General features: G+C 41.3%; 1 protein-coding gene and 1 pseudogene across 1 annotated transcript; both read left to right on the top strand.

Moving 5' to 3' along the window:
• The first annotated feature begins 16,280 nt into the window (after positions 1-16,280).
• LOC147446829 (uncharacterized) lies at positions 16,281-16,781 on the top strand. Its single transcript, XM_086524560.1, has one exon. It carries the CDS (start codon positions 16,281-16,283, stop codon positions 16,779-16,781), a length of 501 nt encoding a protein of 166 aa, XP_086380686.1.
• A 16,234-nt stretch (positions 16,782-33,015) lies between these two features.
• Positions 33,016-36,618, top strand: LOC147446828 (uncharacterized; annotated as a pseudogene).
• The last annotated feature ends 35,471 nt before the right edge of the window (positions 36,619-72,089 follow it).

Below are 72,089 nucleotides of genomic sequence, written 5' to 3'. Positions count from 1 at the left end.
AATTTCTATGAGTACTTTGAGAAACATTTTATAAGTTTGCAAAAGCATTTCTTGAGATGTGTTCTAGATTTCATGTATCATTTTATTTAAACTCACAAAAAAAGGACACTAAAGTGTCCTTTTTGGTACCAAACTAGTGTTAATAATACACTAGCTACTACAGTGTAAGTGACATGTGTTGATGGTCGGATTTACTCTCTTCTGTGGGAAGGTTGAGTTCCAAGATGAAGTGGAAGCAAAAAGCCATTGGGAGTTATTATGACACGTTTGGTTTGAAGAAGTCAAGTGCCATCGATAATCAGTTCTGGATAATTTACAACAATCAACACTTTCTTATTTGACAAGGTTGGCTGCAAGGCAGCAGAAATTGAAACACAAGGAAGAGGAGCAGTGTGCAGCAGTCCAGCAAGGTCGAGAAGACAAAGGTGTTTAGGTTGAAAAGTTGGAAGAATAATAAAAGGCAAGTATGGAGGATTTAGAGGATATTGAGGAGTATAGTAATATCTTTCATGAGGCTAAGGAGAATAGGCTAGTAGCCACAAGAAGAAGGTTAGAGTATGATCCTTCGGGCATTGGTGGAAATATCCCACAGCAAATAGTAGTACTGGGATCATCATCATCCTCAGCAGGGCAATTATCTCCCAATATGCAAAGGAATATGGCGGAAGCAGCTAGAGTGGATTTACGTGTCAAGTTTTGGACCTTTCTTAGCGAAATCCAAACAGGACCCTGATTGGCACATAGTTCAATTTGAGACAAGGGCCAAAGAATTTGACGGAGTATATGATGCAGCAGTCAAGATGCGACAATTCCAAGAGACATTGCAGGGGAAGGCCATGCAGTGGTATCCACAAGGTAACCTTGGTAGTTACAATGTATGGAAATAATGATTGAAATCTTACACAAACATGGCCGAACATTACCCTTCTTTGTTTTAAGGGATGGTATTAGCTGGTATAAGGAGATCATGGATTTGGGACTTCTCAAGGTAAGTATATAACAGCTATCTTGGGCTTTGACATGGTAACCAAGTCATGGTTCTTTAAATGTTGCACCTCATTAAGTCGATGGATTTTTACTCCTAAAGCTAGAAGTCTAGCATACCACCCTTTTTCTTTGGCAAGCAACCTTAATGTATTGAAGTACTCACTGGGGAATGGGAAAGTTCTTTTATTGCTGGTCTTAATGAAAGAGGATCTTTTTCCTACAATCATTGTACCTAAATAATTCTGATAGTGAGTTAGCTTTGTACATATCTGTTCATTATTCCTTGGCCAGCTGTCTTTTGAATGTAAAAATTCAATTATGTCTTATCAGTTAAGATTTAAACAACTACACACACACACACAGATGACACACCCCTCATTAAAAGTCCTAGGGTCCCATTGCATTCTCATCTCCACCTAGCCATCCTTCTTTTATATGCCCTTCCCACCATAACTAGTGAAGGGCCTAGGGTCCTATTCCATGCTCATCTCTACACAACATACCTCCGAAGAGGCCCTTTTCCCTCCTTTAGGGGACCCCTTGATATGCATCAGTATTTTAGTGCCTTTCCTTGTATGGTCCTACCATAGGCCTGACACTCACTTCCCATGTTAGTTAAAGGTGTGACATAATACCTGCAAATCTACATTATGTTTCACCAATTTGGTTGTGCATATGTACCCTCGGGATTTAGCAAAGGAAATTCTATCTCAGGTGGATGATTACACATGAAAGACGGCCTATTGGAACTTGGGCTATGATCACTCATCATGATTTGATTTGGCAGAGATGTACTTTGTTGCTAAAGGCTTTGAGGCACTATGTTACGGCTGCACCACGGCGGATTAGTATTTTTGGGTTTTAACTTATGTAATGGATCTTAATAGGATAGTGTGTCTTTTCGAATCTTAGTGAAGGGATGTGATGTTTTTTGTGAAAGGGTGTTCAGGCATAGCGAGAGTAGATATATGCTGATGCAACCAATGTAATGGCGGATTCTATCTGTGTCAAGGAAGTGAATACAGTTTTGTCATACACTATTGTCTTTTTTCATTTTTGTATTCTTGTCAACCTGGTGCTCTGAATACATAGATGAAGTAGTGATTGCCTGCAAAGTATGTCTATGAGAGTTAATTGAAGCTTGTAATGATGGCATATTTTTGTAACTGCATCTGAGAAGTTGTTTGGAATTTTTTCATGAGTGCATGGTGTTGGAAGTGTGGATGTTTAAGGTTAATAATACACTAGCGATTACAGTGTTAGTGACATGTGCTCATGGTCGGATTTACTCTCTTCTGTGGGAAGGTTGAGTGCCAAGATGAAGTGGAAGCAAAAACGCATTGGGGGTTATTACGACAGGTTTGGTTTGAAGGAGTGAATTTCCATCGGGTAATCAGTTGTGGATAATTTACAACGATCAACACTTTCTTAGTTGACATGGTTGGCTGCAAGGTAGCACGAATTGCAGCACCAGGAGAGGAACAATGTGCAGCAGTCTAGGAAGGTCAAGAAGACAAAGGTTTTTAGGTTGAAAATTTGGAAGAATAATTACAGCCAAGTATGGAGGATTTAGAGGATATTGAGGAGTATCTTTCATGAGGCTAAGGAGAATAGGCTAGTAGGCCCAAGATATGTTGGCGGTGTTGTGTTGTAGCAATTGTTTCCGACAAGAAGAAGGTTAGAGTATGATCCTTTGGGCATTGGTAGAAATATCCCACAGCAAACAGTAGTACCGAGATCATCATCATCATCCTCAGCAAGGCAATTATCTCCCAATATGCAAAGGAATATGGCGGAAGCGGCTAGAGTGGATTTACGCGTCAAGTTCTGGACCTTTTTTAGGGAAATCCAAACAAGACCCTGATTGGAACATAGCTCAATTTGAGACAAGATGGTAGGCCAAAGAATTTGACGGAGTATATGATATAGCAGACAAGATACAACAATTCCAAGAGACATTGGAGAGGAAGGCCATGTAGTGGTTAAGTAATTTTAATGTGAGACATTTTGTAGATTATGATGCATTGAGAAATGAATTTTTGAACAGATTGCGTAAGGAGAAGACACCAAATGATGTGCATAAGAAGGTCAAGGGTATTAAGCAGTAAAAAATGTTTGTTGAAGATTATACTCAGAAGCTTAATCAATATTTGAATTGGATTACTTATGCAGAGAGGCCTACATATGAAATGTTAGCCGGATATTATATGAATGGTTTGCAAAAAGAGCCATGGAATGCCATTGTAGGTGTTGATGTTCGAGCAGGTTTGGATAATTTGGTAGAAACTACCACAAGGGTAGAGAAGAGGTTTGGAGTTATAAACTCGAGTTTCTCTAAAAATAAATCCAAGAAGAAGAGAAAAAAGGGGAGAAAGAAGAAGAGATCAGCAGATGATAGTAGTGAGGATGAGTCAAATTCTGATTCAGATCTTGATACAGATTCAGATTCAGATTCTAGCAGTGATTTTGATTCCAAAGGAAGTTCAGATTCTGATTCTGAGTCAGAGAAGGAGGATAAGAAGAGGAAACATACAAACAAGGGTAAGACGAAGGCCAAAGGAAAGTCTAAAGGCATTACAGTGGAAATGTTGGTGGAGAAGAAGTTGAAAGAGTTGGGTATCAAGCAGGAGTCATCTAGTAAGAAACTACATTGTGACATATGTGGTAAAGATGGTCATGTCACACCCAATTGTTGGTATAATCCAAATTTATGGGGACCAATCCCAGACATGATTTAGCAGAAGATTCAACAGAATTTAGCATAAGTAAGTGGAGTATTTCCGGATGCTGGAGGACAACAAATAGTATTTAATAATCAGGGATGGCAAAGGCAGCAGCAGCCATTCTTAGGGTGGAGACCACTTTTTAATCCAAATCAACAATTTTGGGGAAATTTTCATCAAGGGTATCGACCAAGGTTTGGAGGATATCATAACTTTTGGCCTTGGGGAGGAAATTGGAATTAGCAGCAGAATTGGCAGCAACCATAGAATTGGAATCAGTAGAGTTGGGATCCACTAGGGTGGAATTAGCAAGTACCAAATGGACAGGTACGACAGTTGCTTGCACCACCAGCAAACCACGTTGCCACGAAGGAAGTGGCTCATAGTAATTTAATTGGTGTTCAAATGTTTTCAGATCATGGAGCAAATACATTGTCAGTAGATTGTTCTCGAGAATGTAATTCTTCAAAAGACATGTCGGAGGATCTGAATATTTTGGTGGTGACACGTTCTAAAGTGAGGCTTAAACCACCTCTGGGTTGGGAGGAACAAAAAGAAGTAAGGGATGAAGTAGTTGAGGAAGTTCAAAAATTGTGTCCTAATGAGACAATTTCTAGGAAGATGCAAAAGCAGATGAAGAAAGTGGTGAATTCTGAATTGCGCTCAGGAGCTTTGTTTGAGGAATTGTTGAATACTCCTATGCACTTTACCATGGATCAGTTGCTTTCGTTGGTACCGATTTTCCGAGATAGGTTTTACTCTGCGATCAGGATGACAAAAGCTCCAATGACTTGAAATACATTGGAGAAATAAGTTGGAAGTTATCAATTAATCCAGATGATGTCGATTTCACCATACCAACTGTGCCGCTTGAGTTTGATGGCCGTATTTTTCCAGATGTTATGTAAGACGGTGGGTCTGATGTGAATATACTGTCAGAAACTGAATTTTAGAAGATGACAAATGTGAAGCTGGAGCCTGCACCATTCCAAGTGTGGATGGCAGATCAGAGAAGAGTGCAGCCTATTGGGATGTTGAGAAGCCAGACTCTAAAAGTGCATGGATTGTTTTTTACTGCAAATTTTGTTGTGCTGAAGATGCAAGATGCTGGACATGCTTACTCTATGTTGTTGGGTAGACCATGGTTTAAGTCAGCAAAATTGAAACAAGATTGGAAAAAGAATGAGGTTATTTTGAAGAAGGGTAGCAGGATTTTGATGAGTTCAATGAAGCAGTTGTTGACATCAATGAAACCAATGTTGGCTCAGACTATAAATTTGGTTGAGGAAGTGGAAGACAATGAGGAAGCATGTTTTTTGGTGGCTAATACTACGTGGTTCCGATATTTAGAGTGGATGTTGTGAAAATTGTTGAGGAGTATGGGAATCACAAACTGTTGTAGAAGTCACCTGTTAAGTCCAAAACAACGGATGCGGATCAGAAGTTAGACCAGTAGTCAAAATTCAGTCACAGTGGTGATAAAGAGGATCAGGACAGTTCAGAGGGAGATATTGCACCAAAAGAGGCAATCCTTAGAACAGAGTTCCTGTATGATAAGCTGATGGAGAAGGTTTCTAGAGTGAAGGAGGATGATTTGCATGATTTGAATTTGAATTTGGGATCTCAAGGGAGTCCCAAAGTTGTTAAAATTAGTGTTCATCGAGATGATGCATTTAAGGAGGATTTACAGCAGTTGTTGCAAGATTTTATTGATGTTTTTGCTTGGTACTATTCTGATTTGAAGGGCATGGACCCAAAGGTGTACAAGCACAAAATTAATTTGAAGGAGGATGCAGTTGCAGTGATTTAGCACAGATATAGAATGAACCCCAATTATGTTGAGGAGGTTAAAGAGGAGTTGGATAAGCTTCTCCAAGTGGGATTTATTGTTCAAATTGATCAAGCGGAATGGTTGTCACCTATAGTAGTGGCTCCCAAGAAGTCAAGAAAAATCCATGTTTGTGTGGATTACAGGAAATTGAATGCAATAACCATTGCAGATCCATTCCCATTTCCCTTTGTGGACTCTATTTTGGATGATGGCAAGCCATGATATGTATTGTTTTTTTGATGTATTTTCAGAGTAGAATCAGATTTGGATGGCAAATACGGTGTCAGGATTTTTTTGGAGCAAGGGATTGTGCATATGTACATACACATGCATGGTGCATCAAATAAAGAATTTCCCATTTTCCAGAGCCAGGTGGTTATGTGGGGCCCACGTGTGTACAGGTATGACAGCATGTACATAGTGCATCGATTTTCATCATTACCAGTACCAGTGTGTTTTTTCTATAATAATGAGGAGTTATTAGCGCGTAAAAATTCTCAAGGAAGCTATCCGTGGGCCGACGACATGAGGTAAGGAGATGCGTCAGATGGCATCTAGTGGTGTCAGGAGGTCGAATGGGGTCAATACTTGCACGTGGAGAAGTACGGACACAAAGTGGATGTTTTCTTGTGATAATTATGCAGAAGGGTCATCATGAGGACCATATTTTGGGGCTACTTCACGTGGTTGTGGGATGCATTATTGAAAAAAGCTGAGTGCCAGGTGTGCGGATGGATGCAAAAAGGTGACAACTATGCACTGCGAGGTCAGTTTTTTGCCTGTTCGGGGTCCGTTTGAGGTCATCTAAAAGGCCAAGGGTCCCCAACTAATAAATCTAAGTGTGGGAACTGAAAAAATAGAGAGAATACCAGAAAAAACATGGAGAGAAGAGGACGAACAGCCGCTTTTGTGTTTTTGCGCCTTTATGAGTCAGTTTTGGCCGTAAACTGCTCATCCGAGGTCGGATTTGAGCACTTTGACATTGTAGATTGGGGTTTTGGGCTGTTCCGGACGCGATGGCGCTGTCCATTTTGCAAAATTCCTCACTTTTTTTTTGTTGTTTTGGCTGTGTACGTTTCTCCTGTAAGCGAACCTTCTGCTCCAATTTGTGATTGTATCTGGCAAGTTTTACCTATATTGTGTGAGCTATTTGCCCCATTGGTGTTGGCCCAAGCTCTATTGTATCTAAACATCAGAAATTCTCCTCTTTTGAGCTGAGTTTTTTGGGTGTATGTGTATGTGTGTCTCTGTGTGGAGTCGGCAAGTGGATAGTCTCTCTCCTCTCACTCCATCGGTGTGTTCCCTGCCTCGGCTAGGTGGATTGTGTAAGCCGAGTGGTGCCCCATAGTGTGTGTGTATATCATCCCAAGAGTGTGTGTCGGGTCATTATAGAGGCTTTCTGCGTGTTTTCATCCCTCTCACATTCTTTTGGTGCCCCCACTGAGGATCTTCTTCGAGTACCTTCTACTTCGAGCTTCAAGCTTCAACATCGGATTACAGGTTTCAGACTATAGGTTATAGGTTACAGGGAGAGGTATAGGTACAGGTAGCTGGAGTATAGTGATATACTAGCAGTGGTGTCACTTGCATTTGTTGTGGATATGCATCATTTGGTGCCTGTTTGAGCGCATTGTCTGCTGGATTTTACGTTACTTGTGGAAACTGCCATTATACGTTTTTGTGGATCCATATTTGGTTTTATTTGGCAGTCCCAGCTATTTATGAGACTTGGTCTGGAAGATAGTCATTTCTGCGACTTGACTATATGCGATTTGCATTAGCCTTCGTGTGAGGGTCGATAGCGTGAGGTTTTATTGAGCTAGGGGATTCTCAAATGTGGAGATCCTTTCGGTGATACAGGTAGCTGGAGCATCCTTTTTGTGACCTCGCCATAGGCCTGCCATAGGCTATGTACTAGTGATTCCTAATTGATGATCGGGTTCTATTGTTAGCAGTTTATGCATACATATGCAGTCTATATTTTGGGTTCTTAGTGCTCTACTTCTGGGGAAACTCTGCCAAAATTTTTCCAAGTTGTGATGGCTGGTTTTTTGGTCTTTTGAGCCATTTATGTTGTTATGCTGCTGAATTTTGGCAAAATCAGAGGATAAGACAAGTGTGCCTTCTTGGGAGCTTCACGGTTGACTTTAATGGATGATCAAAATGGCCCTCAATTCACTCCTTTTCATTTAACTCAGAGAATCCAAAAAAATGTTCATGTGTCCAGGAAGATTTTTTTCCAGCAGCGCATAGTCTTTATGTTCGGGCCAAGAAGATTACAAGAGATCGTGGAATGTCCTTTGCCTGTTGTAATTCCAATGATTAACTATGAAAACTCATTTGATGTGCATGTGTTTGTCCTTATCTAAAACTAAGCTCCATTGAAGTTTCTGGGGATAGGGTAGTGAAAAGTTTTGGGTTCTTGCACGTGTGTTTGAAGGGGTTCTCAAAGAATCGTAATTTGGGTAGCCATGGCATTCTCTTATCCGGAGTTTCATGGAAGAAGTGATGTAGATGTGGAAGACTTTTTGGAAAAGATGGAGGTTGCCTACATTAGCAACCAGATTCATGACCCGACGTAGATGTTACGTCTTCTCCAAATTTGTTTGAAGAGTGATGCACGAGTTTGGTCCAAAACATTTGAAGAGGAGTTACGTGCGGCTGATCCACCTGTGAGGTTGATTTGGGACAATCTACAGCATGGGTTGGAAGTGGAGTTTGTGAAGATAGAACATCCTGACAAAGTGTGGCAAGAGGTATAGGCTTTAGTGAAAAAGGAAGGTGAGCCAGTAGATGCGTACATATGTAAGTTTTCATTGGCATGGGAGCGAATGTGCAAGGCCTTAGCACCACAGGTACCCCCACCTGACATAATGAAGAAGGACAGGTTCTTGGTTGGTCTTTGGGAGAATATAAGTTGGAGAATGGAGTTAAAGAAGCCTAGAACATATGAAGATGCATTGGAGGTGGCCAGGAACAAAGAGTGGAAGCTGAGGAAAATGAGCCAGTTAGGGGTGGAGTCTTCGCCAAGGAGGACTAAGTTTCAACCTATGGACTCTTTACAAGGTTGCATGCCAGGGATTCATCATGAACCAGTGGTTCCTGTTACTCCTCGGGTTATGCCAGCAGTGGTCACTACAGCAGTGCAAGATGATGGGCTAAGGCAAGTGGTAGATTTAATGAAGAATCTCAGCCTAAACGTGCTAGGTCAAGTGGGAAATAATCGAGGTCGAGGGAGGTTTGAAAATCAGCCAGGAAGTGAAGAAAGGCCTAGGAATGGTGTTGGACAAAGCAATGGTAGGTTCTAGAGGTAGACACCCACATGTTATAATTCTAGAGAGTTGGGCCACATCAGCCCGCAATGTGATAAGCCACCAAGGATGGGGGGAGACATGTATCCATTGCCAAGGCAGGTGCTAACTAGGTCCAATGATTATGGCATTGAAATCAAGGGAGACGAAGGAACTAGTGGATTAACCCAGGAGGAAAAGGGAAAGACAAAAGTGTTAAGTGTGGTTACCTTGGAGAAGGCATCAAAGCTAGAGGATACATTAGTGATTCCTATTGGGAAGAGGACCATAGAGGAAAAGGAAGGAAGCAGTGCCCCAGGTCCTAGAAAGAAGAAGGGAAAGAGCCATGAAGGCGAGGATATCAGGGCCAAGAGGAAAAGAAGGGCTCGTCGTGCAAGTTTCATGTTTCATATTTTTCACTAGGGGATGGGCAATTAAGCTATGACTTGAAGGAGGATCTGAAAAGAAGGAAAGTAGATGTTACTTTTGGGCAGCTTATAGATATGGTGCCTAAGCTAAAGAGACAGTGGAAGAGGATGGTTAACCCAATGGAGAGAGAACTAGAGAGAGGTTCAGTGAAGGTGTTGGCAATGGATGAGCTACCAGACATTTGTCCAATAGTAGATGTGTGGCATAAAAGAAAAAATCTGGGACAAGGTTATGTGGATGGTGGAGACCAAATATGTGTGATAACACACTCATGCATTGAGAAGATGGGTCTCACAGTGAGTGGGGTGTCAGGCTTTCGGATCAGATTGGCAAACCATCAAAAAGTAAAATGTTTGGGTGTTGTAAAGAGCCTAGAAGTGGAGACATATGATTCAAAGGCAGTGGTTGATTTTCATGTGATGCTAACAGGGTTGGGAGCATATCCTATTATACTGGGCAGACCATGGTTACATGTAGTGGGAGCTGTTCAAGATTGGCGACGTGGTACGATTAGCCTCTATGGAAAGATAGGTGCCAAGAAGCTATATAATATGGACACAAGGAAATGATTGGAGGAGCTTTATGAATATGAGGATGAGTCTAGTGATGAAGACTCTTCCACGGTGACAGATGAGGACAGTGATAGCACTACCAGCAGTGATGAGGATGCTGATGTTGCATTTCTTTTGATGGACAAAGAAATCCAGGAGTTTGGTTTACTTGCATTTGCGAATGAGGTTGAAGATGAAAGTGAAGGGCCTTATGAAGTGATTGAAGGGCTGATGCAAACCAAGGTTGAGTTGTCAAAGAAGCAGGAATTCATGACAGAAATGATCAGTAGAGACCTCTCAGCTATGGAGAAGGATATATATTTGCACATGCTGGCTAGTTTTCCTGATTTGTTCATTACTTCATATGAAGAGATCAGAGGTTTCAAGGGCGAAGAGATGCATATAGAGCTGAAAGAAGGTGCTAAGCCAGTGCGGCAAAGGCTAAGAAGGATGGGTCAAGAGCAAATGGAAGCCTTGCGAGAAGAGGTGGACAAGTTGTTGAAGGCAAGGTTCATAGTCCCTATGGAGACCACAGAATGGGTGAGTCCAGTTGTAGTCAGTCCAAAGAAGGATGGGAAGTGGAGAATTTGTGTAGATTTTAAACCCTTAAACGCAACCACTAAGAAGAACACATATCCTCTTCCATTGATCGATCAGATCTTGGATTCAGTGGCAGGTTATGAGAGGTACAGTGTGTGTGATGGTTTTTCAGGCTATTTTCAATTGAAGATTTCTCTTAAAGAACGCACAAAGACCACTTTTATTACGCAATGGGGATGCTATTGCTACACAGTATCTCCATTGGGGTTGTCAAATGGACCTTCCTTCTATCAAGACAGAGCAAATTGGGTGTTGGAACCATTCATTGGTGGTTGTGTTAAAGCTTTTATGGATGACTTCTGTGTTTATAGCAGTAGGGCTGAACACCATGAGAAGCTGCAGATGGTATTGGCTCGATATGATAAATGTGGAGGACAACTAAATCCAAAGAAATGTCATCTAGCACAGCCAAGGGTGAAGTTATTGGGCCATATGGTGTCAGAAAATGGCATTGAAGCCAGATAAGGTTAAGTCTATTATTCTTCTTCCATCACCTACGAGTACGAAGCAATTGGAAACTTTTATACACAAAGTGAAGTACATGGCACGGTTTATTCCATTGTCTTTGCAGCTTCTTTATCCATTACAACAAGTGGAAAAGCATGATCCATTGCAATGGGATGACAAGTGTGAAGAAGTGTTTCAAGAGGTGAAAGAGGTGTTAGGGGGGTTGTCAGCCATGCAGGCTCCTGATTGGGAAAGTGTTTTATGTATGCTATTGCAAAAGGGGAAGGGCAGCCATTATATGAGGCCAGTGTATTGTGCAAGCCGAGTGAAGTTGGTAGCGGAGAGAAAGTTCTTGGAAGTAGAGCTAGTGATGGCCAGTGTAATATTTTCTTATCGACGATTTCGTCATTACTTGCTACCACGACCTTTTGTTTTCTTGACGAGTTATGCCTTTTTGCCACAGTTAATTAATGGTACTAACATGTCAAATGTGGTGAAGAAATGGGTAATTGATCTGCAAGAGTTTGAGTTCTCTTTTCTAGTGGAAGATAGTACAAGGGCTACCCTAGCTGATTTGTTGACCTACAAGGAGAATCCCCTTATTGTTAAGGAAGAGGTGGTGAGAAAGGTAGTTGAAGACGTTCCACAAATCAGCAATGCACATGTGTTGTTCTTTGATGGTTCATACAGAAAGAGCCATGATGCAGCTTTAGGGGGTATAGCACTTTATGATCCATAGGGGAAGCTAGTATGCAAGAGAGGGTTCAAATTGGATGCTCATAGTAACAATGAGGCTAAATATGCTACTCTGGAAGCCGGATTACACATTTTTTTGAAGCATGGGGTTCGAAGGTTGAGCATAAAAGGTGATGCCTTGTTAGTGGTGAAGCAAGTGCTGGGTGTGTGGAAGAGCAAGAACACCTCATTGAAGGAAATGTTCTTCAGAATTAAAGGCCTGTTAAAAAAGTTCGAAGCATGGATCATCAGACACATTGAACGTGCTCTAAATGGAGAGGCACATGAAGCAGGTCAAGGCATGATTGGGGAGCTATTTGTGTTGAGGACCACTTTACCTCTTTATGATGGCCGGGAAAGTTTGGCTCAAGAAGAGGAGTTTTTGCTAACAGGAATCATTCCAAAGGAGATTCAGAAGTCTAAGTAGTATGGCTTTGTGCGTAGAGCATACAGGTACAAATTGATTGGTAATGTCAATCTTATACATGAAAGGGGCTGATCTCATGTTGAGACGTGTACCTTGCCGGGAGGAGCTTTACAAAGTGTTGGAAGAGAATCATGAAGGCGCATGTGGTGGCCATTTTGCTCTAAAGATCACCTTGCATAAGATTTTGCAAGAGGGGTATGTATGGCCTAGTTTACACAAGGATGTTCACCATCGGTGTAGGTCTTGCAATAGGTGTCAAGCATTTGGGAAGAGAGTGTTGAAGCCAGAGCTACAAAAAACCATTATGGTGTTTGATGTGTTTGAAAAGTGGGGGATTGATGCAATAGGCCGGTTACCTATCACAAGCAGGGGCAAAAGCTATATCTTGACGGCAGTGGACTATCTCTCTAGATGGACAGAGGCTATAGCTGTAAAACAGATCACCGCAAAGGATGTGGAAAAAATTTTGTATGATGAAATATGTTGCAAGTTTGGGGTGCCATTAGAGCTACTTTCAGATAAAGGGCCAGGATTTAGAGCTAAACTGCTAGACTTCTTATGCACAAAGATGAAGATTAGGCACCAGCATACCACTCCTTATTACCCGCAGTGTAATGGCTTAAATGAAAGATTCAATGGTGAGTTGGTACAAATTCTTTCTAAAGTGATAGAGCACCAAGGAAAGAATTGGGATTTGGAATTGCCTAGTGCATTATGGGCTTACAGTACTTCGATGAAGACAGGTACAGGGTTTACTCCATTTCATTTGGTGTATGGAAAGGAAGCACTATCTCTTGTGGAGGTAGAGTTGCTTGCGTTCAAGATGTTAGAGAAGTTGAAAGTTGCTTGGGCCGCCTAGTGATGCATTCAAAGAGAGGCTCTTGCAGTTACAAGAGGTCTAGTTGGATAGGATGAGCGCCATTGGAGCATTATGGGCAGATGTAGGATAAGGCTTTGGCAAAGATAAATGAAAAGGTCAAAAGTAAGGGTATCAAGAAACATGACTTGGTTTTGCGCTACAACAGTAAGCTGGACAACACCTTCCAAAAGAAGTTTCAAATTAAGTGGGAAGGCCCTTTCAAGGTAGTGGAGTGTTTTCCAAATGGCACATATCAGCTGGCTAACCTGGATGGTGTTCGGTAGGTCTTGCAATAGGTGTCAAAGCATTTGGGAAGAGAGTGTTGAAGCCAGAGCTACAAAAAACCATTATGGTGTTTGATGTGTTTGAAAAGTGGGGGATTGATGCAATAGGCCGGTTACCTATCACAAGCAGGGGCAAAAGCTATATCTTGACGGCAGTGGACTATCTCTCTAGATGGACAGAGGCTATAGCTGTAAAACAGATCACCGCAAAGGATGTGGAAAATTTTTTGTATGATGAAATATGTTGCAAGTTTGGGGTGCCATTAGAGCTACTTTCAGATAAAGGGCCAGGATTTAGAGCTAAACTGCTAGACTTCTTATGCACAAAGATGAAGATTAGGCACCAGCATACCACTCCTTATTACCCGCAGTGTAATGGCTTAAATGAAAGATTCAATGGTGAGTTGGTACAAATTCTTTCTAAAGTGATAGAGCACCAAGGAAAGAATTGGGATTTGGAATTGCCTAGTGCATTATGGGCTTACAGTACTTCGATGAAGACAGGTACAGGGTTTACTCCATTTCATTTGGTGTATGGAAAGGAAGCACTATCTCTTGTGGAGGTAGAGTTGCTTGCGTTCAAGATGTTAGAGAAGTTGCTTGGGCCGCCTAGTGATGCATTCAAAGAGAGGCTCTTGCAGTTACAAGAGGTCTAGTTGGATAGGATGAGCGCATTGGAGCATTATGGGCAGATGTAGGATAAGGCTTTGGCAAAGATAAATGAAAAGGTCAAAAGTAAGGGTATCAAGAAACATGACTTGGTTTTGCGCTACAACAGTAAGCTGGACAACACCTTCCAAAAGAAGTTTCAAATTAAGTGGGAAGGCCCTTTCAAGGTAGTGGAGTGTTTTCCAAATGGCACATATCAGCTGGCTAACCTGGATGGTGTTCTACATAAGTCAAGGGTAAATGGATTTTGTCTTAAATTGTATCATGCTAGATTGATGATGGTGGAGCAACATCAGTTGTCTGTGGATCAAGCAGTGTTGGTGAGGGATGAGGAGACCTATGATGCGACGAGTCTCATATCTCTCTGTGCTGCTGCTGATCATGAATGATCTAGCAGGCTAGGGGATGGGCAAATTATGTCAGGAGTTTTTTGGAGCAAGGGATTGCACATATGTACATATACAGGCATGGTGCATCAAATAAAGAATTGCCCATTTTTCAGAGCCAAGTGGTTACGTGGGGCCCACATGTGTACACGTAGGATAGGGTGTACATAGTGCATCGATTTTCACTATTACCAGTACCACTGTGTTTTTTCTACGATAAGGAGGAGTTGGTAGCACGTAAAACTTCTCTAAAAAGCTATCCGCAGGCCAACGAAATGAAGTAAGCAGGTGCGTCAGATGGCATCGAGTGGCATCAGGAGGTCGAACGGGGTCAATACTTGCACGCGGAGAAGTATGGACACAACGTGGGTGTTTTCTTCTGATACTTATGCAGAAAGTTCATCATGAGGACCACTTTTTGGGGCCACTTCACGTGGTTGTGGTATGCATTATTTGGAAAAACTGAGTGCCAGGTGTGCGGATGATGCAAAAAGGTGACAACTATGCACTGCGAGGTCAATTTTTGGCCTGTTCGGGGTTCGTTTGAGGTCATCTAAAAGGCCACGGGTGCCCAACTAATAAAGATAAGTGTGGGAACTAAAACAATGGAGAGAAGACCAGGAAAAACGTGGAGAAGAGAGGAGGAACAGCCGCAACTGTGTTTTTGGGGTTTTTGGAGCCTGTTTTGGCCGTAAACTGCTCATTCGAGGTCGGATTTGAGCACTGTGACATTGTAGGGTGGGGTTTTTGGGCGTTCCGGACGCAATGGCGCTGTCCATTTTTCCAAATTCGTCACAGATTTTTTGCTGTTTTTCTGTGTAATCTTCTCCAGTGAGTGAAGCCTCTACTTAACTTTGTGGTTGTATCTGGTGTATTTCCTCAATACTGTGTAAACTATTTGCCCCATTGGTGTTGGGCTGAGCTTCATTGAGTCTAAACAATAGCAATTTTCCTCCTTTGAGATTTGAGAGTGTGTGTGTGTAGTGTGTGAATGTGTGATGTGTAAGTTGTCTCAGTGGTGATCTCTCTTCTCACTCCGTCTGTGTGTTTCCTGTCTGGCCAGGCTTGTGTAAGCCCCCCCATAATGTGTGTGTCCATTCCAAGTGTGTGTTGGGTTTATAGAGTCGTTATAGAGGCGTTGTGTGCGTTTTCATCCCGCTCACAACGTGATAGGTTACATTTTTATTAGGTGACCTCCCCTGGTTTAAAACTTTTGAACCTTATTTGACAAAGTTCGTGAGGATTTTTATGGATGATTTTTTTTCTTTTTAGTAAGAAGAAAAAACATTTAGAATATTTGAGGAATACAAGTATGCAATAGCAGTCCAAAGAGGAAAACTTTTGGGGAATATCATTTCAAAGGAAGGGATTTTCATTGATTCAGATAAGATCAGTGGCATATAGAAGGCAGTAGCACCTACCAATGTGAAGGAGATTTCGAGGTTTATGGGACAAATCAAATGGCAAAATCGGAATTTGAGGTCTTTGGCGAATGTTCATGCTCCTTTGACTCATTTGACAAAGAAGGATATTGATTTTGTATGGGGAGATGCTCAAGAGAAAGCTTTTCACTATTTGAAAAAGATGTTAGTGTTTTCACCTATTCTTCAACCTCCAAATTGATTTCAGAAGTGGGGATTGGATTTTGTTGGGCCAATATCACCAAAAGGAGCAGCAGAATAAGAGCAAGGTAAATTTTGGTTTGCAACAGATCATGCTACCAAATGGGTGGAAGCAGTATCTTTGAGGGATAATAAAGCAGCTAGTGTGGCTAGGTTCATGTATACAAACATTATGACGAGATTTGGATTTCACATTGAGTCAGTATCAGATCAGGGTGTGCATTTTTGAATTCTGTGATTATAGAGTTGACATCAAAACATATGATTTTGCACAAGAAGTCAACCCCATATCATCCGTAGGCAAATGGTCAACCTAAGAGTACCAACAAGGTTCTAGATGAGGATGCTGAAGAAGATTGTCTCAGAAAATAGAAAGGATTGGAAACAAATTTGATTCAGCTTTATGGTCATTTTGTACAGTATACAAGGTTGCCATAGGGATGACACCTTTTAAATTGGTTTATGGGATTGAGGCTATTGTTCCCATGGAGTATGTAATTCCAAGTCTGAGGTTGGAAGTTCAACAGAGGCTGAGCCTTGAGGATTCTGTGTTGCATAGACAAAGAGAGTTGTTGAAGTTGGATGAGGATCGGATTCAAAGTGCCTATGCATCGGATATAGGACAAAAGAGGAGACAAGCTTGGATCACAAGGCAGGTTAAATTCAATTTTTTTAAGAATGGTGATTGGGTGATGTTGTACAATTCAAAATTGGGCCCACACCCACGGAAATTGAAGCTAAGATATTTTGGGCCTTATCAAATTGTGCAAGTGTTGGGCCAAGGCACATTCAAATTGAGAGATGCTTTTGGTACACCTATTTTGAAAGTAGTCAATGGCTTTAGGTTGAAGAAATTTTATGGGAAGATTCCTGAAGTTCCAAAATGGATGGTGGATAAAGTTGAGGAGATTGCAGTGAATTGGGTGCAAGCAGTGCCATAGTTCAAGGAGGAATCTCTAGAGGATACTTGGGAATGTGAGGTGTCTAGCAGTGAGTCAGTGCTGCGGAATGTTATTAGATTTTTTTTTGAAAGGGGAATTGTTTTGGGAATAAACCATAGCGAAAATGTATTGTGTGACACATTACCGAGGGTATGTCATCCAAGATGTCATAAGTTCACGGAGTGGAATATCTTAAAGGGAGATTCCCTTGAAGTGAGGGTCTCATCACTGCACGAGTGCATTTTCTTAACATGCAATCTCAGATCAAGGGCCATCATGGAGTAGTCAGTGCACATTTTGAAGTAGAAGGTCATTATTATTTTGCATGTAAGCGTCCCGTGCTTTTAGCCAAAGGTAGCTTTGACATTGCATGTCATTTCACCATCACCGTAGAAGCCATGTCTTTTGATAGCTTAAGGAAGCCTATGGCTGGTAAACAACAAGAGCTTAGTGGTGAAGAGATGCCGTAGAAGTGTTCTATGAAGATGGCTATGGCAGAGCTTTTGTGCACCCGCAAGGAGAGCATATAGAGTGTGGAGGAGAGGGAGGTTGCAGAGTCGGGAGTTGAAGACGCACTGGAGGAGATGGAAGTTGATAAAAAGTGTGATGTTCATGATCGAGACACTGAAGTTTCGTTGCACCGGGTTGGTCTTTACACGTATGCGTGCCTACATTGGCCGCTCTGGGAGAAAAATGATTGTGCAAAACAATAGCTCTGCCACCTTAGGGAAAACGCTGGGTACATCATGGAAGACAAAGATAGTTCCCCAAAGTTGGTGGCGAAAGTCTTCCAAGTTTCTCATAATCCTTTGCATAAAATGAAGAAGGTGACAAACGTGGTGATGAGGTCGGAGTTCACCGGGCCAGAAGGTAGCAGGGCATATTACATGTTGCAGAATTGTGGGAAACTTGGTAGTATTCACCTGTTTTGTTTTTTGGATAATGTTTTCTTGTTGGCTAAAATAGCCTACATGTCCAAAGAAGCATTTGCCCCTATTTAATATGATGAGCGGGGCCAAAAGGTGGACTGGGCGTCATTCATATATGACAGATTGCAGTTAGCAGAGCCACGGGTTAAGTGCAAGTTGCCTTCTATTTATAGAAGTTGCACCCTACCTACAAGCTATCTTCTCCCATGTGCTACAGGTAGTACCCTTAACTTCACCATCGCCCAATTTTGTCAAAGGTCCGGATGTGCAGAGTATTAGTGAAGCTAAACGACAGAAGTTGGATTGGAAAATTCCTTTGGGGATAAGTCTAAAGTGGCAATGGGTCAAGCGATTAAATCTGCAGTATGCACTGATGGAAGATTTCAATCGGTTGGGAAGGTGTCAATTTTTCCTTCGATAATAGGCGTGTCTAACATTGACACTAAGAGTCGTACCATTACTTTGTTTCCACGAAAGGCTCGGGAAAGCTCAGGGCAGTGGACTCCGGTTAAACAGGCTTTAAAGGCAACTCCTTTTTCTTAGACCCCAAGAGCAAAGTCGAAGGGTGTGTTTTTAGTGCAGGATGCGGTCCAAAGTTTGTCAGATTTAAATAAATTCATATGCAACCAAGATGCCATGGTTCTGACTTTGGAGACTCAAAGGGCTGAAGGTGAAGTAATAGATAGTCTGGAACACGAAGTTAGTCATTTGCAGAGCAGAGTGGATGAAGTGTTGAAGGAGAAGACATCATTGCAAAATGAGTTTGCTCGGTTGAGTGTGGACATGCAGAATAGGATTTCAGATATGGCGAGAACTGCGTAGGAATTTCAACTGTGGGCGGATGGACTTAAGGATGCTACTCAGAAACAATTCCAGGAGGTTGAAGATAAAATTGCATATGTGATTGTTGATAGTAATATCTTGATGAACTGATTGACTACATTAGTGGATCTTGAGAAAGCCACTTTAGATGGCCAAGGAGTCACTGGAGTTTTAATTGCTCATGTTGATGTGGACACTCTCAAGAGGGAAGTGTTTGCCTACACCAAGGAGTAATGGCATCAGGAAGTTGGGATTTTTCAGGAGCATATGGCAAAACCAATTGACAAACACAAATCATGGTTTGAAGTTGCTGGGGAGTACAAGGTTCGAGAAGAGAATGCGGAGCTGCGAGCTCGTAATGCTAAATTAGAGCTACAGCTTGAGGCAATCTGGAAGGAGTTGATAGTGCAGCAGTCTGAGGTCTAGCTGGGAGACAAGGTGCTCAATTGAAGGAAATTATTGAGGGTGGTATGGATGTAGTTGCAGAGGGTTCAGTCCTCCTTGTGCATGTTGATGTCAAACCCATTGCTAGGGAGTCACCTGTGAGAGATGTTGTACTTGATGAAACAACATAAAAGCTAGGAGTAAATGAAGAAAAGAACAATGGTTGAAGGCAGATCAAGGGATAGTGGGTCAAGGTCAGAGCCTATGGCTAAAGTCATCGGGTTGTGCCAAGTATTAAGGCTGCACCATGGTAGATTAGTCTTTTTGGGCTTTAACTTATGTAATGGACCTTAATAGGATAATGTGTCTTTTGGGATCTTGGTGAAGGGATGTGATGTTTTATGTGAAAGGGTGTTCGGGCATAGCGAGAGGAGATATACACTGATTCAATAGATGTAATGGTGGATTTTATCTGTGTCAAGGAAGTGAATATAGTTTTGTCATACACTATTGTCTTCTTTCATTTATGTATTCTTGGCAACCTAGTGCTTTGAATACATAGATGAAGCAGTGATTGTTTGCAGAGTATGTTTGTGAGAGTTAACTGAAGCTTGTGATGATGGCGGACTTCTGTAAATACATTTGAGAAGTTTTTAGGTAGTTTTTCATGAGTGCATGGTGTTGAAAGTGTGGATGTGTAAGGTTTATAATACACACTATGTCTGGTTTTACCCCGAGGCGGCGGTCACTTATCAAAAGCTTCCTATATCAGGTGCGTTCAAGAGGTTATTAATAATACCTCAATATACATACTATATTTACACTACATGCCTATTTAAAAAAAACCCACCCCCCTCTGTATGTATACATTTTGATCTTTTAATAATCCTCTCCGATTAACTCACGTGATAGCATACACATTCTAAAAAGTGACCGCCTCTGGGGTTTTACCCATATGCTCAGCAGGCACGAAGGTGTTTGTTGTCTCTTTATACGAGGGGGAACGAATGTGAGTTTGTGACATGGGAAATAGTTGCAAACATTTTCAATCTCAATGCTTGCCAACATAATGGATATTCCTACATACTTCATTGCGATATAGGTTGGGCACTCTAGAGATAATTCAAGATACAAGTTATCAGCTAGAACTCTCCTAGTGGAATAGAGTTGCTACTATGATATGCAACATCACTATTTGGACGAGTGGAATGATCATTGTGCTTACATTCTAGGTTCATAGTCTTCTCCTACATCCACCTCTTTCACACTATTTGGATTGAGCTTCTACATACTCTTTGGAACGAGTGAGATACATCATCTCTACTACAACGAAGAATCATAGATACTCCTTCCTTCAAACATGGGCAAGATCATTAGTTATTTTCATTCTAGACCATGGTCACATCACATGTTGTTGTGCCACTTTGTGGGAGCAATTTGGAAAAATTAGTATTTGAATGCATTTTGGACTTTTGGTTATCTAATGATTTTGTCAAAATGGCAATGCAGGTATGTAGGCCAAGTGAAAGGTCTTGATGCTTGAAGCCAATTATCTTATGATTATGTCAGTATGCCAAAGCGGGTATGTAGGCCAAGTGAAAAAGCTTGATGCTTTAAAACTATAGGTTTTTATGTGAAAAGACTCTCAAAACATGCAAGGTAAGCTGGGTAGGTTGAGGCCATGTGGCCATTGAAAGAGAGGAAAGTGGGTGAGAGTCTCAAACTAATACATAAGATAGGTGTAAAGTGCTATTTCCAGAAAAAAATAAAAACACATTTTTTTGTAAAAATGTTGAGAACAATTTTTTCACACAGAGAAATTTTTGGCACCAATTGAGAGATATTCAAGTTTTTGTGCATTATTGTTTTTTGAAGATAGTGGGCAGAAAGCTCAAGAGGGAGAAAACATTTGAGCAAGCTTGACAAGTGAAGGCAAAAAATTGAATTGTGCTTAGCAAACAAGTTGATTTGAAGAGGTTGAGGATTTTTGGTAAATGGATTTTTAGATCAAGGTGCATACCAACGATGGCATATGTGATAAAATTTGAACAGAGATATCAGTGCTCTTGATTTGAAGTTATGTTGTTTCCTAGCATCAATTTGACGTCTCTTTCTTGATTCTTATTACTATTAGCTGTAACATGTGCTTTGAATCTTAATTTTCTCTCATAATTATCTCTAACCTTGAGTATATTCCCTTACTACCAGTACACATAAACATTATCTGCATCATATAGACTTGATTCTAGCCTACACGTTTCTCTGTTCAGAGCCACAGGTCCGGGAGGCTTCTTGGCTCTCTTGGAGCATAGGGCACTACATTTTTGGTGAACCTAATGTGAATCTAATGGGGTTGGACAAAATAAGCCATGTCCAAAGGCAAAGATAATGGAATGCAATAGTTGGTGCAATAATTTACAATGCTTATGCATCAATAGCATTTAGACCATTATGAAATGATGAAGCAAAAAACTAATAGGGAAATGGAAGCTACAATTTGTGAAGCTAGGCAGGTGGTAACAAATAAATTAAGTAGGTTTGAGGGACATGATGTTTCCAAGTTCTACTAAATGTATGAGCGAGATATGGAAGAAAAGGAGGCACATGAACAAGCAACAGCTGAGAGTTTTGTGGTTTGTGAAATGGGAGCACAAGTTGATGAATTATTATTGCGTATGGGCCTACATCGAGAGCTTTTAAAGAAGCCCTCAAGCATGATTACTTTCTTGAAGAAAAGGAAATTGCTACAAAGAAGAGCTTTTTGAAGTGGGTGTAGCAATGCAATAAAAGACTATGTGCACTGGAATTGCTAGGAGAATTCAACAGTAGATTTGACTAATTATTTATGAATGAGTGAACCGCTATAAATTTCAAGAAGGTGAAACTTTTTGTGCAGGCTATAGATCTAAAAATGAAAAAGAGCTTGGTGGATCTCCTTGAAGATCTGGTAAGTGAGCTAGCATTGAAGTCAAATTGGAAAAAATTCATCAAAACATTAAATATGGTAGTGAAATGGAAGAAAAGGTTGGATAAGTTGGTTAGGGTTAGTATAAGTGCAGATGAAATATTCCTATGCAAGAAAAGGTGAAGAATAAAAAAGGTTTTTGCTTATGTCTCCAACTTTGATAAAAACAAAACTATGAATGTGAAAGACATGTGATAGTGACAATGGATACCAGCCGCACAAGAATTAGATGGGTGATTGGCAAGATGATGAAGATGGCAATCAATATGTGGTAAGATTTGGAGCAAAGGTCCTAAGTCCTTGTCAACACAATTGCTAATAATTAAAAACAGAAATATGGGGAGCAATCATAGGAATGAAGTTTGATAAAGAGTATTTAATAGGAGAAAATGTAATAGTGGAGAGTGATGGTCTACCCTTTCTTCGAATGATCCCAAACTGTTAAACTCCTGAACTTTCTATGATGAAATGGATTACAAGATTTGAAAATGAAGAAGAAATAGTTTTCAAGAGTGACAACGTAGGCACAAGGTTTTATAGTAGATCTCATGCTAAGAGTGATCATGTTTTCCTATCAAATGAACTTGCATCATTTTTACAAGACCTATATTAAGGTTATTGGTTGCTTATTGGATGATATTTGAGACCTTTGACAAGGCAAGAAGGGTGGTCCGATCAAGAGTTCAAGATAATACACACGAAAGCCTTTAGATATTTTTTGAGAGATAGGTATTGCAATCGGGGGCGGTTACGGAGCAAGCTCAATAAAGTGAGCTTTGGAGTGAGCTTTGTTTTTCATCCCACCACCACTACCGCCCATTGCCTCCCCATGCCACCCCTTATCACCCATCACCACCACCACCCTAGCCAACAATTGGTTGTTGGTGGTTCTAAGTTGTTGCCCCATGTGCCGCCACTACTCCTACCCCCACAATCCATGGCCGCCTCTTCCTCCAGTAGACTATCTCTCTCTCTCGTCTCTCTCTCTCTCTATCTCTCTCTCTCTCTCTCTCTCTCTCTCTCTCAAAAGTGAATTATAGATCACAATACAATAGTACAAAAAGTCAATTTGTGGTCAACTCAAGACATTCTCATCATTTCACATCTCAAATAGAATAAGGCAACACAAAAAATGCATAATTCTTACAACAACCTTTTGGTCTCCAATAGAGTTTTGACCTCATTGTCACCGAAACTAGATTGATGAATGAACATGTTGTGTTTTATGTCCATTCCAACACTCTCAAAAGATAATACAAGTGTTTGCAAGCCGCATAGGTCATTCCCTCCCCTACCCTTGGAACTCTCTACAAGTACAACTGGGATTCTTAGCTATTGTGACCTTGTAGTTATCACCATGCAACTTTAAGTTTTGATTTTCCACAACAAACGCTTTGTGTTTTCTTGTCTCTAACACTTCCACTTATGATATGTCCATCTCTAACTCTAGTGCACTATCTATCCTTTTGGAGGCCTCTTCAGAAACACCTGCTATATACCTGCCTGCATGTCTTTGCCCTTGCACTTCCATAGTTTCTGTTGCGTTATGAAACCCTACAAGGTGCAATGCCTTTAACTTTTACTCTCTTAAGGATGTTCCAAGTGCCACTCGCACTCAAGTGGAGTCCTTGCAGGTCTCATCACAATGTGTGGACACTCATGGAAGCATCCAAAACAAATAAGTGGGATTCCATGGAGAGCTATGAATGATAAGGACACTAAAAAGGAGGTTATTAGAAATTTTCATGAGAGTCTTTATACTAGAAAGAGAGGTGTATGGGCCATATATACTAAATTCATACATATATTGGTGGAAAGGTATGTATAATGATGTAGCTCACTTTGTGGAGTCTTGTGAAACATGTAAAATGTATGAAAATGTGAATCATCATGATGGGTTGCACCCTAATTACCCATTGTCTATGCATTATAAGTGGGTAGTAGATATGGCTATAGTGCCATTGGGCTATGCATTATAAGTTGGAAGTAGATATAGTTACAATGTCATTGAGCTTATGGAAAACAAGATACATAGTGCTTGCATGCAAAGACTTAACTAACTAGGTTAAAGGTTGTGAATTAAGAAAAAAAAGGACAAAAGGTATATATGTAAGTTCATCTTGGAAGATGTGTTTAGACGCTATGGTCGTGTTGGAGAAATAACAACAAACAGGGAAAGAGCCAGATCACTATGGAAAGCTCATCCATCGTACCTCAATGGATGAGAAAGAGCCGGATCACTATGGAAAGTTACTTTTACACATGTGTAATAGCACGGGTATGCTCATTGCCAATGGTGTATCTTTGTGGAGTGGAAACAATGGATTTACATGTAGAAGACATAATGGGGATAGTGTGATTGACTATATGCTACTCTCTGAAGCCATCATGTATCGCATAAAGAGTTTTATGTTTGGTCAATGGACCCCGGAATCCGACCATCGCACCTTATGTATTGACCTTTCATGTGGAGAATCAACTAAGCATGATAATCTCAGCCAAAGGAAAGAGAAGTTATCACTATGTATGGATTTCAAACGGGCACCAATGTACATTGAAATGGTTGAGCAAAAATTATGGATGACAAAGCTTCAATGTGATGCACCATTGGAAACTAAATGGGAAGCTTTCAAGAAAGCTATTTGTTCTTGTGCGGAAGAATGCTTTGCCATAAAGAATCTCCATGGTATCAACAAAGATAGATCACGCAAAAGGTGGTTTGATAAAGAATGTCAAGATGCTCGAAAGTCCTTGATAAAGCTTGATGCAACTATGGACAAAGACAACTATCAAAGTCATTTGCGTACATACAAGGCATTGATTCAAAAGAAGAGAAGAAGATGGGAAGTAAAGCAACAAGAATTTCAAGTCCAAGAAAAGGCACATGCATGTGGAAGATTTTGGAGAAACTTGAGAGGCAAGCGGGTTGAGAATTTTGGTAACTTGAGTCTAGTGGATATGTACACACATTGTAGGCAATTATATGAGCAAGAAAATATTGAAAAAATGCCATTTTATGGTTCACTCCCATGTATGCCATCTTTTTTTACTATTGAGGATGTATGCGGTGGGCTTGAAAAGTTGGCCACTCGCAAAGCGGGAGATCTTCAAGGTATCAAGCCGGAGATGATCAAATGGACGGGAGATTATACCCATGAGTGGATGTGTGATATGTTCAACCTTGCACTTCAACATGGTATGCCTTATGATTGGAGTACTAATTGGGTTAAGCCTTTGCATAAAGGAGGGGATGTAAAGAATAAAACAACTACCGGACTATAATGATTGGGTCTCTTATGGCAAAGTTTTTTGGGTGCATAATGGAGATGAAATTGAGTGATTGGGCTGAAGATAATGACAAGCGTGCAAAGGGACAAGCGGGTTTTCGTCGATGCCATAGCACCATTGATCATCTTGTCACTCTTCGTGTTCTCATGGAGGAAAGTCGGTTGAAAGGCAAGCGATTGTATTATTGTTTTGTGGACTTTAAGAAAGCCTTTGATATGATTCCACGTAACAATTTGTGGAGAAGGATGGAAGAACTCCAAGTGCCAAGTGAGTTTATGCTTGCGGTTTCTCGAATCTATGAGAAGGTGATTTGTCAATTGCGCATGGGAAGAGAAATTTCAGAAATTTTTGTAAGCACTATTGGGGTTAAACAAGGATGTCCATTGTCACCAACTCTCTTTGGTCTATGCATCGATCAATTGGAACAAATGGTACTTGACTTTATGCAAGACGAAGGCATTGAAGAGGTCACTATTTGCAATGCGGTAATCATGCTTTTGTTGTATGCGGATGATGTAGTGCTTCTAGCACACACTTTAGAAGATGCACAAAAGCTTATGGTTGTCCTTGAGAACTTTTTCTTGCATAGTGGGCTTATTGTAAATGAATCCAAAACAAAGGTTATGCTTGTGAAAACCAACCATAAGGAGAAGCCATGCATTGTGTACAACAACGAGACACTTGAAGTTGTTGAGAGCTTTAAGTATCTTGGCCTTGAGGTTCCATCCAATCACAAGTGGCATGAATGTGCTATGCGTCGTTTGGAAGCGGGAAAGAGAGCATATTATGCATTTGAGAACATGTGTAATGCGGGAAACATCAAGTGTTGGGTTCTCAAGAAGTATCTTTTTGATGCATTGGTGACACCGGTTCTTCTTTATGGAGTTGAAGTGTGGGGCGGGAGCATCTCAAAGTCTACTTGGAAAGAGTTTGAGAATGTCCAAAAGCGTTTTCTTACAAACTTTCTCCAAGTTAAGACACAAACACCATATATACTCCTACTTCTTGAGTCGGGATCTCTTCCAATTGAGGTTATGGGCATGGAAAGGGTTGTGGAGTACATGATAAAGATGCGTCAAAACCCCTCACATCGACTTCCTACAATTGCATGGGAAGCAAGCAAAAAAGTTCAAAAGACGCATAAAAGCAAGATCTTGAGCATGGGATGGATGCAAGACATAAAGAAGTGGTTTGGGAGATGGGATGCATTACACTTGCTACATGATGCTTCAATTGACTCTCAAGTGAATGAAGCTTTTCTACAACGCCAATGTATTACGGCTTGGGAGAAATCCAGTGGGTCACGCTTCATACATTACACCACCTATATTGCCCCCAACTACAAAACCATGTTCTTCGCTGAGAGAGGAAACCGTACTCACACTTACATGCTTGAGCCTATTCCCTTGTCCGCGATACGCACTATCGCAGCAATTCGGCTTAGCTCCCATTTCCTTCGATGCGAGATAGGGCGTTGGGGCAATGGAGAAGAGTCAAATCGATTGTGCACATTATGCTCACTGCAAGTTCGAGAGTCTGAGTACTACACACTACTAGAGTGCTCAGCTTTTGATCACATCCGAACTTGCTTCTCTCACATTTTCAGCCATAACATAGACCTACACACTTTCCTCTCCCAACCAAAGTGTGGGCTCTCCATTGCGACTCTCATCACTACAATTTTGGAGCATCGAGAGTCACTCATCAGCCATACACATACTACATCACATGTAACTTTGGTCCCATAGGTCATATTTGACCTCCGAGGACGATAATAAAATCTATCTATCTATCTATCTCTCTCTCTCTCCCCCTCTAGATACGTATAATAGTTAACACCCGACGGCGCCCCACATGTTGATTAAAATAGAATCTATACGGAATGATGCCACACGTTGGGTCATTTAATGCAGCGGGATAGGTTAGTAAGTGACACCTAAAAAGTATGAGAGAGAAAGAGAGACAACGAGAGAGTCAAAGAGAGTGAGAGAAGGAGAAACTGAGCATGCACCTGTGTCTGCAATAGAGAGAACGTGAAAAAGAGACTAGGTTTAGCGTCTTCTACCAAGGTTTGGCCTTCTCTCTCTCTCTCTCTCTCTCTCTCTCTCTCTCTCTCTTTCTCAAAGGTCTCCTTGTGCCTCTCTCTCTCTCTCTATCACCCTCTCTCTTTCTCAAAGTCTCTCTCTCTCTCTCTCTCTCTCTCTCTCTCTCTCTCTCTCTCTCTCTCTCTCTCTCTCTCTCTCTCTCTCTCTCTCTCTCTCTCTCTCTCTCTCTCTCTCTCTCTTTCTCTCTCTCTCTTTCTCTGTCACATAGGAAATTTCCATATCTCTCTCTCTTACACACACACACAGAAACACACACAACACACACACACACACACTCACGAATAGAATCTCTCTCTCTCTCTCTCTCTCTCTCTCTCTCTCTCTCTCTCTCTCTCTCTCTCTCTCTCTCTCTCTCTCTCTCTCTCTCTCTCTCTCTCTGTGTGTGTGTGTGTGTACTAAAGGTGCACGGAGACAGCCAACTACTCTTTGGATTTATCTACGAGGTAAGGAGAATCGGCGAGAGAGAGGGAGAGTTTCTGTGTGTGTGTGTTTGTTTGTGTGTTTTGGTCTGCTTTGGAGAGAGAGAGAGAGAGAGAGAGAGAGAGAGAGAGAGAGAGAGAGAGAGAGAGAGAGAGAGAGAGAGAGAGAGAGTTTGTGTGTTTTGGTGTGCTTTGGAGAGACGCAGAGAAAGAGAGAGAGAGAGAGAGAGAGAGAGAGAGAGAGAGAGAGAGAGAGAGAGAGAGTGTTCTCTCTCTCTCTTTCTCTTTCCTTATCACTAACGGCACGCAGAGGCGTTTTTTATCGTCAGAAAAGTCTTTCACGCGTGCCGTTAGTAATGAGATAAGTTTTGGTGAGAGACAGGGAGAGTTTTGGTGAGAGAGAGAGAGAGAGAGAGAGAGAGAGACACTCTTCTATTTGTATACAGTGGAATGGCTAGAACAAAGGCCACTGCAAGAAAGGTGGGCAAGGGACCAGGGTTAGCAGCTAAGGCAAGTAGCAGATCTGCAATCCCAAAGAAGAGACCTGGAAAACCAAGTAAAATTTTTAAAGGTCCAAGGATAAAGAAGTTACAGAGCTACATGGGACTTTTCAGAGAAATCAGGAAGGCGCAGAAATGTGTTGATTTGTGCATACCAAAGTTGCCCTTCCAGAGGATGGTAAGGTCCATTTGTGAGGAAGCGACCTGGGGCACTAAAAGGTGGAAAGTGGTTGCACTGATGGCTCTGCAGGAAGCAACAGAGGACTTCCTGCTTGAGTACTTCAGTGACATGACCATTGTAGCAGCCCATGCCCACAGGGTGACTATAATGGACAAAGACAACGAGACACTAAAAAGGGTAAGGTGGAGGTATGACAAACTTCTAGTACCTAATGACTGCAGGGATAAGAAAATGAGGGAAATTTTGTTATACCCCCCTGAACTATTGCTACAAGTAACGGTTGTAGATGTCACACATGATGTTAATACAAGGGCAAGGGCAGAGACGGTTCCTAGCCAAACAGAAGACATAAGGGAAGAAGAACTTAAGGAGAAAATGAAAGTAGCAATGGAGTCCCATAGGCAAAGAGAATGCAATGTGACCCGATCCATAGATGCCAGCAACAAAGATACTCTACTTTTAATGAAGTATGGTTTGCTTGCAGAGATACCATTTATAGATGGAGCCAGAAAGCTGGCTCTGGATGCACTGGACATTAATATATTGCTGGATCTAGATGCTAAGATATCAGATACAATTATCTATGTTTGTCTTAAGTACGTTTTAATATTTTTCTAACTTTGAAAACTCAAATGATAGGTGTTCTAAATCAGGTACACTCCTTGCAGTTTCATCAAAAGTCAACTTCCACCACACACCCACACAGAGGTGTTTCTTCTTGATCCACAAATGTCTGTGATTATTGGACAGAGAAAGGACAATCCATCTGGCACATTCGAAAGTTGGTTTCTCCATTGTGCTATGCTGGAATTAACCATCATCATCTTTCCTTATGAGAACAACCATCACTGGAGTCTCATATGCCTTGATGTTGACCAGCCAGCAGTGCGGGTGTTCAATTCAATAAAAGGAACCCACCCTGAAATTAGGCTGTAAGTGTTATGTATCAGAAAGTGTTTCTTATGGATATCCATGTAAATTTAAAATCCTCAAGCTAACATCCTGATACTCCTTTATGCAGTTGTGTAAAGAGATTATTGATTGCTTATGGCAAGCTATGTGGAAGGTACAAACTATACAAGGCCCCAATCAAAGATGTGCCTGTACCAAATCAAGCCGATGCAACTTCTTGCGGCTGGAGATGTCTTCTCCATGGAGAATATGTCCTGAAAAGCTACTTTGCAATAAAACCTTTCATGACTAACGTAGCCATTTGGCAATGCATTCAGTCAGTTTTGGTTTTCTTTATACAAGACTTCTCACCATGTGGTCTTTCAATTTTGCAGAGTGTTGTGCAAAACTACACATATGATTATTTGCAAAGATATCGGGCAAGTCTAATACAACACATACTCACTATGTCGAACCCTACAGAATCTGAAGATAGCTGCTTGGACGACCGCACAATCGATATGACAATACGTGACGAGCCACCACCACGAGCCCCTGCATCAGATATAGTGGAACCACAACGGGCCGAGGGGGTCATACCAGCCAAAGATGAAAGGGACAAGGATGTATAAAGGACAAACAAGGCTATGTAGAGTGCTAGTGTACAAGCAGAGGGGCTTATTGAGGAGACACAATGAAAGAGGCAAGTAGGCCAGTGGAGGAGCCAAAAAAGCCCATGGAGGAAACCCTGGATGAGGCAAGGATGGATAAGGAAAGCAAGCCTATGGATGAGGCAATCCGACCAATGGAGGAGCCCCAAAAGGATATGGATGAGGCAAGCCGGCCAGTAGAGGGTGAGGAAAAGACCTTGGAGGAAACCCCGAATGAGGTAGAAAGAGCCATGGGGGAGACCCTTGATGAAGATGAGAACGATGACTACAACGACCAAGCAAAAGTAGAGGATAGCAACAACGACAACAACACTATAGAGACCCATTATGGACCCTTGCTACCTATAGATACGGTTGTTCCGGCAATGTCTATTCAAGTATGGCATAATATGTTCAGCTTCTAACTACTTATATGTACTTGTCAACTTTTACAGAGGTTGATTATCTTGGACATCAATGGATTGTTGCTGATGCGTGTGCCTCTGGGTATAGAAGACACCTACGAGGATTTGCAAACATTTTGGACGGGTACTTGTCGAGTTGTGGTTCGTCCAGGAACAAAATAATTTATTCAGTTTCTTCTTCCGCGCTTCAGAGTTTTCGTATGGTCTTCAATGCAAAGGCAAAACTTGTCGCCACTAGTTAAAATAGTTTGTGGTGTATCCAGTCTGATACGACAGATTTTGGCTTTTTGTATGATCAGAGAAAATGCGCTACCATCGAGGGCCACTACCACCCTAGTAAACCCAACTTATATCTTTTGTACAAACCGTTCAGCCAAATCGATGTACCCTTTGATGCAAATAATACACTACTAATTGATGATACTCCTAAAAAAGGAGACCTAAATCCTTTGATTTTTACCATGAAGACATTTTGATTCCATACTTATAGAAATTGTATCTTAGTCCATTGTTCAGGACGAGTTTGTACTTTCTAATGAATTAAGATGACTCTTCTATCATGTCTTTGTGTTGCCTTACATTGAGAGAGAGAGAGAGAGAGAGAGAGAGAGAGAGAGAGAGAGAGAGAGAGAGAGAGAGAGAGAGAGAGATGTGGAAATGGCTAAAGAAATGTATTTCAAGGACACTTATATTCACAGACCACAATTGACAAATGAGTTCAAGAAAACTTCATGTATTGAAAGTCACTATTATACACTTGGGTTCACAAAAATCTCTGTTACATTGACACTATTTCAACCCAACCATCCAACTCTTTGCACAAAATATCTTTCTCCCTACGCCGCATCAGCTTACGGCCAGCTAAGAAAAAGAAAAAATATGAAAATTCCCTGTCCATTGACTCTTCAATTATGTCGTGCCGCAACTGCAGAAGACTGCATAGCTCCCTTATTGTAACCACCAACATTAGGCCATGTTCTTTATAACACTTCCACATCCACAACGTGATTATCTTCCAAACCTGCATAAACCTAATCTATAGGAATGTACTTACCTCTGAGCATTTGTGATCGCATATACCAAAAGGAGACTAACAGTGATTGGCTTGCAATCATGTACTTGACAACTAGAGTGTCAAGCGCGACCTCACACCATATTCCAATCTCTTCCTTTATATACCATCCTCTGTCAAGAAGTTTGTCACAGGATGACTGCTGAAATGACTTGTACATGAACATAGTTTTCATTACACGTATATTGTAGTTATGAAACAAATCTATGAACAGTGCAACATGACAAAAGTTTGCAATTTTAACCAGTTTGGTGGGAATAGAGCTACGTAGAGACCTCTGTATATCCTTGTAGAGCTTACTTCCCATTGCCTCCACCATTGTTTCCTCAGGAACTGGCCAATCCCAGTCGGTTGGTAGAGGCACTTTCACCAACATGCCATTCTTATTCCCTAGGCAGAGTTGGTAGAAGTGGTCATAGAAAAATATTCCTTCATCAGCCAGGCTTTTGTTGGTTCTCCCTCAATACTGTAGAGAACCAATGTGGGCATGAACGACAAGGAAGAGGCCTATTATGCACTCCATAGGCTCCCATTGCTCATAAGAAGAGGGATAAACATCTGCAAAATATATAGCAAGAGTTAAACTAAGAGTATCAATAAGTGAAAATGACAAATCTAATGTAGTTTGAGATGTGAAGAACCGGGAGCCATTGCTCGTAAGAAGAGGAATAAACGTTGCAGAATATATAACAAAAGTTAAACTGAGAGTATCAATAAGTGAAATGACAAGTCAAATGCAGCTGAGATGTGAAGAATACTTACAATTGCAACGTAGTTGATGTATATCTGACACATTTTCAGTGTTTGCTATCATGTCTGGATGGGTAAATAAATGCTGAACAAGAACTTCCTTTACATATCTTTTGCCGATTTCAACTTTGAAATCCAACACTCTGGCCTTCCATGCTAAGCTGTAAACATTGATAGCACTAGACCTCTTGGATCTTCTTGGTTGCATTAGTACCCATGGACCTTTGTTTATCCTTTGTCCAACCCATTGGTTCTCAACACTTATTGAAGTTGATATTGTAATTGAGGATATGCTACTACTTGGCCTTCTAGGCAAAGTGCAGGTGTTGCTAGTTTGTGTGAGAGACCATAAACACCTAGAGCTTCTTGGGCAGGAAGACGTGGAAGCCATAGCTCTGAGAGAAAAGCTTTAGTGGAGGGAGATTCACTTTGAAAGAATCCTAATGGAGGCAAAGTGTTTTACAATTCCAATATCTTGTGCGGGCTTAATGGACACCCTCCAGTACGTTAATGACCATAAGAGAATATCAGCAAAGCGGGACGACACATGCACCTAACAGCTCGGTAAAAGCAAAGAAGTTACGATGCCACAATCCTAGATTCGTGAAAGTTTTTAAAATATTTTCCTATTTCTTGAGTCTTTCCATGTATTTTCCTATGTAACGTAGCCTCAAGCTCATTGGATGCGCTCTATTTTCTCTCTCTTTCATATGGCCCTCCAAATGACCTCCGAAATTTCGTAATGAGCTTGGGATGTACACGCGCAGTCTCGAGGGCGGTGTGTTCTTGCCATTCCTAAGCTATCCCGCCTTCAACGTTAACTCCTCCAATTCCATGAGAGTCCTAGCACGAAATGTTCAGCTCACCTTCTCTACATTGCCTTAGTGGGCCTTTATTATGTGACCACCAAATACGCGTCATGTATGAGAAGAAAGTCAAGGACATGAAGAGATCAGTTTCTCTCAATTGGAAGAATACATCAGGGGAAATAGATAACATATTGTGCAATGGTAAAATCTCTACCACAAGCGAAGAAAGCTCAAGTGGCATCGATGATCTTTATGACTCCGACTCACTTGATGATCACGAGGAGGATAAAGTCTCAGCTGGAGAAGACAAGATGACCTTAAAAAGCTATCATGGGCCCCTTGCAGGTGTCAATATATTTGTTAAAGGGGCACTTCCTCAATTGACAGATAATAGACATGTCAAAGAGAACGTTTCACTATCAACAAGCAACAAATCCATTAGTGACGTTGGCGCAAGCAAGACATCTACATCAGATTCGGATCAAAGTACCACAATGCGGAGTCTCCTCTCCTGGAAAAGGAGAAAGATGAATTTCTGATCGTGAACGTCAACACGTGTAGAGCCATTGTTGAACAAGGCATATGGATAGGATGGTGGTGATGACATCGATCACGATAGGCGCTTGTCAGGCTGCCCCATAGAGACATGCTATTCTCCGGTACGTAATATGCCTGGATCGATTATATATGTTTTGATGGATGAGGTACCTTGAATAATGCAAAGCCAAGGATAGTCTAATGTAAAAAATGCACAAAATATTTGCTAACTTAACCTAATTTATCACAAGAAGGTTTTGACATTTTCTTATGTAGGAAAATGGGCTCTTTCTCATTGTTTGCATGTACTGTTTAACATCACGAGCTTCCACTCGAGAGGCACCACATACCTAGCTGATGCGCTTGGGGACCACCGGCTTGCCCACTAGGCCGGCGATCCCCTGCCCCCAACCGCACCTAACTAGGTATGTGGCGCCCTTGCTAATAGAAAACCATGATGTTATAGTAGGTCACAATGTGAGAATTCTTAGGAGTTTGTCCAAAAGCTCTTGTAAATGGAAAAAAGGTTTGTCAATGCTTTCTTCATCGATATCTGAATGCTTGGACTTTGGAGAGGAGCTTTTCACTATAGGAAGCAGGGAACATAGAGATTTGGTGAGTAGGGGTGAAAACATGAAGCTCTCTACATCTGTATTTTTTGTCTTTATTGATCCACGGAGCGAAAGAGCAGCTGGCGAGAGTGCGTGCACGGCCCTTGTTGCAGTGATCGCCGATTGGCTACACAAGAACCCAAATTGTATGCCCATCAAGGCCGGACATGACACCCTCATCCGAGAAGTATCTGTGGAGTGGTGGAAGCTATTTGATGTTGAGGCCTACAAAAGAAAGTTTGTGGATGGCCACTTTGACCTTCAGACTGTCATAAACGCAAGAATACGACCACTAGCAGTGGATCATGAGCGTTCCTTCCTTGGCTTTTTCCAGCTTGAGGGGCTAGATGACACCTACAACAATTTCTTGCAAGGCGCGAAGTCTTTTGAAGAGATTTGGGAAGCAATAGATTAACAGAGTGTAGGCTTGCAGCCCAATGGGGGATTTCATCTATGCAAAGAAGCTTACTACATTATTGACACACTGGTGGAGAGGCTTTATGAGGGATGTAATCCCGAGGAGGTCACCTAATAAAAACGTAACCTATCACGTGAGTTCAACAGAAGGGTATTTAAAGTTCTTGAAACTTACAGAAATATATATACATAAGGGCATTTTTTTTCAAATTTGAAAAAAAACTTATAGATTTTAAAAGAAAGGGTACATTATATTCTTAACACTAGAATGGTAACAGGACACTTTTATGTCCTTGGACACTTTTGTGTCCTATTAAGTGACCATTTTGCTTGAATTATTTGAAGAGTATGAGAATGGATTTCTAGGTGCTATATATCCACAAAGTTGCCTTATGAGCTGAAAAAAACTTAGTATTTTTTTTGGAGTATCGATCTCACCATTAACCTTACTCTTGCACAACATTTTTGAACCTAAACTGTGTGAAAAAACGGGTCCTGTTTTTGGCTTTTTTTCAATTTTTGGCAACTATACCACTCTAAACTTCATGTTTGTGAGGTTTAGATGGCTAGAGGTTAGGCCTTCATAGTTCTCAACATGTTTTGATGCTTGTAGGGAGACCTAAGTGTTAAAATTGAAAGTTATGACCAATTTACAAGAATTGCATAATCCTGTTTTTTGGCCAAAATTAGCACTTTTATGATTTTTTTGGGGGATTTCTTGATATCCAAATTCAATTTTGATTGTGTAAGTGTAATATATAACATAAAGCTAATCTTCCTTGAGTTTTGGGGGACCTAATATGCTATATAGCATAGTATATGATGATGGTTGAGTTTTTTTATTTTGCTGAAGAATACGATACATTTTATAGTAGCAAGTATAACTTTCTCAATATTGCTAGTTTCTTAGGCCAATTGTGTGTATTTTGTAGGTAGTAACCATATCTAATCATAGACTACAAACTTGACTAGATATTGAGTAGTTTCTATGGGTTTCTAGAGGTCATAGTGCTAAACCCAGTTTTTTCATGTTTGCTGTATTTAGCACTTTATCATTGCCCCCAAGGTTCCAATTGTAAGAGATCCATTATCCTTTTGACACGCTCCATGGCTCCTTTTGAATCCAAAGTCACAAAGGGAACTAAGAAAACATGTATATAGTATCTGTATTGAGCGTGACTATAGAAACTTTGATGATAGGTCCGCAGAATGGCAAAAATGCAACTTTTTTGTACCTATTTTTTTTGCCCAAAAAAAAAGAAGTGAGGTAAAATCAACCATATGTTTTGGTCACCAACCCATTGAAGTTAACGAGGCATTTTATCTCATGTCCTACAAAAATCCCCACTCTTATTTATATGCAATCAACTGTAAGAAATTGCTGTTTTGGGCAAAATGCACTGGTCTATCAACTTTGGAGGCTTGTAGTGACCAAGGATGAGAAAAATTACAAGTTTCTCATTTTTTCCATATGTAGTAGTTATTGAGCTATAAGCTCATGAAAGGATTTTTCAAAATGAGTGGATCTAATATGGTTTTGGAATTTTTTCCCAAAACCCTGAAAGGACACTTTTATGTCCTATTAGGTTACCATTCTAGTGTTAACAAAATTCACAAATAAGGGGTTTTACAAACATGTCTTGAACGCACGTGATATGGTAGTTTTACACTTAGTGAACCCCCCGAGGATGTAATCAATCATATGTTCTTCTCTTTGAAAGCAAGATGATCCTCTACCATGTGCCAAAAACGGACATTTCAAAGGAGCCTGTTAAAGATAAGAAGGAGGTCGTCCCTACCAAAACAGAGGAAAACCGGTCGCCTCAAGCTCAAGATGATAATACACCCAAAGAGGCAAGTGATGAAGATAAGGGGGGGGGGGGGGGGGGGGGGGGGGGTATGTACCTGCCCCTCGTTTTGCTTGTAGAGCTGCCATGGAGAGCTCGCTTCTGTGTTTCCCACGAGTTACATTTCAAAGGCGCGAGCAACACTATTATAAAAGTGCCTCGCATGAGAGACGTAGTGGCAGTGTGTAGGCGTCACTACGAGCCTCGCTGCTCCGTGTCATTTAAGCAAGGATAATTTTAGGCGTTGATTATGCGACGGCATCAAATTCAAGGCTTCGATTAGGCAATGGCATTGGTTGTTTATGTGACGACCGATTTAAAAAAATATATATATCCTTGCTTATACGACTTAAACCTCATCTATGCGACGCATCGTCATCGGTTTCACGACATCTATCAATTATTAGTCCCTCGCAAACCCCCCTATGGCTAGTAGTGAAAGCTCTCGCAATAGAAGAAGCTACAAGAGCTACCACCATACCAATTGGACCCAGTTTAGTCAAAACTTCCAAAGCCACCTATCTGTCAAGAGAACAGTTGGAAGAGAACAACACCACAGTGTTCACAGGTAGATCCAAAGCGAAGATGGACATCAGGTAGAACTGCAACTTCTATCAAAAGAAGTATATGATGTTTCCACAAATCCCGAGACCAAAGCAGCCAATCGAAGACTGGGGCTCATAGATTTTTATGAACAAGAGCCATGTGGAGTGGATTTTTAAAAATCTTACAAGATCTTGTCCACGATCAAAGAAGATGGAACCGCCCAAATCTCTGACATGCAACCGAACAAAGTCAAAGTGGTGATTACAAAAGAGATAGTGATAGAAGCTCTCAAACTGCCAACAGAAGGAATGACAATGAGGGCAAGAGATCAAAAGACGGTAGGAACCTTCACCAAGGAAACCGTCACTGCAACATTTACTGACCTCATCCAAAAATAGGTGGAAGAACCTGCAAGATTGTATCATCAGCACTTCCTCTTCCTTTCCAAAAGACCACCAAGGTATACGATACCCAATCATGCGTTTGCCACAACATTTACACAAGTTCTCAAATCAACAACCAAGCAACCAATTAACCATGCACAATACGTGTTGTCCACACTGAAAGGGACAAAGAACTATGGAAAAATAACATATCGCGAAGCACTAGAGGTTCTAACTAGAATTGCCCTACCATGCTATTGACATGGCTGACAACTTGCCACCTGCCCTAGATCAAAACACTTGGATCGTGTCAGCACAACCTTCCCCTCGAGCCACAAGCTAGATCTACCAAGAGAACATAAAAGTGTGATGAAGAGTCTACTGAGAGCTCACCAGAATGGCATAGTAGTGAAAGCTTTGATAATGAGGAAAGAAGAGCATGGATTAGTAAATGAAAATAAAATCTGTGGCAACACATCAAGAGGAACGTAGTCGCCAAGCTCAAGGCAAGGACTCGACAAAGTGGGTTCCAATTGAATTGAAAGGACTAAGAACAAAGCACCGTACCAGGAAACAGACAGAAGATCCCACAAAACTATTGGAAAAAATGTATTAGGAGGCATAAGCTTTGAAGCTGAAAGAAGCCCAAGAAGCAGAATGGAAATCTAAAGAGGCGGCAGAGCAGCAAAAAAAAGTAGAGGAAGTGACCATACAAGGAGAAGACTTGCATGAACAAGGTGACATGTCTCCCCGACCTTCTTCACCCCATGCCGAGCCCACCACCATTAACAACAAATAAAGCCACAAAATAGATAGAGTCTGAATAAAGAGAAGTAACCAAATCTACATAGTGGGCAACTACTACACAAGAGCAACACAAAGAGCAAGAACCAGAGCCAGAAAGGCCAGCAATTCCTGCACCAGAGGACACCACAAAGTTTGAGAAAACAAGAGAACAAGATTCCGAAGAAAATTCTTCTACCTCTACACACAGCAAGAAAAGGTTGAGGCATCCACAAAGCCTCAGGATCACAAAGCAAAAGAAGGCCAGCCACAACCTCAAGGGCAAAAGCAACCAGCCGCCACGACCCAACCGAGACAGATACAAGAGATGGCCAATACATCTAAGCACCTAGCAAGAAATGAAGAATGGAAATCAAACAATGAGGTAATCTTGCAAGTCAACAAATACGCAAATCAAATGTAGGGCATGACAGAAGTCCACTCAGCAGCACTTAGCCGCAACACAAAGGCTAAAGAACTAGAGACAATGATTGATGCTCTCCAAGGAGAGTTAGACGACATATTAAATGTCATCACCAATCTACAAAAGTAAGTGCAGGAATTGGAATTTGAAGTTGAACAGCACTAGCTAGCAAGAGATAAACAATAGAATGGAATGGAGGAACTAGGTGACCTACTTACGAAGTTATCAGATGCTTGCAAAGCCAAAGATGAATAGCTAATAGAAGTTACCAATGCACTTCTAACTACAACCCTATCAATTCCAAAAATTCAAGTACAATTAGATGTAGCGAATTCCTCCCTGCAATACTCAGAGCAGAGAATAAATGATCAGGCAACTTTTTTGTGGCAAATACGAGAAAATCCCGTAGTGGACTTGATCAAAGGGACAGATGAAGTCTACAAAGCATTAGAGAAAAAGAACAAAAACCTTGAACTGGAGCTTAAATTGGAGCAGTCTTAGAACATAGACCTGGCTTTAATGCGGGTGCAACAAGAAGAAGAGCTTCTAAAAGAAATAGCTGAGCTTAAAAGAATCAACCAGTTGCTGAGAGATGGATGACTAGAAACTTAAGAAGAGGCAGGAACTTCAGAATAGCCATTGTAGACGACGAAGATAGTCTCAACAGGCGAGAACTGTGTCCTGGAAGCCGAAAAGTGGACCAATCAGTAATTACCACGACGGTTACCACAGTAACCTTAAGAGACTATAAATAGGACCCATTACATTGTAATCAGGCTGATTGTACTTTGGGCTTCTTGTACTTCTGACTTCTTACTCCTAGTCTCTTGGTTCTAGTCTCTGAAGTTGTTCTTGTAATTTTGAATTCTTACTCCTAGTCTCTTGGTTCTAGTCTTCGAAGCTATTCTTGAGTTACAATCTCTTCACTTGTAATTCTACTCTGTAATCATTACTACAATAGTCAATTGGGATTTAGTCTATTATATCTTGTACTCGTCTTTCATAAACTTTGAATCTGAACTTGAAACACTTTTCCAGTCATTCAATCTGTTTTTAGTTCCAGTAGAGTATTTCAATATAGTTAACTAATCAGTTTCAGTTTCCATACTCCATTCCAATTTCACTGACCGAACTGACGACTTGGAGTAGCTGTAAATTCTAACACTGGAATCAGCTATCTAAAGAGATCAACTCCAATTCCATTTTGGAAATCATGATGGCTAGAGCTCTTTGCTCATTTACCAGAACACTTCTTCCAATTTGAATTTTCAGCTCAAGATATGGCACCCAAAACCAATCGTGGTCATAAACCATCCTACCGCGTTGACCCTATCCCTGAGGAGTCAGAAAGAGATTCTCCTCCTAAGACTCAACCAAGGACTGAGACTGAGGCTCCGGAGGTGCACAATCATGCTAATGAGGCTAAGGACTCTCAGCACTCCAGTCTGTCCAAACGAAGAAGGGCTGAGAGGAAAGAACGCAAGGCCAGGAGTTCTCGAACCACACATGGGGATGAAGGAGCCAAAGGCAGTAAAGGTAGTCACCACAATTCGAATAAAAAAGTGAGAAAGGAGACAGAATTTGAGACTGGAGAAGAAATTGACTAGGATGCAGACACATACCATTACAAGAAATATTCAAGAAGGAATCAGGTTCTTAAGGTGAGAAGAGGCAGAAACGATGCTTATCGACATGATTACACCTCTTCATTGAAAATTTCTTTTCCAGTGTTCAAGGGTGGGAAGAAAGATGTCCCGAATATTCATATCCAATCCTTTGAACAGTATGCTGAGCTGAAAAATATTGATGAAGATAACTGGGGGGAATACTTTTCTCAAACATTAAAGAAGGCAATAAGGAAATGGAGCTACCATTACCCAGCTTGCCAACTCAGATCATATAACAAACGATGCAAAGCTTTTTGAATGGAATATTTAGATAATAGAGGAGATGAGGATCTCTTTTGTGAACTGGATAAGATAAAGCAAAGGAAATTGTCAGTCAGAAGTTATGTTGAGAAATCAAGGAACTGACTAGGCAGCTACAGGAACCACCATCAGAAAAACGGTTGCGGGCATGGTTTTTAAATGGTTTTTGCAGTAAGGAGCTTAGGGAATAGGAGATGCCTGCGCGAACAAAGAAATTTAATGATCTAGTGCAGCGAGCCCTGAAATTGGAACAACAGGCTAAGAAGGAAAGGAGTCAAGTGATAGCAGTACCTCTAATGAGAATTTTGATTCCAGTAAGACCTCTAGTAGTTCTGAAAGCAGATTGGATGAGAAGAGCAAAGACAAGGCTAAGAAGGAGTCTCGGTCTAGAAAGATTGATGAGATGGACCGACAGATTACTGAAATCAACCAGACCAGACAACTCGGGGGGCTCACTATGTGTAAAAATACTATATCACGTGAGTTTAAGACATGTTTGTAAAACCCCTTCTCTATGAATTTTGTTAAGAATATAATGTACCCTTTTCTTTCAAAGTCTGTAAGTTTTTTTTCAACTTCGGAAAAATAATACCCTTATGTATATATATTTTTTCAAGTTTCAAGAACTTTAAATACCCTTCTGTTGAACTCACGTGATAGGTTACAATTTTTTTAGGTGACCTCCCCAGGCCAGATGACCAGTAAGAAGAGTGGAAACCCGGTGTTCAAAGTGTAAATCCAAAGATCATGTTTCCAATGAATGTCCACAATGTACTTACTGCAAAGCTTACGGCCATCTATGGAACAATTGTGGCATTCACATTCATCATTTTAAGAAGGGGAAAGACCTATCTGTGGTGGCATTTACCAATGTTGAATCAGTAAGAGTAGACAGTACCAGTGTACCCCAAGAAGAGAAATTAGGTATCAGTGGTGCTGGTATGGGGCGTGGCAGATACCAAGGGTGTACTTGCCACGGCCGAGGTGGTGGTAATTTCTAGAGTCGAAGTCTGAATTGCTATACTTGTGGTAAGAATGGGAATTTTGAAGCTTAGTGTCGAGAAAAACCTATTACTGCAGCTATTGAGGCGAAGCCCCAAGAATCAGTTCTTGTACGAGCAGTTACATGTAGCAACGGGGTAGTTATTGAGGAAATCCCAGATAACCCAGTGTTGCGGAAGCGACTCACACACCCATGAACTGCATGCAAACACTACCTAGATCAATATAATGTCAATCAAGGACACAGATGACACGATAGGCACACGGAGAAAATCTCTTTAGCTTGTCAGGCTGAGACCATCCTACACATACAACACTCTGGAAGGCACACTATACCACAATCAAGAACCTCACTACTCTCAACTACACCACCTAGACACATACACACATACGGAAGGTAACTCACCTAATCATGCCCGATTCGTACGAAACTTAAGGAACAACATCCCCTCACTAGGATACACCTGTCCCTACGCTTCTACACTCTAAACCCATCTGTGGAAAAAGCGTAGGATGACAGAGCAGAGTTTGGAAAGTGCTCGAAACTAAAATTTATGAGTACCTATGCGTAGCGTATGTCGCCAGGATTCTATAGACTACTAGCATGCAGAAAATAGACATCGTTTGATACACTTACGGCCACAAATAGCTCGTAGATGCATCGGCGTTGTCGTGCTGTGACATGTACATAGTGGGAACGCATGCTACAAGATCTATCTTGTATTTTTTTAGATACATAATTATATTTCCTATAGTGTACATATGCATATTTAAGTATAATAATAAGCCTTCTATCTCATCCTATTATTTTTCTCAAGGGTAACCTATCCTTACTTTACCATCAGAAAATACTATGGGAAAAGCATCAATAACTCCGCCTCTTTAACTTGGGGCAAAAAGAATTGATTCTTTATTTCTACTATTTCATTATCATCTCACACCCTAGCTAGATCCTATATCTAGGGTAAACTCCAATATATATATATTCTATGTATTTTTTATACTTTTCTTATATTTCTTTTTTTATTAGCTACTAGGAGAGAATCAAATCCTAGTGGGACACTAGGTGGCATCATTTCAAAGATACACTTATTTTAATGCATTATTGCAAGCATGATTACAAATCTTTGTCAAGGAGCAATGTCATGCTTTCATATGGCATGAGTTGTCCTTGTGAATTAAATGAAAGTATAGGCTAAGGAGACCACATGAAGACTTTTGCTGCCATAAATAGACCCTATTTTGATGAATTTTTTACACAAGGTTCCAATCCGAATTGGAGAATGATTTTAAAATGAAAATCGTAGCTAATGAGCTGAAGTTTCTGCCCATATTTTTACTTTTTTATTTGGAGCCACGGTTGAGGAGATATGATCAAAATACTGGACCTCAGTCTGCCCACATCATGCAGGGACAGCTCATTTCCAACTTTTCCAATTCCTGTTCACACTGGCTCCTCTCTTCTTGTGTATACCCTTGGGGGTTCCCTTCACCTATAAAAGGAGACCTCTTCTTCCTTGGAAGGAACTCAAGCATTCAAGCCATTGATGAGAGGAATTATTGAGGGAGTGAGTAGTAATGCCTAATTGTACTTAGCCCCATTAACATAAGCCCAAGCCTACACTTTCTCCTAGAGGAAGACTAGCCATTCTTGTACGCTATCCTTGGAAGATCAACTCTAATCAAAGAAGGTGTTTTACTTGGCGTATCAATCAACATTGAATTCTCCCCTCTTCTTCTCTCTCCCATCAATAATGGTGCCGAAGGGTTTCAAGTAAGATGTGTTCTACATTGATGTTTTCTTGATTTCTTGTTGTTTTCATTTTCATCTCTAATCCAACATATATATATGTATCTAATCTCATCTCCTTAACCAAACCTATCTCTCTCATTCTTAGTAATTCATCCTCTCTAGGTTCTCTTTGCTACAGGTACATCTCTCCCCGTAGTATCCTTATTGCCTACGTGCAAGAATAGGGCTTGGGAGGGAAACTTCTCATCTCTTCACTTCTCTCATATCTACATTTCTCACATACTATCCTAGATGAATAACCCACATGATGATCATTTCTATCGCTTTCACTCTGTACGATCTATTAGAATTAACGTATAGATTAGCCGTAAAATACACTTTCAACAACGTATAGTGTTTCTCTTCGGCCCTAAAAGGCTCAATGAAATACTTCTATCACCGGATCCCATCATACTACCTCTCATAGACTATAATTTTTCTTTTGATATAAGCGTAGTTATCTTGCTATGAACCAAGAGGATTTGTACACACAATTAATCCCAATCACTAGACAAAATATCTATATTATGGTAAGCACAAAACTACAATTCCAAAGAACAATTCGTAGCCTATTTGGTCAGCCAAGATTGAATGCCATTAACTCATCCATTAACCATTTCATATTACCCATGATACGATATGACCATAGCCTTGATGTTTTCATCTTCGTATTGTTTTAACATTCTCTTTTGTGTTCTTTCTTTGTGTGTGTGTGAGTGCAAGAGAGAAAGAGTGAGTCTTCTTTGATTGCACTTCTTTCCAAACCCTAGTCTTCATGGCATCTATGGTTTAACTCCTTCATATAGTTTTTGTTGAGTTCTCTCACAAACTCTCACAGCCATAAGCCCGGTGCTTTCCTGGCAAGACCGCAAATTTCTCGACAGCGTATTCTTTTGAGCTCTTGATCAAACCACCCTTGTTGCTTTGTCAAGATGTTCACATAGCATCCAATAAGAAATCAATCACTTTTATATAGGTCCTCTATAAATGACTCCAGTGCATTGCCATGCAAACATGCTCACCCTTGGCATGAGAGATACATCATCACCCTCGACAAACATTTCTTCCTCAATTCCATATCTTGCTCTAAAAATCATATTTGCAATTGTATTATCTATACTCATAATATTCTTAAATTATGGATTCAATGACTTTATGTAGGCAATACATGTCAACATAGCATGAAAAGCTTGTGATCATTCCAAGAAGGTGTAGACAATTAGTCTCCACTATCACATTGTTCCTATCAAATACTCTTTATCACTTGTGAGTGATGTGACTACTCCTCATAATTCTCTTTTACTTGTGGATAATGACGTTAAAGATCACTTAGGACCTTTGCTAAAAATCTCACAACATATCTCTTTCCATCTTCATCAACTTGCCCAATTGCCCATTCAATTCTTGTGGGGTTGATATCCACTATCACAATCACATGTCTTCTACATTCAAAGTCTACTTTACTCAAATATGGAGACATATAAGAAACACCTTCTTCAATTTTTCCATGGCATGTGTATCCATTTAATCCAATTTAAATTTATAATTCTTTCTCCAGAGTTGATACAAAGGTTATGCTACATGTGCATAATGTGGAATCTAGATAACATAAAACACACATGCACACAAACACCTTCAAAATGCAGTGACATTAATACATGTCTTTTCTTTGAATTACATCAATATTTCTCAGACAGGGTGTTCTACCATATGGTCTACACATACATCTTACAATATGAACTTCATTCACACTAAACACGAGGTTGTATATTAGCTACATTGACCAAACACTCCTCCCTTCCTAGAAACTTCACATCCTCGTGCAAATACCTTCTTTGCTTTAGTAATAAATTTTTTCTTTTTTGAGGGTCTTTGTAATCTTGTTGACTTTGGCGGCCTTGGCAATGATGTCAGCATGGAATGATAGATCTTTGAATGGATTTTTCACTAATGTTCTTTGGTAGTCTATGTGCCTAGCCAGAAAATCCTTGTAAGAGGGGTGAAGATGGTTGAATCCATATTGAAGAACCCAATCATGACTGCATTCTCAAAGGTCTTCAAAACATCATGTATCTTTATTTGGAAAGACCTCACCACTTTAACTTGTGTTGATGCCTTCTAATGTCATTCTTCTATAATTTTCTTGATCTTCTTGTTGAGCATGACGTCATCTTCTTCTTCATCAAAGGGACGTGGACTTTGCATGGCCTCATCCATATCTTCTTTTTCTTTAGCTATCTTGGGAAGTCTCTCGTGTCAAAGCTTGGGCTTCTTCCATGGTTTGCTATGCTTGTGAATTTGGGATCTGGTCCCCTGGTTGTATTATTCTTTTTATCAATGAGATTTCTATTTCATCTTCTTCTTTAGAATACTGATACACTAATGGTATATTCTCTTTGGTCTTGATCTCATAGCCTAGCTCAAATTCTGAGCTGGTGGCCTTGCTATCTAGAGCTCTAGACCCTTTTTTGGCATGGTGGACGAGCTTCCCATCACCCTAATTGCATTTTTTTATTTAAACAATAGATTCAAGTGAGACGCTACTTTGGAAAAATATTTTATTATTCCCAATGGTTGGTACGCCATCCGAGTGAGCAATGGTCTTTCGTTTATATAAATTTGATTCCAGTCTCTCCCTTTCACATTTTCCTCCACAAAGTTCACTAATATGTCATTTCCAAGCTCACACTTTATGGTTGTCCTCTCTACCAATAGGATGTCCATTACTACTGCCACATGGGGAACTGGATCTCTATGCCTTGGTGACTTCTAGAACTTCAAGTGTTGAGGGATTAAAGTGAGGGGTAATTCTCTTTTGGAGTAAGTAAGATCCTTGTGCGTAAGCTTTTCACCCTAGTTCTTCACAAACTCCTTATAATTTTCAATAGATTCGGTTTTGTGAAGAAGATAATGACTTCCAGTAGGCAGGTGGAGAGATTGGTTGATGAGCTCATCAATGATTTTTACTCTAACAGTTGCCCCATCCTTGTTTATAAGCATGTATTCTCCGTTGTATTGGATGGATGTCACCAATTATTTATGGGATCTTTGGAAATGTATGATCAACGGTGATCGCCTAAAGAAATTGTCTAATTGAAGGCATCAGGAACCATCCAAGACTTTGTGTTTCTAATGCAATGTCCAAATATCCTTTGGAAATATGGTTGGTTTCACGTTTGTCCCATCCGCATCTTGAATTTTTTTGATAAAGATGTTTGCTAGAACTTGTGACAGCTCCTCATCTGTTATGTGGGCTTTTTCATTTGAGAAGATATCGATTATCTTGTAGGGTGCATCCTCCCATTCTTTTTGAACCTTTTTGCATGGCATCGTGCTACCAAAAACTTATTTATTTAAGATCAAAAGCTTGATTCAAAAGGTTAAAATAATGCAAACTTCATCGTAAAATGGAAAATGAGCATAACTTGATAAAAGTACTTTCCAATTTGACCAAACTTCGCCAATGTGACTAGGACAACTACATGCACTAGGTCTACTATTTCATATCACATCTAGGTGAGAGATACATGGATCCCAATCCATGATCGAATACATTTTGAAGAACTCTTTACACCATTTGATTTAGTATATCATAGAGATGCTGTGGGTGAAATGTTTTGTGATTTGGGATCTAAGCTAGAATATTTAAATGTTTTGCAAACTTAAGGAATTTTGGCACTTTTACAAGGGTTGGATGTCCAAATGACTTGAAACTTTAGGGTTATGATTTATTTGGCATCTAGGATTTGATAGCTTGGTTTTGTTCTAGAAATTTGAAAAAGGTACATGAATCGTGATCCATATTTGTTCACATATTGAGGTGAAACTTTGGCGACATGTTCCTATAGCCTATCCTAGCACACTATTGAAGTCTTTTCAAATTTGGATCTATTTTTTCCTAGGTTTACCCAATTTCTCAGTTTACAGCCCACTTTTATTAAAATTTGCACTATTGGTGTTTTCTAGCCTAGTTTGAGTGATCACTGTGGCTAGTGGGTGTTGATTGTGGTTGATATAATGCCTTGAGATTGGATTTTATCCTCAAGTCTACCTGTCTATAAAGTTTCACTTATATCAAAGTCCAACTGACCATCCTGGCTCAACTGATAGGATTTTATTCTTCTTTTTCACTTTGAAGCATGCCAATGTTTCACTTCACTCTCTAAGCCTTTGCTTTTGGAAAAAACCCTAAATAGCACTTAACACTTAGAAATTGCAAATCTCCTAGAATTCAAATAATTTTGCACTGATTTCTTGACCACTTGTTTTTAAACTTGCATTATAGACATGAAACTTGCTAAATCTGCTTCCAGGGTACATGAATCATAATGCATGTTTTGGGGTCCAATTTGCACCAGCTTGACAGGAAGGCTCCTGACAAGTCTCCTAGGCTATTAGTCATACTCCTTTGAAGTTTGGATCAGTTTCGTACTCCATGGGGGTCAAAATGACCATTTACAGAATGAAATCTCAAGCTTTTGGGGCTTTTGAGTGTAAAGGACTTCATTTTTTGCTAAAATGTCTAAGGTGACTCCCCCATGCTATCTTCTAATTGTAGATCAAATTTTGTCTAAATTTGGCATATTTTGGTACATGGATCGCGATCCATGTTTAGCATCCTTTTTCAACTATAGTTGTAGTAGTAAAAAGACACAATAGAGAGAAGTAACCAGGTGAAGTGTTTTTGAATTTTGAGGTCGGGGAACATGGATTGCAAGCCATGTTCCACCCCCAATCTTGACTTTGATGGGATGGTTGAATTTAGCATTGAGGAACCAACTTATGATTTATTTTTTAAATTTTAACCCATTTGATTCCCCTAAAGGTCCCTAATAGTTTTCAAATTCCCCAAATTTGATTTGATTTGTGTAGTTGATCTGGTGTTTTTTGTGCATTGTGGACCACGTACATTGGTTACGGGTTGGAAGACCAGCATACCTGTCAAATGTGGTGAGCTTTGGTGGTTTGAAATGCTGTGGGAAGCAAAAACATGACAAATTGCTCTAGGTCACAAACGATTTGACGTTCGAGGATGATAATAGAACTCTCTCTCTCTCTCTCTCTCTCTCTCTCTCTCTCTCTCTCTCTCTCTCTCTCTCTCTCTCTCTCTCTCTCTCTCTCTCTCTCTCACACACACACACACACACACACACACACACACAATTTTATTTACATTATTACCTTGCACTTATGTCCCAATTTTTCCATAAGCTGCAAAATTCTCTCCCTTAGTTTCCCATCTAAGACACAGAGACAATCCTCCATCGCCTTTTTCTTAATGATCTCCCATGGAATAGTGACTCTACAAAGTGAGACTTTTTCAAAGCATGCATAATTCGTGGCGTTCCAAATGAAAAACAATCGCCATACTCTCAAGAATTGTATACAAAATTTCATAGCATCATCTAGATATTTGCACAAACCAAAAGTCATAGAGAAAATAAACAATTTAATAGGGACCCAATTTTGCACATGCTGTAGAATTCACAACCACCACTACCTTACATTTTTACAATTCCAAAACGTATGTTTAACAGTTTTTGTAACCTTACAAGTAGGACATTTCCCATCCCCAATACAATTTTTAAAGAGTAGTTCTCCATAGGGAAGAGAACATGTGAGCAGTCTCCACATAAACACTTTCTGCTTGTTTGAGCAAGGGAGACTCCATAAGGCAGTCAGTCTCAGTATCCATCAGTCTTGTGATTTGCTAAATCTCCAATATCTATTACATCTGATAGATATGTCCACAGTTGGTATAATCAAACTGTAAATTTGAGTTGTAGAAGACTTCCACCAATCGCCTACGTTCAGTGGGAGGTGCCAGTCTCTGAATCTCTCCCATATGTTCTTTGTGATGGGAGCTTGCAGCCTGAAAGTCTGAATACACAAATTTGTCCAGCTTGTTTTGAAGGAATTGGAAAGTCTGAACTAACTCCTGGGTGCAAAAAATAGAACAAACAATCCCTGAGAGTCCAACATTTCTTCAATGCATGTGATACCTTTTCTAAACATCCTAATGGTTGGTTTTTGAATAATCAAAGCTAGTGGATTTTTAAAGACAAAACTTTAGAAGACATTCTCTTTGCCAAGAGAGTTCCATGTATACCTAAGTTGACAGTGCCATATCAGGTTAGAGCATGTATGTTTCTAGGATGTGATCATCACCTGAGTAGTGAGACATCCTATCTTAAGAGCATGTGAGAACAATTTATCCCAGTCATACATATTCCACGTCCCATGAAAGTACACCACTAACAAAGATATAATTTTCCACATATATTTGGACCAAATAGTGTCTCTTCTGAACATATGTTTCACCATAGTAGCTCGTCTAGCCTGAGCATGTGCCTGCAAGTTTAGGACTCCCAAGCTCCCTTGGTTCAAAGGGCAGATACGAAATTCCCATTTGATAATGGCACATGTTTTCCCTTTATTCCCCCAAAGAAATTTTATCAACAAGGTTTGTATCTGACCAAGATCAGTCTTTTTCCAGCCAAAAAAACCTGTATAATTTTGTACCTGACATGAAAAGGCCACTCGTCACAAACCATGCAGCCATTTTAGTTTGGACTCTAAATACTGCCCACAAAACCAGCTGGTTGTTGGGTGTGTACATCTCTATAGGGTACCCCAAATACCTGACAATATGACCTTTGTGAACTCTTTTGCCATCCCAAATGAGATTGTCAAAGTGATCAGCATTTATATCAAAAAGTATAAATTTTTATAGGTTCAACTTCATACCAGCAGTAGCAGTCAAAAAAATTAGACCGAGGTAAGACATGCATTTAGTCATGTTTAGATTTGTAGCTTGTAAAAATATCATAGTCATCAGTAAAACCAATAGCCAATAGTTGTTCTTTGGTCAATTTTAGACTATAAATTCTCCCTAAAGCTGCTTGTTTCTCCAAAAAGCAAAAAAATGGATGAGTACTAATTGCAAAAAAAAGAGGACTTAAGGGGCATCCTTTCCTCGTTGATCTTTGAATATGAAGAGAGTCTGAAAGTTGACCATTCACTATGATCCTTGAAGCAACCTTTTGACCCAACAAGAAGATGCGGGTGCTCATTTTGGCCCCAAAACCCAACTTCTGCATAATGGCATGAATAAAGTCCAAGCTAAAGTATCAAAGGTTTTGGCATAGTCCAAGTGTAGCAATAATCTTCTTTGGTTAGTTTTAACAACATAATCAGCCCCCAATTGTACAACCATAATGTTGTCCATGATAGATCCCTGGGGCGGTCACTTTTTAGAATGTGTATGATATCACGTGAGTTAACCGGAGAGGATTATTAAAAGACCAAAATGTATAAAAATGTATACATAGAGAGGGGGGTGGGGTTTTTTTAAATAGGCTCACAATGTAAGTATAGTATGTATATTGGGGTATTATTAATTACCTCTTGAACGCGCGTGATATAGGGGTCTTTTGATAAGTGACTGCCCCGAGGATAGATCTTCCCCCAATAAACCCATTGTGATTCATATGAATATGTTTCCTTAATAGAGGAGAGAGTCATATGGCCACTAACTTAGCCAAAACCTAATACAGCGAACCCATCATGGTTATGGGTCTCCACTCGAAGTTTTATAATCCCCTCCTTGAGATGGGGGTCCATAGACTGCGATGCCCATATAGCATTGATGGCCTACTTAACCATACAATTGAGGTGGGGCCAAAAATACATCAAGAATTCCTTAGAAAGCCCACAGGCTCCAGGGGTTTTATCATTTCCCAAATTGATGACAACATAGTGAAGTTCTCCCTCATCAAAGCAACCCTCAATCCTCTAGGCATCACAATCATTAATACAAGAGTCCACAAAATCTAACATCACATCCATTGCCTGCTACCTTCCCTTGGAAGCATCCACTAGTTTATTGAGAATGGCATTAAAGTGATCCACACAGGTTTTCATAAGGTTTGGGCTATCAGTGACCTCAGACTTATCTTCTATTATAACTGTAATGACTCTATTATGCTTAGCCTTAGGCTTAAGAAAAATTCCTTAGAGGTGTCATTCACATCGGATACTCTCTCACCCTACATTTTAACTTTCACTTAGCGACCTCAGCCCCGTATTTTTTAAGAGAAGGGCACCCCTTATGTCCTCAATTCCTTTACATATCTGTACAGCTACTTGTCCTTTATGCACATGGTCTAGCAAAGGTTTTAGTTTGTCATTCAAATTAGTTAGTCTCTATCTTTTTTGTCCAGCCACCATCTTACCATGATGTCTTATGCATTTTTCCATTTTAGAGAAGAAAAAAATCCAGGTATTAATAGGATGGTCATTCAACCTTTTAGCATGGCTAGCATATCTTAATACATCTTCTTGAAAGTGTTTATTGTGTAGTAGTAGATTATTCAACAGTAGAGACGTTGCTTTACCAGTTTTAATAGCCATAGCATTAGCATGAGAAAGATTCATAACAAGAGGAAAGTGAATAGACATAGAGAATTTGACATGAACCTGCATTTGACAATTAGCAGGTAGCCATACATCCTGCATAAAGTAAAACCTATCCAACCTGGACCAAGATGACTAATAAGACATAGAGTGAAAAGTGAACTCACTTGAATTGAACCCATTCAACTAGGCATCTGACAATTGATACAAAGATTCCAGCTCATCCCCCCATGGAAGTGGTATCCATCAGCTTAGTTACCATGTTGAAATCACCGCCAAAAATACCATTTCCTAGATTCAACACTTTCATCCATGACTAGAGCTCCATTCTATGAGTCCATATGTTAGAAGCATACACATTGACAATATGCAGAGGTCCCCATGCCAAATCCATTGTAAAAACAGAGCATGGGTCAGAAGGGTGATCAAGCACCCACTGAGGGCTGAGAGATTTTTTAACAAAGGTTAGCATCCTAGAGTACCCCCATAAAAACAAGAGTATCCTTTAAAGTGATAGATTTTTCCTTCTCGGTTATGCCACTTATGTTCCTGTATGAGCACTACATCAATATCTTTTTGCACAACCCATTTATTAAGCATAGCCAAACTAGTGGTGTTGTTAAGACCCTTAGCATTAAAGGTTGCAATTTTCATGAGGGAGTATTCGTAACAGCTTGGGTGTTGCCCCCCTTGTGAGCGCTATCATCATTGGCCACCATGTTAACTTCAAGATTTCTAGCAGGAGCCTCTTGATTGGTAGGTACTTTTTCAACAATAGTACAAGCTGCCTCAATAGCAGCCAATGTATCTGGTGAGGGCAGATCATGTAGAATATCAATCACATTTGGGCTAATGTACCAGAGGACTATTTTTGTGGTTTTAAAAAAATCCTAGTAGAGACTTCTTGGAGCCCCTCATCAACGTGCCTTTTCCCCTTATCCATGGTTCTACTGATACCATGAGGGTTAGCAGATGAGGAGGGACCTTGGTGCCCACTACCATATTTTTCATGGTTCCCTGCATGACTAGGGTTGAATAGAGGTCTAGAGTCCCCTTTAGCATGGCTAGCTAATGTGCTAGATGCATGAGCATAAGCATGAGATATATTTACATATGTTTGATTCACCATAGGACTACTAACATTGCCTGGCTGAAATGTACTAGGAGATTTACCAAATATTTGTTCCTTTGGAACCAAGTTCTTACTGCCTAGATAAGAGGGAATTAGATCCCCTAAGGATTGAGACATGGTGGGGCAGTTTCTATAGAAGTGCCCCAGCTTGCTACAATGAAAACATGTACCTGCTAGAGAACCCCATTTAAGATACAACACCATCGTACCTATAGAAGGGATGTTTATATCTATAGTTTGTGGAAAGGGGTTTTTGGTATTCCACAATAGGCATGCTTTGTTTATGCTGGGGGAATTAATTGTGGGGGCATACAAGACTTGACACAATGTAGCAGTAATCTCCTTAATGCATGGCCACATAAAGGAAGGTAATTCGATGTATTCGACCCACACAAGGCACTGAGAAAGCAAGGCATCCTTTACATTTTAATGGGTTTCCATTCAAACACGTGAACAACCACCCTAGACAGTATAACACTAGATTTCAACAAGAAGGCAGCCTTATCTTGAGGCTTGAGAAACAGTACCTCAAAAGGTCCCTGCCCAGCATAAAAGATTGTCTATAACACAAGCACCAAAGCCCTTATCAATGGCATGTCTTATATCGTTGATTTGAGGCGCTCTACGAGTAAAAAAAAGAACAGTAGCTCTGGCTTTGAAGATAGAGATTTGTTGCCAAACCATTTTTGAATCGAAAGATACGTGATGATCCCCTTTGATCTGATGATTGTTTTAGTGATGAAATCTTGTAAAATATCAGACAGAGACGACGCATCAAAGGAGGGGGTGTTATCTAGCTGTTCATGAATTTAACTCTGAACTTCTTCCCTAGTGTCTACTCTAAAATCCAAAGGTAATGCAGAGAACAAAGGAACGACCTGTTTATGTAAGTGACAATCGTCAAAGAAGGGTTGAAGTCTAGCGTCGAGGTGGGTATTGCAGGGTCGCGCGACAGTGTGTTGCCTTGCTCATAAGAGGCTTCATGCTTATGGCAACAGGTTTGATGCAATCATTATGGTGGCAAGTCTTAAGTAGGGTTTCATCTTCACCCCGCCTCTCTTCTCTCTCTCTCTCTCTCTCTCTCTCTCTCTTTTTATTTTCCTCTCTGGCTCTAACATATGGAAATGAGCCAAGACTTGTCCTAATTTTCTTCTATATGCATGATTTACTCGTATTACCATCACTATTTTTATATTTCTTGCCCTAATTTCGCATGGTATATCACCTACAGCTCAGATGGCTCATCATTTGGATACTCCAGCAATGATTATCCTAATTTTACCACTTTCATCCGTCGTAAGTTGACCAAAATATTTTCTTCTACCAAATCTTTTCAAATTTGACATGATTGAATCCACTGATTTGTTGATCCAACATTTGCTTTCAACCCTTGACTTCGACTTTCTTGGCTCAGCTTATTATTTTTTATCCTTATTCGCTAAAATTTAGACAAAATTATCAAAAACTAATATTATTTGGCAAAAAAGTAGCCAAAATTACTCCAAGCTCTCATACACAGGTACTCTCACTCACTACATCATGTTTGTCAAAAATTGACAATCTTGATAAAAAGCATCTGAATAGCAAAACTTTAAGACATAATAGCACACTTGATACACTATATAAATGATTTTTCAACATTTTACATCTCAAGGTCTTGCAACACCTGCGCACGCCTAGCTTCACACCCCCCCCCCCCCTCCTCAGCCCGCTGCCTCTCCCCCCTACCCCCTTTGCCCCGCTGCCCACCCTCGCACTGCCTGTCAACCTGCGTCGCCCCCGCCAGCTCGCTGCCCGCATTGCCTCCAGCCCGCCCATTGCCTGCCTTCTACCGCCCCCCCCCCCCACCCCGGTCACCCCCTCCTCCTACTGCCGCCAGCGTTTCCGCCTTGCCCTACCTCCCCCCCCCCCCCACTCCCCCCCGCCTCGGTTTCTCCCCGTCAACCACTACAGTTCGGCCTCCTCGGCATTGCTTCATTTTTTGGGACAGTGTCTCCGGCGCCTGACTGCAGCGTCCGTCCGTCGACCTCTTCTTACGACACAGCAGTAGATAGAGATGGAGGCTCCAGTTTCACCACAGAGGGACTCGCCAGAAGCCCCCTTGCCAGACCCCGCTGAGCCCACCATTCGACTTGCTCTATCGCCGACAGAGCAAGCGAGCCTAGCCACTGAGGTAGAGCATTTGCAGGCGACTTCGGTCATCTGCAAAATTCTCGGCACCCATTCTAGTAGAGGAGAGCTACGAGACCTTCTCGAAGCCTGCCTTCTCGCAGAGGTGGGCAAGATCTTGGATGTCCAGATTCTTGGATGGGGTTACTATTAGATTGAGTTCAAGACCTTCGAGATTGCTTCCAAGGTCATAGCTATGAGTCCACTGGCCATCCAAGCATCACGCGCCCACTTTCGGGGACCTGCTTGGCCCAGATCTTTGTAGTGCCTTTCAGTACATTTTGCACACAGGAGTGATATCGGATAGCATGAGTAAGGGCCTGATTTACCTCATTCCAAAGGAGGGTGGCTCCTTGGATGAGATTCGACAGTGGCGCCTCATCACCATCCTCAACTTAGCCTACAAAATTATTGCCAAGGCTCTGAGTTTGAGGATTCAACCACTTTTGGAGAGCCTCATACATGGGACTCAAATAGGTTTTGTCAAGGAACGCAGTATTCTTGACAACATCTTCACTTTTTGGGAGGCTTCTTCCCTGTCATGGCTCCCTGGGGAGGACCTTGTGATTATTCTTCTCGATTTTGAGAAGGCATACGACAGAGTTGACTGGGACTTTCTAGAGGGCACTCTACGCAGGATGGTCTTCTCAGATGCTTGGATCAGAGGGGTGTCAGCTTTGTACAGACAGGCTCACAGTCAGGTGCTTTTGGCAGGAGGTAGAGGTGAGCGCTTCATGCTCACACGCTCGGTCAGATAGGGTTGTCCTCTTACCTCCTTTCTCTTGCTGTTCTATGCGGAGGCGATGAGCAGATTTTTGGTGTCATAGTAGGTTTGTCTGAGGGGCTTAGCACTCCCTATTCGGGGAGATGAGATATTGGACGTTGAGTTTGCCGATGACTCAGCCTTGTACTTAGAGGGCCACGAGGCCAATCTACACAGATGTGAGTAGGATTTGGAGACCTTCTGTTGTGCATCGGGCGCACTGATCGACTGGAGAAAGAAAGTGGCTTCTCGGTTGGCAGTGCTCTTGTGCCAGATTGGATGCCAGGAGAGGGTTTCAGGTGGATTCCCCCAGGGACTGCAGTTCGGTACTTGGGTTGGCAGGTTGGTTTGGACTTGTACCCTAAGCAACAGATTGCTCCTCTTCTCCTGTCCATCAGGAGAAAGTTGTTACATTGGAGCTCAGCACGACTTTCATTGGCTGGTAGAGTAGTAGTTGCAACCCAGGTGTTGTTGGAGACTATGTGGTACATCACTTCTTGCTGGATCTTCTCGAGTTCTTGTATCAGCCAGGTAGAGAGGCTGATCAAGAACTTCCTTTGGTTAGGTCATGACACTCAGATTGCCCGAGCCAAGGTGGCTTGGTCGGTCATCACACTTTCTTGTTCTCAGGGAGGGCTTGGGATCATTGATCCAGCACAGCAGAGCAGAGCCCTTCTTGGGGAGTTCGTAGTCAGAGGAATTCTTCCAGGAGAGGAGCCCTGGAAGGAGTTCTTGCTGCAGAGGCTTTGTGCTAGGGTGCCTCAGTCAGGAGGCCCTTGGCAACCTTCGACCAGATGGATCTTTACAGAGTTGCGCCGAGTTGGTTTGAGCAGGAGACTGGAGGACCGCTTCGCTGTGAGTTTGCTTCGATCTTGGGAGCTCTTACGGCGGTGCCCAGAGCAGAGACAGCCGACGTGCACAGAGGAGCACCTACGGAAGCCCCTCGTCTGGAACCCCATGGTTAGCACCCAGAGAGGCCACTTGGTTGGGAGTCGGCCTCATGTTTCTTGGGGTCCCATGGCAGCAGGTCCAACGCGCTCTCTAGGTGACTGGCTAGAGTTCACATGTTTGTCAAAGGAGGTGCAGGGTTTCCAGCTACACGGCATGAGAGGGGTGCAGAGCATGTGTCCAGGACATCTCAGAGTCAATTCCAGTTGAGTGGCTCACGCCTCTCGAGCCAGTAGCACCCCGGTAGATGGGAGCCTTCACACAACTGGAGGTTCTCATTTCAGTCAGGGCCTCCTCAGAGACTGTCCCAGCCCTGTTCTTCGAGCTTCAGGGTGGGGGACGATTACAGCGAGTTGGAGTAGAGGCCACGCAGGTAGCAGAGTGCTGTTTCCAGAGGATCCGAGTTGTGGGCATTTGTGGGAGGACTTGCGTCATAGACCCTGACCCAGGAGCTCTTGAGACTGGACACTGGAGGCTATGGCCTTGGGAGTGTTGTCCACTGGCACGAGTATAGTGGGATCCTCGTGAGTGTCTATGGAGGGACCCCTTCTCTTCTACAGACCACCTAGGAGTCCCCTTCTTTCAGTACACTACTCGGCTTGGACGTCATATACTTGCAGCACAGAGAGAGGCCCACCCCGCTGCAACACGTCATTTGCAGGAGGAGGGCCTCACAGTCGAGTTCTTGGTAGCCTTTTGAAAGAGGCTGTGGGACTCCAGAGAGCCGAGGCACGTCACTTTGTTTCAGTGTGGCTGGTTGCACACAGAGCCACAACAGTAGGGAGCTGGCTTGTGCATAGTGGTCTCTCAGCCGCATGTGCAGCCTGTGACCAGTTGGTGGAGAGTCATCATCATTGTCTTTGGGATTGTCCCTCGGCCCATCAGGTGTAGCTACGAGTTCTTCAGCTGATGCTTGCTCTCTCCACGGCTTGACAATACACTTGGGGGGCAGCGGCTTGGTCCACCCTCACAGGCCTGGCACTTCAGTTTGAGCTATCTTCCACCAGCAGGATGATAGTGATGCAGGGGGTCGACCTACACTCCAGCTTGCTATAGAGCTTACTCCACAAGAGTGGTGCAGTGAGAGAGAGGAGTGTTGTGAGCTCATCAGTGGCCTGACACTTTGGTTCATCTGGCGGGCCCGCTGTTTCCGCATCTTTGAGGCTCGCCATGTGCCACCAACAGAGACTATTTGTGACTTTTGGCTAGAGCTGATCCATACTCTCAGAGGACAACTTGAGGGACTACAGGGTAGCTCCAACCGCATGCGAGAGCGCCGCGAGGCTTTCCTTCGACTCTGGCGCCCTGGGCCTTTCTACACCATAGTCTAGGGGGTGCTCAGATGGCACTACTGTCCACCTGTGTGGCTCTTCACTCCTCCGATCTCTTGACTTAGCCTCATTGTATATATGCTGTTTTTTCATTGGGAGAGTCTCCCCATCATGCTTGTTGTAGCCCTCTCTTGCAGAGGTGGTTGTACCCCTATGGGCAGTTTTCATTAACTAATAGAAGGATCTTTTTCTCGGAAAAAAAAAGGTCTTGCAATAGGATGGTATAGCTATTTTTACTTTCCCGTTCCCATCCTAAGTCGTCCTAGACAAAGGTTTGTGCAAGGTGCATGGACGTGGGAGTAAGCAATGTGTTTATGCAAGGTCGTGTAATGTGGCCCTATTATGCTAGTGTAAGAGATCCATAGGGTAACAATATAATATGCAATATGTACATACTCAATGGATTGTTGAGTGGATTTTGTTGGCGAGGCTCCATTGAAACTATGTGGTTCGAACAAAAGCATTTGAATATGGCACACTCTTTCATTTATTGTTGGGTTTGTTAGTACTTTTGGAGTGGTTTTTATGGTTGGTGTTTGCTTTGGCACCCACTTGTATTCTGGTGGTCGACATGATTGAGTTGGTTGTTTGATTTATTGCTTTGGTTTCCATCACAATGCTGCCTTGGTGGGTTGGGGTTGGTCACTGACTTGCACTTTGGAATCCATTTATACTCTGACTGGCTAGTTTTAGGCTTTGTCATTTATTTGAGCTGCCGTTTCCAAAAATGTCTGTATCAAGGTTTTTGAGATTGTTTTAGTGGTTTGTCCTTTGAGGTGCTAGGGACTTGCAAAGTGTTTGGTTTGGGTAACCATATCTGCTTTGGATTGTTTGCTATGATGGATTTCTTCACCCAAAATTCTCTTATGGTTTGTCCATTGTAGTGCCAAGCCGGATTATTTATCAACTATATTGTGGTTTTGTATGAATGTGTTGTACTTCCCAACTATGATCAATTTGTGCCAAAGGAGTTACATAAGAGGTTCCATTAAGGTTAAACCTTAAGGTTTCCTCTTGCCAATCTATAATTTCTTTATCTGTACGCATCCATGATACACCTAGGATGATTGACTCATTGAGATCAATATCTGTCATTACATAAATCTTTTGTGGGTGCTTATGGCCATCTATGTTAATCAACACATTTACTTGACCTAAACTTACCATCGTCCCTCGGTTTGCAGCTTTGAGTTTAATTTGATTTTTTTTGAATTATTACATCTAAAATTTTTAGATATGCAGATTACTTCATGGCACTGGCTCTTGATGCAGTGTTAATAAGTTCTCTCTCAATAGATGAATCAACTAGCTCTATACTGGCTGTAAACAAATGTGAACAACCATACCTACAAGCTAGATCGGCTCAATCTGAATTGGTTTGATAGGAGGAGGTGGTGTTACAAGTGGCTGAAATTGGACATTATTTTGTCTCTCCCTCTGCTTTCAAATCTGTAACTTTGCTTCCACCCGAGTCTATGGTTGATTAGCTTTAGCTTGCTTATTCCATTCAACTACATGGTGAACCTTGTCCATAATTTTTGTGTTAGTGATAGATGATATTTCTTCAACATGAAACCACTAATCTAGTTGGGCATCTCTTCTCCATTCAATGTTGAAAGATTTACAGCTTCACTAGATGATATGTTTCTCATCACAAATGGGTCATTTTCTTGCTTTTCCAACTTTTTGGAGTGTTATTTTAAGGTGTAGACTAATATGTAGTCACCATTTTTCAGCTCACTATTGACTACATGTTGATCATGGAACTCGTTCATGTATCATTTCTGCACGCACATGCTTGTGACAGTTCATAAGTGAATTTTATATAGTTATTCTAGATTTTTATGCTTTTTGATAGTTCATGGCCTATCCACTCTAGTCTCTTAGCTACTTGAAGTGTAGGAATCAAGAATTCCATGGACAATATGGCATTAATTCCAAACACCATATTGAAGGTGTTGTTCCAATTTCTATTTTTTAAGAAACCAGGTATGCCCAAAGAGTTGAATGTAGCTTTTGGTCCCAATCTACACTTAACTCACATACTATCTCTCTGGGCATCGTGCATAAAATCTTGTTTGTGCTCTCTACTTGTATGCTAGCTTCAGGGTGATATGGTTCTGATCTATGATGAATTACCATGAGTTTATCCAGTAAGAATTCAATTACTTCATTGAATAAGTGAGTCCCTATGTGCTCGCTCTTTTGATTGGTAGCCCATATCTTGTAAATATTTTTTTGTACAAGAACTACACTGTTATTTTTGTGTTTCTTTGGCTTCATTATCCATTTGGTTAGATAGTCCATGGCCACAATGATATATTGAGCATGCGTTCAACATGTGGGAGGTGAAAAAGGTCCGCCAAAGTCAATGCCCCATTTGGCTAAACCCCTTTCCCCCACCATGGGTTGTAACGGCATTTTGTCTTTCCGCATAGGTGCTTTGGCACAATTAACATTTTTCACAACAATTCACATATTCTTATGCATCCACGAATAAGCTTGGTCGCCAAATTTGTGCAACAAGGGTTTCTTTTGGAGTTTTAACTGAAAAAATTGTCCACCTCCTTGTTCACCATGAGATTGCTCTCTTCTACGACACAAATTCACAAGTGACTTTTGTTTCCTCTCTTGTAGAGGTGATCCTCAATCAACACATAACTCTCCACTTTGGATTGAATGTATTTCAACCTCAATTTACTCAACCCCTCTGGTAAAGTTCCTTTGGTCAAGTAATCCACAATGTCAGAGCTCCATTTAGGTGCAACTATCACTCTAAACAATGTTGCATGTTTTATAGGTGCTTTATTTGCACAAATGTCACATGCACTTATTATTATATCAACACTTGTTTGTATTCTAGGCCAGTATACATCAAGTCTTGTCATTCTTTAAAATGATTTTTCTTTCCCATTGTGAATTCATGTTTTTTTCACATGAGCTTGTCTCAAGTACACATTCCTCTCGATTGGCTTTATTCATAGCCTTAATAATCCTTCAGTCCCTTGATTTTGTAGCCTTCTATGTATTAGCACAAGTGTTTTTTTCTACTCAATGACTATGGCTACCTCTCAACCTCTAGTGAACCAATGGTGAGAAAAGGTACGACATGTTTGCTCCACCTTGGCACCATTTCAATATTGTATTGTGCGCATCTGCCGCACGTGTTGGAGCTAGGGACTTGCCGAGCACCGTATGTGAGCCACGAAGGCTGCAAGCACACAACTAGCAGGCCTAGCAAGCTCACAGAGAACAGGGGTGTGTCACTTACCTCCCTGCGCTTGTCGCCGTGAAGGATTCCTCGCCGCGAAGAAGAGGGAGACGCCGTCGTACTACGCTCAACCTCCTCGCCGCCACAGGTGCCATCGCAATGCTCGATCACACACACTTTCTCTCCCTCTCTCCCTCAAGCACACACACACACACACACACACCTATCAGCACACAATGGAGATGGGGATGGAGATAGGTCAAGAGCACTTCTTCTATTGCACACTGAGAGAATGGGTCAATTTTAGGTTTAGGTGACTTTTATATGAGCTCGCCCCATTCACATTTGGGCGCCCATGCTTAGCCAACTAACCCTTGCGTGTTCCAGTTAGAGTGCGCCTCTCATCGGGATCACTCTACCCTTTTCCTATTGGACCAACAAGCCCGGTGCCTGACTCTACTAAATAAATAATACGGTGTCCGTTGTAGGCGATAGGGTGTCCGTGAGCCACGAGGGTTAACATGCCCCCCTTCCTGATGTAGATTCCGTCCTCGAAAGCTATTGAGTTGAAGCTTGTTATTTCCATGTTGTAGAGCATCTGGATTTGAATCTGCAAGGCAAAGTCACTGTTTCAGCAAGCGGAATTATATGGCCATAAATCATGAGGGGAATGTAAAGTGCATGTGGAAATGAGTAAATGCAAGATTTATGAAATGTTAGACTTCCATTAAGGACAAATAAATCGCACTTTGAGTAAATTAATAATTTTTAGAGTTTTGGGCTTATGGGTGAGTCTATCAATTAGTTAGCTATGACTAAGGTTAAAACAACTACTCTAGTACTAGCTAAGCTAAGAAGATTATCTAAATGCAAGATTCCCTAATTGTGCTTTTCAACTTTGATTAGCCAACTAGCTCTCACAACTAAAAACAAAAGCTTGAAATGTTAAATGTAAGCGCGATGGAAGTCTTTTAAATTTCATTCATTTTATTTTTCTTTTTTACTTTGGTTTACAATCATTTGACGTGTGTGCTTATTTTGTATGTCCGGGGCTTTTTGCTTCTCAAAGAAAAGCGCCCACACTGGGAACCTTTAGGGCTCTAGTACCATAGACAATACATGTGAGTGAAGTACCAAATCAAGCCAGGATTTCTCTTCCAGCATTAGATTTTTCATTTGTGGCACTTATGTTTTTTGCTTCCATTTCCTTTGTATTCTCACTAGTGTTTTTGTTGTTTAAGTGAGCAAGCTTCTCTATGCCTTAAACATTCCTAAGGTCCCAAATACTCAGATAATTTTATCAGCTAGGCCTAGTGGTCAAGTAAACGAGTTAACATAAAGTCACGGTCTCCCAATCTCAAGGCTCGTCCATAAGATTAAACTCTAGTTCCATCAACTTAAGCAAAGACAAATTTATACATCTATAATGGCAGATAATAAACATAACTATTGCACTCAAACAAACCATGAAAAATCATTATTAGCAATTATACATATCCACCAACATGAATCATGGAAAGTAGTACACCTGGAGGTATGGAGTTGCTCATTTCATCGAAGCAGAAGTCCTCAGCCATGTGGATGGAAATCCATATAAGTCCTACCTAACACATCCAAAAAACAAGCACTATACCTCTAGGAGGCATCTCAGTGTGAAAAAATTAAAACTCCTAGAAAACAAACTCAAAACACAATCCAGACCCCTAACCTACCTATTTGTCATCCCTTTTAGAATCAAGGAAAGAGGATGTTATATAAACCGGGTGGCCACCCTAAGGCTAGGCCTCTATCCTCATCATTTAGATAAACGAAATCATTTTCCGTGAGGCCATAGTCTTCCTCGGTCTCTATTATTTCTTCTTCATAATCCTCGTGTGCAAGCGTGTTAATCAAGAACCTCGCGATGCGTGGATACTCATCTTGTGCAAAAGAATAAGCATGTGCCACCGGAGAAACATTCGCTACTGGGTAGGGATAACTAGTTATCCATAGACATATCATCCATTCTAACTCCTCAAAAATTTGCTCGCGCGCAAGTCTCTCTACCAAATCCCATTCGCAAGAAAGTACAGGGTAGCAGATGTGAAACACTTGAGAAAAAGAAAAAGGGTATCTTTCATCAAAAATAGAAGCGCATGTCTCTGGTGAACTAGCCATCTCTGAGAATACAGATAAATTTGGTTAGGTCTTTAAAACATGAGTTGTTTTTGTGTGCTGCTTGATGTGACATGGTGAATTTAGACTTATGTGTAGGATCTGATAGGGTGCTCTCTCGTTGCTAGTCGCTCTTGCTCTTTTACTTTTTTTTTTTTTTTGCTAGAACTAGTATAAGGCTTTATATATACATTCCCTAGGATTGGAGATTGAGAGGTCAGAGAGGAAGGTTGAGAGGGGAGCAAGTGAATGATGGATGTCAGCAAACACTCCCCCCTTCCTTGGGTATATAATACCTTTTGGAATGATGTCGTCACCTTTTGAAACCAATTGTTCCAAGTTGCTACGGGTGAAGACTTTAACCAATAGTTTTCGATCGCCCTATGAGTTTCATCTAGTTGCAAGGGTGGTAAGGTACTCTCCCATGATTTTATTTGCAACATTGTTGTAGGTGGTGAACCTACAACAAGAGGTGCAAACTCTTTCTTTCTTGTATGGATATGTACAATGGTAGTAGGTGGAGGTTGTGTCAAAGCTTCTATTTCTGTATAGGAACTACATGAAGAGCAAGAAGCTTCATTTGATTTCCCTGTTCCTGAGCTAAGTGGAACAAATCGTTCTTTCTTTGGTACCCAAACTAGCCCTAGAACGGGTGTGTAACATTCCGTAATTTTTTCCTTTCCACAATTTTTCATTTGTTTTGGAGCCATAGGATTGGGTTTACATGGGCCAGGTGACAAGTAAGAGCACAATTTACGTTTTGGCACCCAGATTTGATCATTTCTTAGTAGCCTTGGGCTTCCGATAGTTTTTTAGGAATCCAACGCAACATTTCTTTACATTTCTTGGGACGAATGGGACGTCTCTTACCAGGCTGCTGTCTTTTAGCATTGGCTATGGTTGCTAAAGAAGCTTTAGGGACCCACATGTATGTTTTCTTTGTTATATTGGGATGGGTCTTGTGTGTCTCAAGCTTTATTTCAGCTACATCAGTTGAAGCTCTAGAGACTTGGGCTATGGGGACATATGGTTCAACCTCTTGGACATGCAATGTTTTGGGTTTTATTTCCTTAAGAGGCAATATCTCAGAGACTATGGCTTGCGTGGCAGGGCTAAGAGTTGGTTTTTGCGTTGTGACACCCCGAGTCCCCCAATCAATAGTGCATTTGGTGGCTATCATCCACGTGCGTCCTAGGTTTATATTACCCTCCATAGTTCCAGTAGGCATGACCAAAAAGTCTTGAGCTACAACCCCATTGTCATAACTGATAGAAGTGTGCCAGATTCAAAAAATCGTAGTTTTTTTCTTGTTGACACCCTTGACTTAGATAGTACTCTCAGATAGAGGTGGCTTCCCTAACTTACACCACACCCCATATGATAGCAGATTATATTTAGCACCCGTGTCCAATAAGGCGTTATATAGCACTTTTCCATAGGCACTATTTAACTCAATAGGGTATCATAGAGGCGTGTCAGAGTCCAACCAATCATCCTCTGTTTCAACGTGGAATGCATGTGTAACTCCAAGGTTAGCCTCTCGCTGGCGTCTTATGCGTTGTTGGCGCACTTTCGCCTCAGCTTGAGCTTGTATCTTTTTCAATTCTATTTGAGCCTTGGCTGTCTTTTTCGTATGGATGGCACGTAGCTCCTCTTTGCTTAAAGGATCATAGTATCTTTTAAATTTTCTCCCATTGAGGAATCCAATGGTTTCAACTCCATCAAGAGTCTCCACACGAATGGTTCCTTGTGGGGTGATCTCACATACTCTATATGGTCCTTTTCCCGCATATTTCAACTTTTTCTTTTTGTTATGCACTCCATACATAAGGACTTTATCACCAACATTGATATCTTTGTTCTTTAGATGATGGTCAAACCATTTCTTCCTCCTATCTTTGTCCACAAGTGCATTTTGCACAGCTAATTGCCTCTCTTCATCTAGCCTTTCAAGGATATATAATCGCTCAACCAAGGGGTTACCATCCCAACCTTCTTGAGAAGCTACTCGAAGACTAGGAATGACAAACTCCCATGGCATAACCGCTTCTTGGCCATACACCATCTTGAATGGTGTGCAATTAATGGCAACTTTATACGCAGTACGATAAGCCCATAGAGCTGATGTAAGCTTTATATCCCAATCTGTGCGATGAGCTTCCACCGTTTTGGTTAAGATAGAGATTAAGGTCTTATTGGTGCTCTTAGCTTGGCCATTTGCTTGTGGATAATAAGGTGTGGATTTATGGTGAGCTATCATAAAGCTGGTAGTGAGTTCTTTTATTACTCCATTTATAAAGTGAGTACCATTGTCACTCACAATCTCAAAGGGACAACCAAATCTTGTAATAATGTTCTCAAAGAGAAACTTGGCAGTTGACCTTGCATCGGCCTTATGTGTCGCCCTGGCTTCCGCCCACTTTGTTACATAGTCAGTGGCAACGATAATATATCGAGATTGAGTGCTATGAGCTGCCAAACTAATTGGGCCTACAAAGTACAAACCCCATTTTTCAAATGGTTGAGTCACTTTAACAGGATGTAAGGGCATCCTATCCTTTCGTTGAGTGATCTTGTAACGTTGGCATTCATCACATCCTTTTGCAAAAAGTGATGCATCCTTAAATAAGGTTGGCCACCAATAGCCTGATTGCAACACCTTTCTAGCTGTTAGTTCCCCTGAGAAATGTCGTCCGGCTATACCCATGTGGGCTTCTTGCAGTATGTACAAATACTCATCCTCACGGGCACAACGTCTCAGATTATCATCCTTCCCTAGTCTGTAGAGAGTTCCTGCAATGAGAGAGTAAGGTTCACATTCTTTTAACAGTTTTCGAGCTATGTCATTACGAAGCTCTTTGGGTGGAAAACCATTAATTAAAAAGTTCACAATCTTCTCACTCCATTCAGGTATGGTTTCGACTAGGAATAGAGAAGTATCGGGTAATTCATCATCGACTCCAGTAGGGGCTTCACCATTGGGTATGCGAGACAAATGATCCGCCATTACATGTCTTTTACCAGGTCTCACCACAATGGTAAAATCAAACTCAAGGAGAATGAGCAACCATCGTGTAATTCTTCCGGTGGAACAAGGTTTATTTACGAGATACAACAAGGCTTGATGATCAACATAGAAAACAAATTTTTTGGCCAGAAGGTAGTAGCTAAATTTCTTCACTGCATAAATCATACCTAAACCTTATCGCTCTGTGGTGGTGTAGTTTCTCTCGGCATCATTCAATTGAAGACTTGCAAAGCTAATGGGGTAGTCCAATTTATGTTCTCTTGGTTGAGCTAGAACACACCCAATAGCAAAGTTTGATGCATCAATATGCACATGGAAAATTACATTCCAGTCGGGCACTCGTAGAATAGGAGCGCTAGTCAAGGTCTTTTTCAATGACTCATAAGCATAGTCACACTCCGCAGTCCAGTGGAACTCAATAAGAAGCCTGTACAAAGGACGAGCTATCTCGGCAAAGTTTAAAATAAACCGTCGGTAATAACCAACATGGCCCATGAATCTTTGAACTCCCTTATAGTTTGTAGGTGGTGGCAATTCAGCGATGGCTTTAATTTTTCTCTCATCTGTGGAAATCCCATTTTTGGACACTATATGCCCTAAAATGACTCCATGTTTAACCCAAAATTGGCATTTGAAAGGATTTAAGGAGATGTGATACAATTTGCACTTCTCAAACACTTTTCATAAGCATGATAGATGTTCTTACCAAGAGGAATAAACACAAAGGTCATCTAAGAAAGCTTCACAAAACTCCCTCAAATATTCTCTAAAAGCAGTGTTTATTAATCTTTGAAAGGTAGCCGGGGCATTGGTTAAGCCAAAAGCCATAACACGAAATGCGAACACTCCAAATTCGGTTATAAAGGCTGTTTTAGCTTGGTCCTCCAGTGCAATTGTGATTTGATTGTAGCCAGAGTACCCATCTAAAAAGCTATAAGCTTCCTTCCCGGCAACGCTTTCAAGCACATGTTCCGAATATGGCAAGGGGTAATGGTCCCTCCTAGTGGCGGCATTGACCTTCTTGAGATCTACGCACACTCTGAGTTTCCCATTCTTTTTTGGCACAATCACTATTGAATCTGCATTCCACAAGCTTTTCAATCTCTTCTTGAACGATCTTTGCATATTTAGGATTCATTGGGTAGGGTCGTTGCTGAACTGGTTTAGCCATGCTATTCATGGGGATTGTGTGCTGCACCACGGAAGGTGGAACACCTTTCATATCATGATATTTCCAAGAAAAATATCCCTGAATTCCTTGAGAAGTTCTTTAAGTACACACTCCTCAGTCGTTGTCAGATCTTGGGCAATGAAGATAGGTTTAGACTCTTCTCCTGGGTCTGCTAACTCTATTTCCTTAACTATTGTTGGACCATCATAGACTCCATTGCTCCCATTGATAGGTTTTCTTTGGGCCTTTGTATACACAACCTTACGTTCCTATGTGGTATAGGATTTGAAATGTTCAGGTGCAGGGTGTAAGTCTGAGGGGTCCTGTTGTTCTGTGGACTCTGATTTAACTTTTGATTCCTTTTGTTGTTGAGATAACTCTCAATTTTGTCGTCTCCTTATGGTACGGCTCAACCTTGGCTTCTCTGTAGCCTCTAGTTGTGTGATGTCAATGGGTTGTGGACTACACCACATAACGCTTTGAAGGTATTCAACCCAATTATCTACCAACTTTCGATGAGCATCACATGCCCCTATATAATTAAGCCATTCTGCGGTAGATTTCTTTTCATTTATTCTATATCTTCGCCTCTTATATCTCTTACTCTTCTTGTTTAATTCTTGTTACGGTTGATTTCTAGTGAAGACTCACTAGATGAATCACTACTTGTGTCTTCTGCTCCCTTGGATAGATTATCATCTAGGTTACCACTGGGCTCTGAATGGTTTGTCCCCACATTTGCACTAAGATTTAACTCAGATTCTTCGTTCTCAGAGTCAATTTCAACTAATGATTCCGACCCCAAATCGTGTGGGCTATAGTCTTGTGAGGCGCTACTGGTTTCAATGCCAGTCAAACTATTATCTTGTAGATCATCAGAAGCTATATGCATTGCTTCTAGCATGTTTAAGGGTACAAGTGGTGGTATTTCATCCCCCTCAGGTGTTACCCAGGTCGTCCCCCTATTTCCCCAAGTTTCTATGGTTGCTGCTAGGTGGACCCAATCCACATTGTCCGACTCAGTCATCCTAGGTAGTACATCCATATAAGGAGAATCTTTCCCAACATCAGTGTCCGCTTTACACGTGTAACAATACTGTAATGGGGCCGAGTGAACTGTGGTGTCAAATCTATGATCAATTATAAACTTGTTTTGTAGAGGATGTGCTCGACCCGTCACAAGATCCACTCGAATGATAGAATCTTGGAACTGCAAGTAGACATTGTTTTTAGACCAGTCATGCACCATTTTTGCTTCCCTCATGAAAGGACGTCCTAAGATCATCTCCGATGCATAGTGTGTTTGGAGAAATCCATAACATAAAGGTAATCCTTATTTTATGTCCAAAGACCTTGATCTTGAGATCTTCTAGCATCCCAATAGGTTTAACAATAGACCCATTGGCCATCTTCACTACTATGGTTTTTGTCGCAAGGTGAGGTCTTCCCATAGTTTCCCAGCAATTTTTAGTCACAATGCTAACCCCAGTGCCACCATCAAGGATTCCCTTCACAGTTAATCCCTTAGTAGTGATTGGTATGGTCACATTGGATTCATCACCCTCATAGTATTGTCCCAACTTGTTAACAGGTATTTCTATAACAAGGTTCTCATCTAGGTTGGGTTGTGGATCTAAGTGTTCCTCCTCTATTGGCATCTCCACACCTCCATCCATCTGTGCAAATTGTGGTAGTCCAAACTTCAGTTCTCCATTGAGGAAGGCTCGAAGAGCTGAGACTAGCTCGGGGTCTTTATATAGTTTGGACATGATGGTGGTTCTAACTTCTGAAGACATGAAATCCATCAATTTGGCAATGTTTAATGGCACCTTTTGGCCTTGAGTCCCTTGACGTGGGGAAGATGGGATCTCCATTTCTTCGATAGGATCAGGTAGTTCCTCTGTAAACATTCTTTCCATCAAGAAGTGAGTACGCCCACTTTCCCATGACTTTAAGTCACTTTCTTCTTGGATGACACTAGGTATGTCCAAGGGTCTATGGACTTGGTGAGGTTGTTGTTGCGTAGGGAACACGGTGTCTGTAATCTAGATCTTCCTAGGTGCTGGTTCTAGATCCCTTTCGGTATCTTCTACCAAACTCCTTAATTGCTTGGTTCGCTCGATCTCCTCTATAGGGTTTGGGTAAGTTCCTATCTTCTTTTTGGATCCTGGCCATTGTGGCTCATGAAGATCTTCCTTGTTGGTTTCTATGTTAGTGGTCGTTTTGGTCTCCATGGTTTCACCTGAATCAGAATCTTCTTCAGCGTTGTTCATATATACAGGGTTGTCACCAGTCCCTGTGTTGGTCTTCGAACCGGGGTCTAACTTCGTTGCTTTTTGCGATCTCTTTCTTCGTGTTTTCTTCTTTTTTTGAGATTGGGCAATCGATGCCATGTCTCTTTCCTCAAGAATATAATTTTGTTTTTGGAGCATCGATCGTGTGAGTACGTTTATTGGTACCACGGGTGTACTTAGCGATGGCTCCTCGGTAACTTCAATCAAGTTTAATGGCGTGATCTTCGGTGCATTTGGACTATTTGGACATTGGGAAATCAAATGATCTATGACACATCGATTACACATGAGTGCTGGCATTGTAGACGTGATCGCTTGATTGGTTTGCATTAGTGTGGTGTTCTTTTGTAGCCTAATAGGACACTCGGCTACACGATGTGTACCTCCACACTCATAGCATTGAAGAGGTGGTCTCTTAGCAGTGTAGTTGATATTTTGGCCTCTTTCCGCAAGAGAAGCTACTTGATATACAGGTTTGACTTGTCCCCAATAGTCCTCCATGTAGTATTGTAGACTTTCTTCAAGCACATCCATCCCATAGGAAATATTAGGATCTATATCTTCCTCAAAGCCTTCAAAACAAGCAATAGATGACTCACAACCCACTTGATTCATAAAAGTGATTCTCGGATGTGGTGGTTGCGGTCCTAGCACTGGAGGTGGTAAGGGTGTTGTTTGGATAACATTTTGGGCCCTAGGGACCATGTGTTGTGCTGCTTGTTCAAGAGGTGGGACCGGCATCAATGCAGGCACTCGAGGTGTGTCTGTCCATGCTAAGGTTGGTCTATTGGCCATCACACGCTTAAATACTATGCAATCCTTAGCTTGATGACCATACCTTCCATAGGCATTGCAATTCCCATTGAATTTTACTCTAAAAGTAGGGCACTCATTAGTACTATGCGGTCCATAGCATACTGAGCACCATTGTTGCTCCCTTCTTGGATACACATGATTATTTTGCGGAGCGCGATTGTCTCTAAGACTCTCTTGAATAGCCTTGGTGAGATCTGCTAAAGTCATCTCAGATATCTTAGGCTCCTTAGCAATAGGCTTTAGGGTCATTGGCTGATGCCCTGATGCCTGCGAGCTAATAGATTTAGTCTCAACAGACACTCTTTCTCCTTGAATCATTAGATTATCCTCCAATTGGATCGCATTGGTGGTGATTGCTTTCCAAGTGGTGATACCTCTAATGACTAGGCCATTGTAGATATCCTCATGTCGTAATCCCCTAATGAATCTATCAAGCAATTGGTTATTGTTGAAGCACTCATTTGGATTACAACGAGAATTCAAATTCTTCAAGCAACTTATAAAGTCTCTCACTAACTCTCCTTCCTCTCGTTGGGCTTTCTGGAGCTGAGAGGCTACACCCCAAAGTACTCCCTCTCGTATGTATTCTTTTAAGAACAGTCTCCTAAGAGTAGGGTAAATCTTTTTTTCTTCCACCCTTAGGGTTCTATACCAATCCCCAGCCTTCCCACTTAAGGTTAGGCTTAAGGAATTGCTCTTATGTAGGTCATTGTGTTCTCGTAGAGAATCGCATATTTGTTCAAACACTTCAATATGATTTCTCACATCCCCGTCTCCACTAAATTTTTTTGTGAGCTTGGCTATTTGTACTGCCTTACTTCCAGGCTCTCTATCAGGCACGTTACGCATATTCTCAGTAATAGATCGACCAATAGCTTGAGAAAATGTTGCCAAGTCACCTAAATGAGCAGGCACCGTGGGTGAAGGTGCTCCAGAGACTACATGTGGAGTAGGTATTGGCATTGGGCTTGGCGCATAGGAAGCCCTTGGGTTCCACGTTGGGTACGATGTTGTACCATGTGGTGGTCCATAGTTCATATGAGTGGCCCTAGGCATAGCAGACGTCGGATGTGACATGCTAATGCTAGCCGGCATAGTCCCATGGAAATAAGAACTTGTGTATTGTGGTTGTGGAGCATAGGTAGTTGAAACAATGGGAGGGGTAGGGATTACATGAGTACGTGGACCCATAGGTGCATACGATTGGTACACAATTGTAGGTACTATTGCAGGCATTGAGCTTCCATGTAGCAGTGCTTTACTAACAAACGAGGTCCATGGTGTGTTTCTTGGCATGCCCATCATTGGGGTAGGCATGGTATCCGTGGTGTCATCCAGGGAAAGATGAGCTAGACTTGGAAAAGTGAAGCTATCACTTGTGGGCTCAGATTCCATTGAGACCCCTGGCGAAAAAAC

This window comes from Adiantum capillus-veneris, chromosome 11 (assembly GCF_014529385.1).
Source record: "Adiantum capillus-veneris isolate H3 chromosome 11, ASM1452938v2, whole genome shotgun sequence".
NCBI lineage: Eukaryota > Viridiplantae > Streptophyta > Polypodiopsida > Polypodiales > Pteridaceae > Adiantum > Adiantum capillus-veneris.
Note: the sequence above shows the minus strand (reverse complement) of the source record. Positions and strands in the feature narration are given on the sequence as shown.

Coding starts and splice junctions, on each gene's coding strand:
- LOC147446829 (XM_086524560.1), top strand. CDS start 16,281: ATGACACCTTTTAAATTGGTTTATGGGATTGAGGCTATTGTTCCCATG.